The sequence below is a fragment of the Pseudophryne corroboree genome, chromosome 4, assembly GCF_028390025.1.
Source record: "Pseudophryne corroboree isolate aPseCor3 chromosome 4, aPseCor3.hap2, whole genome shotgun sequence".
NCBI classification, from domain to species: domain Eukaryota; kingdom Metazoa; phylum Chordata; class Amphibia; order Anura; family Myobatrachidae; genus Pseudophryne; species Pseudophryne corroboree.
Window position 1 is genome coordinate 725,074,512 of NC_086447.1, and position 72,089 is coordinate 725,146,600.

Sequence of the window (72,089 nt, forward strand, 5' to 3'; positions counted from 1 at the left end):
GCCGATACCTGTAAAAATTAGAGAGATTACTCACCTACATCCCACGCCGGTCACGTCCACTTATCCAGTAGAATCCAATAGGTGGTTCCTGTAAAAATGAGAGAGAGATTACTCACCTACATCCCACGCTGGTCACGTCCACTTGTCCAGTAGAATCCAATAGGGCCGATACCTGTAAAAATGAGAGACAGATTACTCACCTACATCCCACGCCGGTCACGTCCACTTGTCCAGTAGAATCCAATAGGTGGTTCCTGTAAAAATGAGAGAGAGATTACTCACCTACATCCCACGCCGTTCACGTCCACTTGTCCAGTAGAATCCAATAGGGCCGATACCTGTAAAAATTAGAGAGATTACTCACCTACATCCCACGCCGGTCACGTCCACTTATCCAGTAGAATCCAATAGGTGGTTCCTGTAAAAATGAGAGAGAGATTACTCACCTACATCCCACGCCGGTCACGTCCACTTGTCCAGTAGAATCCAATAGGGCCGATACCTGTAAAAATTAGAGAGATTACTCACCTACATCCCACGCCGGTCACGTCCTCTTGTCCAGTAGAATCCAATAGGGCCGATACCTGTAAAAATGAGAGACAGATTACTCACCTACATCCCACGCCGGTCACGTCCACTTGTCCAGTAGAATCCAATAGGTGGTTCCTGTAAAAATGAGAGAGAGATTACTCACCTACATCCCACGCCGGTCACGTCCACTTGTCCAGTAGAATCCAATAGGGCCGATACCTGTAAAAATTAGAGAGATTACTCACCTACATCCCACGCCGGTCACGTCCACTTGTCCAGTAGAATCCAATAGGGCCGATACCTGTAAAAATTAGAGAGATTACTCACCTACATCCCACGCCGGTCACGTCCACTTATCCAGTAGAATCCAATAGGTGGTTCCTGTAAAAATGAGAGAGAGATTACTCACCTACATCCCACGCCGGTCACGTCCTCTTGTCCAGTAGAATCCAATATGGCTGATACCTGTAAAAATGAGAGAGAGATTACTCACCTACATCCCACGCCGGTCACGTCCACTTGTCCAGTAGAATCCAATAGGCCGTACCTGTAGAGGAGAGAAGGCACACAATTTGTACTCTCAGGACAGAACTGAGGAGTTTGGAAGGAGAGAGAGAGAGAGAGAGAGAGAGAGAGAGAGAGAGAAACCAACCTCTTGGGTGAAGTGTTTTCCGGCAGGTCTGACAGCGGCTCCTCTCACTGGCTGGCGCGGACACACAAACACACAGGAGGGGGAACGTGCGGCAGGTGTGGGGCGGACGGAGCAGCTCTGACAGCGGCTCCTCTCAGCTGTCGGCCCCGGGCACAGAAACACACAGGAGGGAGAACGTGCGGCAGGTGTGGGGCGGACGGAGCAGCTCTGACAGCGGCTCCTCTCAGCTGTCGGCCCCGGGCACAGAAACACACAGGAGGGGGAACGTGCGGCAGGTGTGGGACGGAGGGACAGCTCTGACAGCGGACTTGTCAGCAGCGCCCAGCGCGGACAGAGGAGGGGGAACATGCTGCAGGAGGGGGACTGTGCCTGACCAGGAAGCGGCCACGGAGACGGAGGTGAGCACTCATTCTTTCTGCCTATGGGTGATTGGACCAGCGGATCCAGCCCTGGATCCGCTGTCCAATCACATCTGGCCCTATCGACGAGGCACTTATAACAGTGCCGCTTTCTCGTTGTTTTTCAATGGGCTTTTACAGCCCAGTTCTTGGCCCCGCCTCCCGCTTTATCCTCAGTCCCATTAACAACGGGAGGCACTGTTATCAGTGCCTCCTGACCTACTTTCAGGCCTTACAATGATTATAATAATATAACGAAGATACTTATGACACAGAATATGTGTCATATAAGTATCTTCCTTGTATTATTAAACTCATTAAGGACAGGGGAGGCACTGCCTCCCCTGCCTCCCCTGACTGCACGTCCCTGCTGCACCTACCCTCTTTGCCTAGATGAGTCAGACCGTGTGCCACCTCAGCTAGACTTGGAAGGTATGCTCTGGGGGCTACTGGCTTACCGTGTCCACCTGCCCACAGTCCTGAGGACTCCTGGCCATACCCCTTTGTCCTCCAGACTGCCTCTTCCTGCAGGGAACACAAATTTTTGTATCTTAATTTAACTATCGTGTGTTTGCAATGTAGAGTACCATGAGCATAACCTCAAAAAAAAAAAAGAAAAAAAAAAAGAAAAAAGAAACATCTCTAGAGGAGAGAAAGAAGAAGAAAATGAAAAAGAAAATGTCAGGTTTGCCATTCACCAACAGGCATATCAGTGTCTATACAAAATTTCCCTTCACCAGTATTCCCATTCTCCACCCTTTGTGCCTGACAAGGCACACTGCAGTAATACTGGTATCATCGTGCTGTTGAGATATACTGGGTTTGGGCAGAACTCTGAAGGACCTAGGCATGTGGAGTTTGAACTGTACTTGGGTCCATGTAGTGTACCACCCTGTGTGAACGCAAAAGATGAAGAGGAAACTGTAGAGAAACAGAATAAAGGTTGGTGACAGATGAGTTTGTAGAGGTGGAGAAGATTTTATAAAAATTTGACAACTGGATTGGGCACTACGGGGAAGTGATTCTCTACTTGGTCTACCCCCTTAAAAAAAAATTCTGTGTGTCTTATCTCTACTGGGACTATCCCAGCCATCAATCCAGTGTCCTGTCCATCCTAAGTTCATAGGGAACCCAGTATCTGTGAGTTAATTTTCTCTACCTGTGATGGACATGCATCTAGAACAGCGAAATGTAACATTAGTAAGTTGCATTTATTCTGTTCTTCCCATTAACCGAATCTGTGTTTTCTATATGGCTTATGATTCCTTACTATATGTCCCTTGGTCCCGTCTATGTGTTTAATAATGTGACTTGTGTTTTCTGTCTAGGGGATCTATATTGACTGTGCCCTACTACTCCTACAATCTCTGGCAAAATGCCCTTCCTTCCTACAAGTGTAACATATTATTGACCATTAGGGATCTGGGGTTTGGACTGATGGGTCTTTCCTGTATGTGCCAGTATACTTACCGTCCTCAACCTCTCCACCTGTTGTTCTCTGCACCTAACACTGTTCTTGTGATGTTCAATAGCACACTATCTAAGATTAGCTACTGTGACCTTTCCAATTTTGCAAAGAAGTCTGCACCCTGACACTCAATGCCTTATTGAGCCCGTCCATTTGCACAGAGACAGCCACCTCCCATTTGCCGAATTAGTGTTTACCAGTGATCTTATCCAGATGGAGAGTTTTCTATTTCTGCAAAAGACAAAAACAAAAAAAAGTTTAACAAGCTTCTAGGTCATGCGAAGTATTTAATTTAATCCTTCTCATCCCGTACTAAGGGTCTGTACATGGTCCAACAAACATTTCCAAGCTCATCTTTACTAGGGGCATTACTAGGAATGAATACTTCTTATATGGTAACTGAAAGAAATACCCGGGGGTTACCTTGTCTCTGTCCACTTTCCTACTGGCAAATACTAATGTGCGGACAGGGTTTTTTTTCCATTTCTGACGTTATTTTCTTGATTTTTTGTTTGTTTTATTTTTGGGTTTTACTATATATGTACACAAATGATACCATACTTACCTGTTCCACTGGTCTCAGCCACTTCCCTCACAGGCTACTGCTCTTCTTTTACTGGTTAGATACTTCTCTGGGTACATGAGAAATGGCTGAAAACAATCAGGTCACCTTCTCCTCCTAAATAAAGCTTCAACATTCATTAGTACATATATAGGTTACAGTCATATTTTTCATATTTTTATTATTTTCTATAGTTTGTATGCTGGCCGTAACTGCTTCCAGATCTACATAAGGCGGTGTACTTGCATTCTCTTTTTTTTTTTTTTTCCTACTTATTTATTGTTGCTACAAGTTCAAACAGTTCTTATATTTCCATTCTTGTTTTATATGACTTTGGTTAAACATACCACCTGCAATACCTTAGGATCAAACTCACCAACCCCTCTTGCTGTCACTGGTTTAAACAATTTGTATGTCTGACCCTTTGTTTTCGGGATTTTATCAGACATATTCTTATCCTTAAGTTCTGCAGTACCTCTGGTTCAAAACTGTCCACCCTAGGGAATGGTACCCTATCTTTGTCAGTCATACATACCCATTCATTGCAAAAAGCCTCTGTGTGTGAACTAGTGATGTGCACCGGAAATTTTTCAGGTTTTGTGTTTTGGTTTTGTGTTCGGTTCCGCGGCCGTGTTTTGGGTTCGAACGCGTTTTGGCAAAACCTCACCGAATTTTTTTTGTCGGATTCGGGTGTGTTTTGGATTCGGGTGTTTTTTTTAAAAAAAAACCCTAAAAAACAGCTTAAATCATAGAATTTGGGGGTCATTTTGATCCCATAGTATTATTAACCTCAATAACCATAATTTACACTCATTTCCAGTCTATTCTCAACACCTCACACCTCACAATATTATTTTTAGTCCTAAAATTTGCACCAAGGTCGCTGGATGACTAAGATAAGCGACCCAAGTGGCCGACACAAACACCTGGCCCATCTAGGAGTGGCACTGCAGTGTCACGCAGGATGGCACTTCCAAATAATACTCCCCAAACAGCACATGATGCAAAGAAAAAAAATGCGCAATGAGGTAGCTGTGTGACTAAGATAAGCGACCCAAGTGGCCGACACAAACACCTGGCCCATCTAGGAGTGGCACTGCAGTGTCACGCAGGATGGCCCTTCAAAAAAATACTCCCCAAACAGCACATGACGCAAAGAAAAAAAGAGGCGCAATGAGGTAGCTGTGTGACTAAGATAAGCGACCCAAGTGGCCGACACAAACACCTGGCCCATCTAGGAGTGGCACTGCAGTGTCACGCAGGATGGCCCTTCAAAAAAATACTCCCCAAACAGCACATGATGCAAAGAAAAAAAGATGCGCAATGAGGTAGCTGTGTGACTAAAATAAGCGACCCAAGTGGCCGACACAAACACCTGGCCCATCTAGGAGTGGCACTGCAGTGTCACGCAGGATGGCCCTTCAAAAAAATACTCCCCAAACAGCACATGACGCAAAGAAAAAAAGATGCGCAATGAGGTAGCTGTGTGACTAAGATTAGTGACCCAAGTGGCCGACACAAACACCTGGCCCATCTAGGAGTGGCACTGCAGTGTCACGCAGGATGGCCCTTCCAAAAAATACTCCCAAACAGCACATGACGCAAAGAAAAAAAGAGGCGCAATGAGGTAGCTGTGTGACTAAGATAAGCGACCCAAGTGGCCGACACAAACACCTGGCCCATCTAGGAGTGGCACTGCAGTGTCACGCAGGATGGCCCTTCAAAAAAATACTCCCCAAACAGCACATGACGCAAAGAAAAATGAAAGAAAAAAGAGGTGCAAGATGGAATTGTCCTTGGGCCCTCCCACCCACCCTTATGTTGTATAAACAGGACATGCACACTTTAACGAACCCATCATTTCAGCGACAGGGTCTGCCACACGACTGTGACTGAAATGACTGGTTGGTTTGGGCCCCCACCAAAAAAGAAGCAATCAATCTCTCCTTGCACAAACTGGCTCTACAGAGGCAAGATGTCCACCTCATCATCATCGTCCGATTCATCACCCCTTTCACTGTGTACAGCCCCCTCCTCACAGATTATTAATTCGTCCCCACTGGAATCCACCATCTCAGTTCCCCGTGCACTTTCTGGAGGCAATTGCTGCTGGTGAATGTCTCCACGGAGGAATTGATTATAATTCATTTTAATGAACATCATCTTCTCCATATTTTCTGGAAGTAACCTCGTACGCCGATTGCTGACAAGGTGAGCGGCTGCACTAAACACTCTTTCGGAGTACACACTGGAGGGAGGGCAACTTAGGTAGAATAAAGCCAGTTTCTGCAAGGGCCTCCAAATTGCCTTTTTTCCTGCCAGTATACGTACGGACTGTCTGACATGCCTACTTGGATGCAGTCACTCATATAATCCTCCACCATTCTTTCAATGGTGACAGAATCATATGCAGTGACAGTAGACGACATGTCAGTAATCGTTGGCAGGTCCTTCAGTCCGGACCAGATGTCAGCACTCGCTCCAGACTGCCCTGCATCACCACCAGCGGGTGGGCTCGAAATTCTTAGCCTTTTCCTCGCACCCCCAGTTGCGGGAGAATGTGAAGGAGGAGCTGTTGACGGGTCACGTTCCGCTTGACTTGACAATTTTCTCACCAGCAGGTCTTTGAACCCCTGCAGACTTGTGTCTGCCGGAAAGAGAGATACAACGTAGGTTTTAAATCTAGGATCGAGCACGGTGGCCAAAATGTAGTGCTCTGATTTCAACAGATTGACCACCCGTGAATCCTGGTTAAGCGAATGAAGGGCTCCATCCACAAGTCCCACATGCCTAGCGGAATCGCTCTGTTTTAGCTCCTCCTTCAATATCTCCAGCTTCTTCTGCAAAAGCCTGATGAGGGGAATGACCTGACTCAGGCTGGCAGTGTCTGAACTGACTTCATGTGTGGCAAGTTCAAAAGGTTGCAGAACCTTGCACAACGTTGAAATTATTCTCCACTGCGCTTGAGACAGGTGCATTCCACCTCCTTTGCCTATATCGTGGGCAGATGTATAGGCTTGAATGGCCTTTTGCTGTTCCTCCATCCTCTGAAGCATATAGAGGGTTGAATTCCACCTCGTTACCACCTCTTGCTTCAGATGATGGCAGGGCAGGTTCAGGTGTTTTTGGTGGTGCTCCAGTCTTCTGTACGCGGTGCCTGTACGCCGAAAGTGGCCCGCAATTCTTCTGGCCACCGACAGCATCTCTTGCACGCCCCTGTCGTTTTTTAAATAATTCTGCACCACCAAATTCAAGGTATGTGCAAAACATGGGACGTGCTGGAATTTGCCCAGTGGTAATGCACGCACAATATTGCTGGCGTTGTCCGATGCCACAAATCCCCAGGAGAGTCCAATTGGGGTAAGCCATTCTGCGATGATCTTCCTCAGTTGCCGTAAGACGTTTTCAGCTGTGTGCGTATTCTGGAAAGCGGTGATACAAAGCGTAGACTGCCTAGGAACGAGTTGGCGTTTGCGAGATGCTGCTACTGGTGCCGCCGCTGCTGTTATTGCAGCTGGAGGCAATACATCTACCCAGTGGGCTGTCACAGTCATGTAGTCCTGAGTCTGCCCTGCTCCACTTGTCCACATGTCCGTGGTTAAGTGGACAATGGGTACAACTGCATTTTTTAGGACACTGGTGACTCTTTTTCTGAGGTCTGTGTACATTTTCGGTATCGCCTGCCTAGAGAAATGGAACCTAGATGGTATTTGGTACCGGGGACACAGTACCTCAATCAAGTCTATAGTTGGCTCTGAAGTAACGATGGATACCGGAACCACGTTTCTCACCGCCCAGGCTGCCAAGGCCTCAGTTATCCGCTTTGCAGCAGGATGACTGCTGTGATATTTCATCTTCCTCGCAAAGAACTGTTGGACAGTCAATTGCTTACTGGAAGTAGTACAAGTGGTCTTCCGACTTCCCCTCTGGGATGACCATCGACTCCCAGCAGCAACAACAGCAGCGCCAGCAGCAGTAGGCGTTACACTCAAGGATGCATCGGAGGAATCCCAGGCAGGAGAGGACTCGTCAGACTTGCCAGTGACATGGCCTGCAGGACTATTGGCTTTCCTGGGTAAGGAGGAAATTGACACTGAGGGAGTTGGTGGTGTGGTTTGCGTGAGCTTGGTTACAAGAGGAAGGGATTTACTGGTCAGTGGACTGCTTCCGCTGTCGCCCAAAGTTTTTGAACTTGTCACTGACTTATGATGAATGCGCTGCAGGTGACGTATAAGGGAGGATGTTCCGAGGTGGTTAACGTCCTTACCCCTACTTATTACAGCTCGACAAAGGCAACACATGGCTTGACACCTGTTGTCCGCATTTGTGTTGAAATAATTCCACACCGAAGAGCTGATTTTTTTTGTATTTTGACCAGGCATGTCAATGGCCATATTCCTCCCATGGACAACAGGTGTCTCCCCGGGTGCCTGACTTAAACAAACCACCTCACCATCAGAATCCTCCTTGTCAATTTCCTCCCCAGCGCCAGCAACACCCATATCCTCATCCTGGTGTACTTCAAAACTGACATCTTCAATTTGACTATCAGGAACTGGACTGCAGGTGCTCCTTCCAGCACTTGCAGGGGGCGTGCAAATGTTGGAAGGCGCAAGCTCTTCCCGTCCAGTGTTGGGAAGGTCAGGCATCGCAACCGACACAATTGGACTCTCCTTGGGGATTTGTGATTTCGAAGAACGCACAGTTCTTTGCTGTGCTTTTGCCAGCTTAAGTCTTTTCATTTTTCTAGCGAGAGGCTGAGTGCTTCCATCCTCATGTAAAGCTAAACCACTAGCCATGAACATAGGCCAGGGCCTCAGCCGTTCCTTGCCACTCCATGATTTAAATGGCATATTGGCAAGTTTACGCTTCTCAGACGCTTTTAATTTTGATTTTTGGGTCATTTTTTTACTGATCTTTTGTGTTTTGGATTTTACATGCTCTGTACTATGACTTTGGGCATCGGCCTTGGCAGACGACGTTGATGACATTTCATCGTCTCGGCCATGACTAGTGGCAGCAGCTTCAGCACGAGGTGGAAGTGGATCTTGATCTTTCCCTATTTTTTTAACCTCCACATTTTTGTTCTCCATATTTTAATGCGCACAACTAAAAGCCACCACAGGTATACAATGTAGATGGATGGATAGTATAGTATTATATTACTTATGGAGGACGAGTGACGACACAGAGGTAGGTACAGCCGTTGCCTACCGTACTGCTATATATATATATATAATATACTGTATAATAATAACGGACCTGGTGGACACTGTCAGCAGACTGCTAAACTAGTATGAAGAAAAAAAAAGCCACCACAGGTATACAATGTAGATGGATGGATAGTATAGTATTATTATATTACTTATGGACGACGAGTGCACTGACGACACAGAGGTAGGTACAGCCGTGGCCTACCGTACTGCTATATATATATATATATATACTGTATAATAATAACGGACCTGGTGGACACTGTCAGCAGACTGCTAAACTAGTATGAAGAAAAAAAAAGCCACCACAGGTATACAATGTAGATGGATGGATAGTATAGTATTATATTACTTATGGACGACGAGTGCACTGACGACACAGAGGTAGGTACAGCCGTGGCCTACCGTACTGCTATATATATATATATATATATAATGTATAATAATAACGGACCTGGTGGACACTGTCAGCAGACTGCTAAACTAGTATGAAGGAAAAAAAAGCCACCACAGGTATACAATGTAGATGGATGGATAGTATAGTATTATTATATTACTTATGGACGACGAGTGCACTGACGACACAGAGGTAGGTACAGCCGTGGCCTACCGTACTGCTATATATATATATATATACTGTATAATAATAACGGACCTGGTGGACCCTGTCAGCAGACTGCTAAACTAGTATGAAGAAAAAAAAAGCCACCACAGGTATACAATGTAGATGGATGGATAGTATAGTATTATATTACTTATGGACGACGAGTGCACTGACGACACAGAGGTAGGTACAGCCGTGGCCTACCGTACTGCTATATATATATATATATATACTGTATAATAATAACGTACCTGGTGGACACTGTCAGCAGACTGCTAAACTAGTATGAAGAAAAAAAAAGCCACCACAGGAGTGTTTTTCAGGCAGACAAACGTATACTGGACTGGTGGTCACTGTCAGCAAAACTGTGCACTGTACTCCTGCTATAACTGCTCCCCAGTCCCCACAATTAGGCAGTGTGAGCAGTGCACTCAGCACAGATATATCATGCAGTAGTGCAGCACACTGAGCACAGATATGGTGGAGCGTTTTTTTCAGGCAGAGAACCAACGGATTAAACTGGTGGTCACTACTATTATAATCAAAACCCTGCACTGTACTCCCTAACAGCTGCTCCCCGTCCCCAATCCTCCCCACAATTATAACTAAGTCACTCTGTGTCTTTTCTACTATAACGGAGAGGACGCCAGCCACGTCCTCTCCCTATCAATCTCAATGCACGTGTGAAAATGGCGGCGACGCGCGGCTGCTTATATAGAATCCGAGTCTCGCGAGAATCCGACAGCGGGATGATGACGTTCGGGCGCGCTCGGTTTACCCGAGCCACACGGGAGAATCCGAGCATGGCTCGGACCCGTTTAAAAAGGCTGAAGTTCGGGGGGGTTCGGTTTCCGAGAAACCGAACCCGCTCATCACTAGTGTGAACCATACTTTTCACACATAATAAACCTCGCTGACCCCCTGGGCCGCAGCACCTCAACCTGAACCCTAGTTACCAAACGCCCACTGCTTGTGCAATTGGATCCCATCGCGGACTTTTTGACAATAAACGCAATCCCCAATGCACACCGCAGATAGATGGTGAAAGACACCTAGCGCTTTCACTCGCTCACGCCCACGTTGGCCAGTACTACCATACACTGTTGACAGCGAAGGCAATGTACCCAACCTAGGGCCCTATCTGACCTATATTTACTGGAAATTTTTTAGGAATAGCTTGCCCTTTCCAGTAAAGTATCGGTCGTTGGAGATTGTCCTGAGAGAGACCAGCGAAAACTCCCTATGCACTTTATTATACACAAATCACGCTTGCGTATGCTCTATATAGCGCTAATGATACCGCGATTTTACGCAAAAGCTTGTAAAAGTATATCACGTTGCGCTATGTATCGCACCCACAAACGCGCGGTCCAATCGCACAGCGTATAGGTACTTGTTACTTATCTGCCGTACAACCACGGGTCGTTGTACAAACTGGGACCCTCAGTCTGGAGCGTAATACCAAAAAAACCTTTTTACTTCAATACTTCGCAATACAATGCACTATCACGCTCCTCTACAAATCACCTCACGATTTGCGTATTTCAATCTATATTAACGTGAGTCAGCCACTTCACGCCACCAAGCCTCCTCTTACTTGATGTACCACGGGACCCGACTTCCGGGGTTCAGTTCCACTCACTCCTACGTTCGCTCGCTCAAGTACACTTTGTCTTTTCTGTACAGAAAATTTGGATTCATTCAGATAGGCAGCTTTACCCCAGAGGCAATACAGTTTTTAAACTAAATTTAGAGTAACCTGCTTTTGAAATCTGATAGTTATGTGCTATTGTATTAAATGTCTACTATTCCACCTTTGAACTAAACAACACTATTGTATAATTTGTACTTAGCGCCCGCATTCTTACGCACTTTGCGCAAAGACGCGACCGTGCGTGTCTCTTACGCTGCGCGCGCAGTCCTTTACTTTGCCCGAGACACGTGTACAAAACCCTGCGTCCGCAATAAAACAAATCACACAGCTTCTATAAATGTGAGCAATACTAACTACTATTGCCCACTAGACACAACTTGTTCTGTATAAACATTTATGCAGACCTGCGTTTGTGTCTTTATACTTACTTCCTTAAACACTGTTATTTTAGTTTTAACTATATAGCAACAAATGTATCCTATTTCACACAGATCTATAATGACTCTAGCAATAATCAATAATTTAAATGATATGATTCAGATTGGATAGCTATCTTGCAGAACATACACTGATATAAATATACACATAATTATAATAATTATATATATATATATATATATATATATGTACCATTCACTGGTCTCCTATGAGACTCATTTACCCATTCAGTGCTTCTAATTTGCATATCAACAGAGGTTCATATGCCTGTTAAAGAGGGTAGTGGGACAGGTTAATTAACATTTCAATGGCTATCCTAAACTAGCAAGCAGATTTTAACTAAATCCTAGAGGTAAAAGAAAAAAAACAAAAAACTTTATTTTACATGTGTGTAATTCTTACATCAAGTATTCATCTCTTAACTCTCACTAGGCCCAGCTGAAACTATTTGTAATTGACTATGGCATGGGTTAAATAAATGCATTGGTAACTCATAAATGGTGTTTGATGTGACCAAGGAAAGCTGATTGTTCTGAGCAGAATGAAAATCAGCCATTTAGAAAATGACCTTCCCAAAATGGCCGCTGCTCCTCCCCCTTCCACATCCATGAGGGTTACACAAAATGGTGGACAAGCCATGTGGTTAGTCCAAAATGGAGGACAGACCATGCGGCTTCCTTTGTCACAAAGAAATCACACATCATACAAGCACCAGGAGTTATTTTAGGCCTGAGTTAAAAATAAAAACTATATCAAGGCTATGCAGCAACTTTTAAATGTACTTTTAACCCTACTTAACAGATAAGCAATCCAATCTGAATCAAACACAATATGACTTATTTGAACCTTGTTTTGCAACAATAAAAATACATTTTAGCATCTTAAATATTATGAGAAACGCATTGTCCCTTGAATTTCATATCAGCATCTTACTAATAACACAACAATACACACTGATATGATGATTTTCTCAGCTTTAGGATTCGTCCATCACAAGCTGATCGACCACAGCGTCGCGTTTATAATGTACAGTGCATCATTAAGAACGTGATATCGCGGACCAGCCCCCATCTAAGAATGCCAAATTGATTTCTCACAAATATTTAAAATGCCCGCTCTAATATATATTGCATATTACCATATATGATAAAAGTGCGCTGTACATCGCAAAAACACTGTTTCCCATGAGAGAAAACAATACACCCACACATTATCTGAGTTCCAAAGCTCATTGAAGTATATATTTGCTATTAAAAGGATATGGATTCAATATATATTACAAAGTACAGTATGCCTATAGTTACATGAATACAACTCACACAGTAAGCAGTTAAAACATAGTTACATATAATTACATACAGTTACATGCAGTTTCAGTTACATGCCACCGATACAATTACCATTCCCTCCAGTGTATCTTATGTCTCCCTCTCTCTGTAAATAAATACAGGAACTGAACTGGCAGCAAGTCCATCATCCTCTGAGACCAAAAAAAAGCTACTGAGCTCCTTTGTGATCAATGTTTTATCTAGTTTCTGGGGGAGGGATTCACAATGAGTCACCAGTTTCTTTGTATATGCTGAACAGGTTCAGCCTTGGGGATGTCCAAAGGGGCTGGCCTGAGTTTCCTGTTCATTACCTGTTTGGAATTTCTATTGTTCTAATAAAAGTGATTTTAGCTTTTATACATGTAATCATAATTCCGTGTTGCAATGTCCTACAACTTAATAACAAGTATCAAATGAATCCACACATTAATCTGGTCGTTTCAATAGTAAATATGACAGGTCTATCTTGTTTTGTTTAAATAATACACATTCATGACATTAATTCATTAGATAATTTTAAATCATCATGATGTCTGGCGCTTGATATTATTATAATTATGTACTGCATGAAATAAGTGTCGAATCCATCTCTGTGGCATGTCCGTGTTAATGCGTGTGTTACCATATATTGCTGTGCTTGCTGCGCGTATTTGCAAGTATAGCGACTTAAATGTGTGTAGTTTGTATGTTCTCTTTATGTAATATTTTTTACTTCTACATAAGTGACCCATGGATCCCAGCTTCTTCTCCTCTTCTGTGTGGAAATACTGTACCTATCTTATCAATTCAATAATTTAACACAGCTGACGCCAATCATTCATTGAGGGAAGTCCAAGTAGGGCATTTTGTCCCTACTGGAATGGATCATGTTGGGAGGTATGCACAATGTAATATACCCCCCTTCCCCGAGTGCTCCCTTGTCTTAAGTGCACCAGGCCCCACCAAGGCTTAATCCGACCCTGGTCACACGCACAGTACTGCAGTACTGGAGACACAGGCATGCGTTGCATCCGGCACCCAACAGCTGTCTAATCACTCACAGCCTGCTGGGAGAATTCAGCCAGCCCAGCTCACGAACAATTTCGGTGAAGCTCGTGGTCTGCCAAAAGTGACTTTTATGCAGCCTTGTCGGCAGGGCCCCCTTGGACCAACAGGGCCTTAAGCAGCTGCTTTGGTTGCCTTGTGGTAAATCCTCCTCTGCCTCTGCGGATGTGCAGGCTGAGCTGCTCTCCCGGGACTCAGAGGTCTCTCCAGTATCAAGTAAGATCGCAACTGTTAATTTATGCACGCCCACAAAATGGCATCTTAATGGCCATGACATGCCTGCATATACTCGACCACTCCTTGCTACCACCCCCAAACGCTGTCTTCCTGTCACTCACTTTGGGACTAACTCCTTGGTGTGACCACAATCACAATTAATTTGCTGCACCCGACCAATAGGGGTCATTCCGAGTTGATCGCTCGCTAGCAGTTTTTAGCAGCCATGCAAACGCTATGCCGCCGTCTACTGGGAGTGTATTTTAGCTTAGCAGAAGTGCGAACGAAAGGATCGCAGAGCGGCTACAAAATAATTTTGTGCAGTTTCAGAGTAGCTTCAAACCTACTCAGCGCTTTCGATCACTTCAGACCATTCAGTTCCTGATTTGACGTCACAAATACGCCCTGCGTTCGCCCAGCAATGCCTGCGTTTTTCCTGGCACGCCTGCATTTATCCAAACACTCCCTAAAAACGGTCAGTTGACACCCAGAAACGTCCACTTCATGTCAATCACTCTGCGGCTACCTGTGCGACTGAAAAGCATCGCTAGACCCTGTGTAAAACAACATTGTTTGTTGTAACAGTACGCCGCGCGTGTGCATTGCGCCGCATTAGCATGCGCAGAAGTGCAGTTTTTTTGCCTCATCACTGCACAGCGAACGAATGCAGCTAGCGAACAACTCAGAATGACCCCCCATGTGCACTTCAGGTGTGGCAGATATAACATGCGCAGAGAGTTAGATTTGGGTGGATTATATTGTTTCTGTGCAGGGTAAATACTGGCTGCTTTATTTTTACACTGCAATTTAGATTTCAGTTTGAACACACCCCACCCAAATCTAACTCTCTCTGCACATGTTATATCTGCCCCCCCCTGCAGTGCACATGGTTTTGCCCAACTGCTAACAAATTTGCTGCTGAGATCAACTCCGAATTAGGCCCATTGTGCTTACAATGGGGGTCATTCCGACCCGATCGCACGCTGCACTCCCTCGTGAACGAGCCAGGCACCGCCAACACACACCTAGTTACGGCACCGGGCAGTGGTGTAACTAGAAATTTTTCTCCCCCAAGCCGAAAAATTCTTCGGCGCCCCCCCCCCCATCCCCCATAATTGGCACTAGTAAAGGGACAAACATGTGCGCGCAAAAAATGGGGTGTGGCTTTGTTGAAATGGGCGTGGATTCTCATAAAGGGGCGTGGCATTGCAGGAAAAGACTACCTTATACCCCAGTTTTGCAACCCGTTATACCCTATGCCACACACCGCAATGCCGTTATACATTATACCACACTGCAATGCCCCTGAAACATTATACCGCATACCACAATGCCCGTGATATAGTATGCCACACACCATAATGCCTGTGACACATTATGACACACACCGCAATGACCCTGAGACATTATACCACATACCACAATGCCCGTGATATAGTATACAACACACCATAATGCCTGACACATTATGACACACACCGCAATGTCCGTGATACATTATGCCACACACCGCAATGACCCTGAGACATTATACCACATATCACAATGCCCGTGATATAGTATACCATACACCGTAATGCCTGTGACACATACCGCAATGCCCGTTATACCCTATGCCACACACCGCAATGCCCGTTATACATTATGCCAAACTGCAATGCCCCTGAGACATTATACCACATACCACAATGCCCGTGATATAGTATGCCACACACCGTAATGCCTGTGACACATTATGACACACACCGCAATGTCTGTGATACATTATGCCACACACCGTAATGCCCATTACACATTAAGTCCTACAGTAAGGCTTCTAATTACTTTTAAATTACCTGCTCATTGCCAGGGGTTTCATGCTCTTGGTTCCATGCACGGTGCCAGGGGTTTTCATGCTCAGGGTGTCATGCTCGCTGCCAGGGGTTTCATGCACTGGGTGTCATGCTCGTTGCTAGGGGGTAGTGCTTGTTGCTAGGGCTGTGCTCCCAGTGCCACATATGTCCCCAGTGCCAGATATTCCCCCACAGTGCCAGGTACTCACATGCCCCCAGTGCCAAATATAGCCCCCCCCCATGTGCCAGGTACACATATACCCCCTCAGTGCCACATTTGCCTCCAGTGCCAGATATTCCCCCACAGTGCCAGGTACTCACATGCCCCCAGTGCCAAATATAGCCCCCCCATGTGCCAGGTACACATATACCCCCCCAGTGCCACATATGCCCCCAGTGCCAGACATTCCCCCACGTTGTCAGGTACTCACATGCCCCCAGTGACAAATATAGCCCCCCCATGTGCCAGGTACACATATACCCCCCCAGTGCCACATATGTCCCCCTCCCCCTGTGCCGCATATGCTCCCCCAGTGCCCCCCCCACACACTCCCCCGCTGTTTTGTGATGGAGGGACACGGAGGACACAGCGCGCGCCTCTCCTGTGTCCCTCCTGGGTCTCCGGCGGGTCTGCTAAAGGAAGTGCCAGTTCGTGAGCCAATCAGAGCTCACGAACGGCACTTCATTTATTAGACCTGCCGGAGACCCAGGAGGGACGCAGGAGAGGTGCGCGCTGTGCCCTCCGTGTCCCTCCAACACAGCAGCGGAGGGAAGGAGGGAGAGGAGACCGCAGATTGACATGCGGACGCTCGTCCGCATGTCAATCTGCGCTAAATCAGTGGCGGCGCCCCCGCAGCCCCTCGCCCCCAAGCCACCACGAGGGATGCGGGGGCAGTAGATACGCCACTGGCACCGGGTGGTATTATTGTGGCATAGGACACACACCATGCATCACAAAGATGATTCCAAGATATGATTGGTTCTATGTCTAAAACAAGCTAGATGTACTTTATGAACATTTCACATAGTTATAGTTTCACATAGCGACGTGCATGAAACCACAATCTTCCTGCACCGGGTTCACTGGAGCTTCACATAATTGCTCTGTGCTGCTTTTAGGGCTCTATTCATAAAAATAATTTTCACTTTTCACTATATACTGCATCAGTTCAATTAGATATATAACTTTCTTAAGTATACTTACCTTTCTGGTGGGCTCCCGCTATCCTGTCTTCGGTAGGGGTCTGTGTTACCGGGAAGTTGGAAAGCAGGTCACCTCAGTAGTCAGTATGGCAGCGGCAGCGGCAGCAGCAGGGGCCCTGTGTGAGTCTGCCATGAGGTCAGCGGGCAGACAGAGGTGACCCGTCATATGCATATGTAGCAGACTTACCTACCCGACCCCGGAATATTCGGGAGGCTCCCAACAATCGTGTGACCCCCCCCCCCGGAAAGGTAAAGTGTCCCAGATAAAGCTCGCACCCCCCTTCAGCTTTCAGTGAAAGTGGACGGTTTGGGAGAGGAGCAGATTATGCATCGTAGACCTGCCCCCCCGCTCTGCAGTGCCTGTCTCCTGTACACTGTAGAGGGGGGGGTGGGGGGGCGACGATAACATGTTCTGAGGGCCACAACCCTGGCACACCCACCATCCAGCAGACCACGACCCAGCAAACCCAGTTCCGGCCACGCCCACTATGTGCCGACTGGTGATTGGGTGCTATCTGATACTACGGGGCTAGAAAGGTACATGGCCCCATCAGAACCACTAGAAGCTTTATAGCAGCACACATTGAACCACTTAACTGACGATTTGTCCCTTCAAAACCATTTAATATACTTTAAAAAATAATAATAATATAGTATAAAAAACATTTAAATATTGTATTATGCACATCTGCAGAACGGATCTCCTTGTCACAAACTGAGGGACACAGTGGGAGGCATGGTTAAGCACTGGCTGCCCCAATAAAGGCCCCGGCATGGGTACTTTGTATCTAACTCTTCCCTTCTCTTTGTGACCTCATGGGGCACTGAATGTTGATTTCCTGCCAGCATAGTGCATTTTATGGTGATCTGTCGCCAATATAGTGTATTGGACAGTGAATAGCCTATAACCAAATGCTTTAGGAGGAGACTTCAATGAAGCATGGCGCACTGAATGGTGATCTGCCAGTCAGAAAGGTGCGTTTGACTGTAGTTTTCCTGTAATGATAGTATGTTGAACTGTGATCTGTCTGTCTGCATGGTATGTGACAGTGATCTACATAATAGTGTGACCCCCCATGTATGGTATTTAGTAGTACATTATTATAATTTGCAAAATCATTAACTATATCATTCAGAAAACCCCCCATGTTAAATAACACTGTGAACAAGATAAGCTGAAGGCTGCATAAGCCTGAGGCCATATAAGAGATCAACTTTTTGTGATTGGTTGATTAATGACTAAGCAGTTGCTAGGCAGATCAGTTTTCCCTGTTGGTTTTTTCCTATTGGATTAGAAGGTTGTGCATCAGGTTTAATAGGAGGGTCTTAGGATAGTATATAGGTGGGGGCCATTTTCCTAGACTTCCTCTTGCCATTCATTGTATGGCCCAGGAAGGATAAGTATATTGATACTTATATTGTTTATTCATTATATTCCTTATAACCCCTTTTGCTCCCCTTTTGCTGTAATTTGGCCTGGAGGTGCTGGTGTACTGCTGCAGTGTCTCCCCTCCCTTCCTATCATGCCGCGTCCAAGGCGTTCTGCTCCTCCTCCCCGCCGCCTCGTGGAGGCTGGGGGCACCCCCCCGCTCCCGTTCCCCTAGTGCTGGGCCCCAGAGGCTTCTTTCGGCGGCTGCGGACAGGCGGCGGGGGCGGGCAGTGACGGCCCGCTGCCCAGCCAGCCAGAGGCAGGCGGCCAGCGGCCGCTCTGCACGTGGCGCCGGGCCGCGGTCACCGGTGCCCACAGCAGCCCAGTCCCCTTCAGCGGCTCCCTCTCACGGCGCGCTGATCAGCGCCGGGCCTCCCCCGCCTTCCCCGCAGACTGCTCTCGGCGGCAGATCGGGCGCCCACGTGGTGCCGGGCGGCCGCGGCGGTGCTGCGATTGGTGAGGGGGGGGGCCAGTGCGCAGGTGGGGGATATGAGTCTGGGGCAGTGGGGAGAGGTGCCCGCTGTCCCCAGAACAGTGCAGGACCCACATACACCCCTCCCTGGCGTGGGGCCTATCGCACCCCGGTACTTAAGTGGAGTTGTGGGGTTGTCGACTCATGGGGTTGCTGGGGCGGGGGACGTGGCAGTTACTGCCGCTGCGCCCACCCCTGCTTCGGTGACATGGCAAGGTTTCCCGGAGGTGACCCCGGCATCGGGGGCCTGCTTTAGGGGCCCCTGGTCGTCAGTCGCGCCGCCGCCCGTGGCGGCGTCCCCGTTCGTCGGGTTTCAAACCCCTCCCTCCGCCCTGCCTGGGGCATTTCAGTTAGGGTCGACACAGACGTCCGTCGCAGCGTCTTACCAGGCGCCCGGCCCGGCTCCTTCGTTCGCAGCGCAGCAAGGCTTCGCGGGGAGCCAGTCCTTCCCCGGGGGTTTTCCGTGGCCTCTGGCGCCGGCGTTCCCCTTAGCTGCCAGCATGCCCTCCATGGGCTTCACGGTGGCGTCCGGTCCACAATTTTCCCCGCACGTAGCCGGCGCGGGCGCCGACGTGCAGACCACATGGTCGGTCGGCGGCCCCCGAGTCACGGTGCCCCTTCCTGCCTTTGCGGGCTTGCAACCAGGGCGGTCACTGGTCGGGGGGAGTCAGGTAGCACAGGGTTGGCCTCCCCTCCCGGCACCCCCTCAGTTCCTTCCGGTGTCATCCGGATGGGCGGGGACGAGCGGCTACACGCCGCATACTGCGTGGCGGCCGTCTTACCCCGTGGGTTTCGGTGCCGGAGGCGGGGCTGCCTTCACGCAATCAGTCGGGTACACCTCGGTTGGGGGTCCCCCCCTGCAGCTTCCCGCCGGCCACCCGCCGCGGAGCGGCTGGGCGGGGCCTCCTCCCCCGCAGATTCAACCCATTGTTAATGATGTTTTGGTCTCCTCTGCGCCTGTTGTCCCCTCTGTTTCTCCCTCACAGGTTCCGACTAGTTCAGGGGCAACGCCCGGCAGGAGGCGAGGGTCGCAGACGGCCGCAACATCGACGGAGGAGGTGCGGCCATCAGCGGAGGCGGGTGCAGCGGACGACGCGGTTCCGGGTCCTTCTACCACCGGTGAGCTAACCCTTCCTTTGCACATTTCAACCTGTAGTTCCTCATCTTCTAGCAGTGTTTCGTCCGGTTCTCCGAGGCGCCCGCGTAAATTAGCTAGACTCATCGCGCGGCGAATGGCAAAGGAGGCGCATAAGGTGGCCGCGCCTGCGCCGGTGGTCCCTCCTGACCCCCCCCCCCCCGTTATGGGGAAATGGTACATTGCGCCAACACTGCAGTTACACGGGGGGTTCGCAAGCGCATGCGAGAAAAAATCCGGAAGGGGAAGTACGTAGACATATTCACCCTTACGGAGGAAATGCGACAGGGTTTTGACGCAGCCAAGAAGCCGGGTGGCATTGGGGAAAATGCGTTTCGCAATTTTCACCAGTGGTTGCGTGGCTTTTTGGTTTTCACGGCTTGCTACAAGGAATCGCGGCCCTCGGAGTATGCCAACTTAGTTAAATATTTGTTTTTGGTACACGATATGTACTTAAAATCCAAGGGTTCCGCTTGGCGGGATTACGACGAGAAGTTCCGTCGCAATCAGGATGGCAACCCCATCCTGCCCGCGGGTTTTAAGGATGTCGAGGTGTGGTTGGAGGTCACACAGCAGGTCAAGCCCACCCCGGACGTCACGGCCAAGAAGCCCGGGTCGGCCGGGGCTGCGGGTTCCCGCTTGATAGGGAAAGGCAAGTGCTTTGCCTACAACGACGGCAAGTGCGTCAAAGGAGCGATTTGTCGTTTTCGCCACTCATGTAAGTTGTGCGGGGCAAGTCACCCGGCCAAGGATTGCACCTCGGCGGCAGGCGGTAAGCCCGCCGCTTCCGCCGAGGCCGGGGGAGTTGGCAAGTAAGGCCTTCTCCCCGATTCTAGTTCCCGAGTTGCAGCGCTGGCTTAGCTTGTACCCCGATGAGGCGGCGGCATCGTTTCTCTTGGAGGGCTTCCGGCACGGTTTTCGTTTTCCCATTTCGGATTCGGTGCATGTGGTGGCGCGCCAGAATTTGAGATCGGCTCGCGAATTCCCGCAGGAGGTCCGGCGTAAAGTGGACGGGGAGATTGGCCTGGGGCGCATGGCTGGGCCCTACGCCTTTTCCCCGCTGCCCTCCTTGTGCATTTCCCCAGTAGGGGTGGTGCCCAAGAAGGCCGCTGGCAAGTTTCGCTTGATACAGCACTTGTCGCACCCTCCGGGTTTGTCGGTCAACGACGCTATTCCGGAGGCTAAGTGCAGGGTACGTTATCAGTCGTTTGATGACGCGCTGCGCTTGGTGCGGGATTGTGGTCCGGGGGGTCTGTTGGCAAAATTGGACGTGGAGTCGGCCTTTCGCCTACTCCCGCTGCACCCAGATTCCCTGCGGTTTCTTGGTTTCAAACTAGGGGGCGACTTTTACGTGGATCGGTGTCTCCCCATGGGTTGTTCTGTCTCCTGCGCCTACTTTGAGTGTTTTAGCACATTTTTGCACTGGTGTGTCCAGACCGCCTCCGGCCAACCGGGGGTGGCTCACTACCTGGACGACTTTCTCTTTGTGGGGCCCGGGGACAGTTCGGTCTGTGGGGACATTCTGGCGGTGGCCAGGTCATTATTCAGCGCTTTAGGGGTGCCTGTCGCGCAAGACAAATGCGAGGGCCCTTGCACTTGTCTTAGCTATTTAGGTATCGAAATTGACACTGTGGGGGGTTGCTGTCGCCTGCCCGAGGATAAAGTGCGTAAGCTTTTGGGTTTAATTTCTGACTGTCTAGGCAAACGCAGAGTTCGGCTTAAGCAGGTGCAGTCCTTGCTGGGTTCTCTCAATTTTGCGTGCCGGATTATCCCCATGGGTAGGATTTTCTGTCGCAAACTTGAGCGGGCCACGGCGGGGACGGTCCGGCAGAATCACACCGTGTACCTTTCCCGCGAGATCAGAGATGATTTGCGGATTTGGGTCTCTTTCCTGGTGTCCTTCAACAGGGAAGTTTTGTTGCCCGCGCCTTGTTGTTCCAGTAAGCAGCTGCAATTGTTCACGGATGCCTCAGGCAGTCGAGGTTTTGGCGCGTTTTTTGCTGGCGCATGGTGCGCTGCGGCTTGGCCGGCCTCGTGGGTAACGCGTGGGTTTACCAAGAACCTCCTTTTGCTGGAATTGTTTCCGATCATAGTGGCGCTTGAATTATGGGCCGGCCAGTTCGCAAATAGGGACATTTTGTTTCGTTGCGACAACTTGGGGGTGGTGCATGCTATTAATAATCAGCGTTCCTCCTCGCCGCAGGCTCTGAGGCTGCTACGGCATCTAGTGTTAGTTTGCTTGCAGCGCAATATTAATTTCAGGGCCCGCCACGTGCCTGGAGTTGACAATGGAATTGCGGATGCATTGTCTCGGTTCCAGTTTGACAAATTCAGGACGTTGGCGCCGGGAGCGGTGGCGGAGGGGTTACAGTGCCCACCTTCTGTCTGGCAGATGGTCGAGTCGGGTTAACTGCTTTAGCCAGGTGTGCTCTGGCTCCCTCCACTCTCCGAGCGTATGATGCAGCCTGGCGGGATTGGTCGGTCTTTCAGAGTAGGTACGGGGTAGCAGGTGAGTCCTCGGCCGACGCCCTGTTGACCTTTGTTTGGGAACATTACCAAAACGGTAGGTCAAAAGCGGCCATGGCAGCTGCCCTTGCGGGCATTTCTTTTCACTCGCGGCTCCACGGGATAACGGACCCCACGGGGTCGTTTGTCCTTTCCAGAGCGCTGAAAGGTTGGGCCAGGTTGCGCCCGGCGCCTGCGGACTCACGTAGGCCCATAACGTTGCAGCTTCTAACGGATTTACTGCGGGTGCTGCCTCAAATTGCATCCTCGGAATTCGAGGTCGCGTTGTTTAGTTGTGCGTATGCCCTGGCCTTTTTCGGGGCTTTTCGGGTGAGCGAGTTGGTGGCATGCAGCAAGACGTCTCGGGAGTCGGGTTTGCTTTACGAAAATGTGCGCTTGCAGGAGGGCCTGTTGCTCTGTAGGATTGTGCGGTCCAAGACAGATCAAGCAGGTCGGGGTCGCTGGTTGTCCTTGGAGGCTCAGGAGGAACCGGGTGTTTGCCCACTGCGGTTGACGCAGGAGTATGTACGGTTGAGGCCTCCAGGGGGCGACCAGCTGCTGGTGCACGCGCAGGTTGACCCTCTGACAAAATTTCAATTTGCTGCTGTGTTCAAAAAATGTTTGGCGGCATTGGGCTTGCAGGGGGCGGACTTCGGTACCCATTCCTTTAGGATTGGGGCGGCTACTCATGCAGCGGCTACAGGTTCATCCCCTGCGGCTATCCGGGAGCTGGGCCGTTGGAAGTCGGCCTCCTATAGGTCCTATGTCCGTTTAGATAAGTTATAGGTGCGCCTGTTGCGCTAACCCAAAAACGTGTTTACTCGTCGGTTTTTGAACGCTTACCGTTCAGGAATCGAGGGTGTGAAGTGAATTTTTACAATTTTTCCTCCGAGGGGGCCTAATTTCAATTGGCTGTTCTATTAAGGTCCACGGGAGGTTTTTTGATTTTTCTCCTTCACTTGGGTTTCTTTTTGTTACGTTGTGCTTTATGTATGTATTATGGCCCTCATTCCGAGTTGATCGCTCGCAAGGCGAATGTAGCAGAGTTACACACGCTAAGCCGCCGCCTACTGGGAGTGAATCTTAGCTTCTTAAATGTGCGACCGATGTATGCGCAATATTGCGATCACAAACGAGTTAGCAGTTTTTGAGTAGCTTCAGACTTACTCTGCCTGTGCGATCAGTTCAGTGCTTTTCGGTCCTGGCTGACGTCATAAACACACCCAGCGTTCGCCCAGGCACTCCCACCGTTTCTCCGGCCACTCCTGCGTTTTTTCCGGAAACGGTAGCGTTTTCAGCCACACGCCCCTAAAACGCCGTGCATCCGCCCAGTAACACCCATTTCCTGTCAATCACAATGCGAACGTCGGAGCGATGAAAAAGCCGTGAGTAAACTTACTTTCTTCATAGCAAAGTTACTTGGCGCAGTCGCAGTGCGAACATTGCGCATGCGCACCAAGAGAATTCTCACTGCGATGCGATGAAAATCGCCGAGCGAACAACTCGGAATGAGGGCCTATGTTCATAATCTGATGTTAGGATATTTTCTCTTGCAGCTATCATCAATTTTGGGGACAAAATATGGCTGGTTGGTCATTCCTATATTTTTTGGGCGGCAAAACATCCCATGGCACTTAGGGCAGCTGAGGTTTTTGGATCCAGGCAAGTGAGATGGTTAGGTGTTCGAGGCATGTTATGGGGTGATTTGTTGCGGGTCCTTTTTTCTCGGGAGCGCCGCTGGGGTCGCCCTAGTTGTATTGTCATTCATTTGGGTGGTAATGATCTAGGTCGAGTTAAGGGCATAGATTTGGTTTTGTCCGTTAAGGCGGATTTGGTGGCGGTCCGTTGTCACTGGCCAGGAGTCTGCATTGTTTGGTCAGAAATGGTGCCACGTTTCCATTGGCGTGGTGCGGTGCGTTTCCCGGCGCTGGAGAAAGCACGCAAGAAGGTTAATTCGGCGGTGTCTCTTTTTGTTAGGGCCATAGGTGGAGTGGCGATCAGGCATCCTCTACTGGTGCTAAGGAACAAGCAGTTTTACAGGGAGGATGGGGTTCATCTTTCTCCGGAAGGAGTGCAGTTTTTCCTGGAGGATATTTTTAGTCTTTTTCGGTAGGGCTATTTAGTTGTTCTTAGTTGGTTAATGTTGCTGGTTGCGGATGGCGGTGGCGGTTTGGTAAACCTTGGTGGCGGGAAGTCGCTACCAACCAGCTGTCACACAGGCATAAGTGGTCATTGTGGGGCTCCCTCTTTAGAAGGACGGCAGGTGTGTCCTTTTCTTGCGGTTGGACATTTAGACGTTCCCCTGCAGGAACCGAACGTTTGCCAGAGAAAGAGGGGTAAGGCCAGCACAATGCGGGTTATGCGGGAAGGAGGCGGAGTATGTGTACTCCCCTCCTTGGTTTGGTGGTTTTCATCTAGGTGACTGGTGCTGGTTTTTTGGCAGCGACTTTCTGTTTGCCATCCTCCAAGCTAAATTTAAGTCTATATTCAAAATCAATTCTAATTCGATCACAATTATAGTTTAAAGAGTTGGTCAGCGATTAATAAACATCGTCTGACCTTTAACTCCAGCTACTGTGTCCGTGTCTTTATTTCAGTGTGTGGTGTTGTTTAATTTAGTGATAAGCTAGCTTAAAGAAAAGGTTTATGTAATCACAATAAAGTTATGAGCGCCTTAGATAAGCTGAAGGCTGCATAAGCCTGAGGCCATATAAGAGATCAACTTTTTGTGATTGGTTGATTAATGACTAAGCAGTTGCTAGGCAGATCAGTTTTCCCTGTTGGTTTTTTCCTATTGGATTAGAAGGTTGTGCATCAGGTTTAATAGGAGGGTCTTAGGATAGTATATAGGTGGGGGCCATTTTCCTAGACTTCCTCTTGCCATTCATTGTATGCCCGCCCGCCCTCCCGGATTTCAGCTACGTTTTTTTGTTCTTGCAGTGGGCTATTGAAAGCCAGATTGGCGGGAAGTCGCTACCAACCAGCTGTCACACAGGCATAAGTGGTCATTGTGGGGCTCCCTCTTTAGAAGGACGGCAGGTGTGTCCTTTTCTTGCGGTTGGACATTTAGACGTTCCCCTGCGGGAACCGAACGTTTGCCAGAGAAAGAGGGGTAAGGCCAGCACAATGCGGGTTATGCGGGAAGGAGGCGGGGTAAGTGTACCCCCCTCCTTGGTTTGGTGGTTTTCATCTAGGTGACTGGTGCTGGTTTTTTGGCAGCGACTTTCTGTTTGCCATCCTCCAAGCTAAATTTAAGTCTATATTCAAAATCAATTCTAATTCGATCACAATTATAGTTTAAAGAGTTGGTCAGCGATTAATAAACATCGTCTGACCTTTAACTCCAGCTACTGTGTCCGTGTCTTTATTTCAGTGTGTGGTGTTGTTTAATTTAGTGATAAGCTAGCTTAAAGAAAAGGTTTATGTAATCACAATAAAGTTATGAGCGCCTTAGTTTGTTTGGCATATAGTAGAAATGCATGTTACTTCAAGTTTTATTCAGTTGAGTATCATGTTAACTATTATCATACAGAATGTACAGGTCTATGTAGATTAGCCTCTACAAATAATAGCATAACCCGTAGATGGGTGTTGGACAGTTACATGTTACTGCTCTCAGCCTCAGGGGCTGATGCACAGTTGGATGCAAGTAACTTGCATGTTTTCTTCTGTGCATACTCTGGAACAAAGAAAATTCATCAAGTGGTACACAAACGCATTTTCAGTTGTGGCTGATGGGACTTTAATGTAGCTGTAACAGGGCATACTTACTGTATGTAGGCTCTGAGAGAGTGTGTGTGAAACTGTGGGTTATGTAGAGTTCTACTGTATTCATGCATAACTACGCCTGTTTTCAGATGTATCTTTTGCAAAAGGAATTTGGCTGGTGCAGGTGCGCAGTGATAATAATGACATGTCTGAAACCAAGCATATGGATAGGGTTAGTCCAACCGGAGATGCAACTCAGCATATGGGAGAATGTATGCAGTTCTACATACGCAATGGGGATGCAAACACAGCCTATTGTATTACAGTGGTCTATATGCATCAGACACTCAGGGCCTGATTCTGAGTAACACACAATGCCGATATTCACACAAATGGCTGATGTTTTTCGACTGCGCATGCGTCCAAGTAATTAAAGTCACATAGCGCATGCATCCCAGGACGTATACACGCAGGGTTGCAGTACTGATTGCCTGCATGTTGTAGGCTATTAAATTTACCCTTTAGGGCCTTAGTCACATGTACTACGGATGTCAGGTGCAGTGGCGCATGGATCTAAATTGCACCGTGTATGCATCCTGATTGTTTACGCAAAGAGTACTGACTCAAGTGTGCCGTTTTAGAAATGCATTGGACAGATATTGGGCGTTCTTGGGTGGTGGCTATTTAGATGCAAGGAGATGCCCTGTTCTATGAACATGGGATGTGAGTTTGACAGGCGTGTTGCATGGGTGGTCTTCAGTATGCCGACTGACAGGATCCCGGCGCACAGCATACCGGCGCCAGGATCCCGACAGCCGGCATACCGACACTTATTCTCCCTCGTGGGGGTCCACGACCCCCCTGGAGGGAGAATAAAATAGCGTGGCGCGCGTAGCGCGCCACCGTGCCCGTAGCGTGGCGAGTGCAGCGAGCCCGCAAGGGGCTCATTTGCGCTCGCCACACTGTCGGTAAGCCGGCGGTCGGGCTCCTGGCGCCGGTATGCTGGTCGCCAGGAGCCCGACCGCCGGCATACCGTAGTGAACCCGTGTTGCATAACTAGTGCCGATCATAAATGCCTAATTGCTTACATTTGAAGCCATAATCTGACATAGATTATAAATTCTGCACCTGCACCTAGATTCTGCACCTAACACGGAGAAGGTGCAAGTTCCGATGGTGCATCCAATGGTTGCATTACAGCAGCGTGCGACTAAGAAGAGCACCTCAATGTGGTACAGAATATAAATCATACTGAAGATCGCAATCTAAATGGATTTGGAGATATTTATCATACACAGAGTGCCGTTAAAGGATTTATAGTCTGCAGGGTACAATGAAGAAATTGTATTCCATAAAAAAAGGGGGTAATTCAGACCTGATCGCTGCTGTGTGTTTTTGCACAGCGGGCGATCAGGTCTGAAATGTGCAGGCACGATGGACCGCAGCAACAGGGATTGCCGGTCAGCGACGGGATAGTGCGAAAATTACGAATGCACCGGCGATCGCAAGGTGTTTGACAGGAAGAGGGCATTTGTGGGTGGTAACTGACCATTTACAGGGAGTGTCCAGAAAAACGCAGATGGGAGCCGGCGTTTTGAAGGAGGGTTTCTGACATCAGCTCCGGCCCCGATCATCACAGCGGCTGAGTAAGTCCTGGGCAGTGCAGAGACTGCACAAACTTATGTTTGTGCAACTCTGCCAATGAATACGATCGCACAACTGCAAAAAGGTAATACCCTCCCCCTGTAGACAGCGACTACCTGATCGCAGGGATGCAAAAAAATGCACCCTAGTGATCAGGTCTGAATTAGGCCCCAGATCTTTATGATAATGCAGCTACAAGCCCTTCCCTTGGTGTACAGCTGTGCGTTCACATGCGCTAGGACTGACACGCTTGCTTTGAGCATCTTTAGTGTTGGAGTTACGATTTTGATGTATGGGAGACACATGGTATCAGAAATGTCTTTGAAATATACTGGCCATTCCTGGGCGGTGGCTTAGCGGACGCATGGTCAAGGTTCATCTGATGGGCATGTTATGGGAGTGTTACTGGAAAGTTTTAGGTCACTATACATTGGAGCCAGGCCTTATGTCTACCCCAGCCTTTTTTTGCCTGTTTATTTTTTTTTTACCAGAGATAGGATTATTGGATATTTATCAAAGGATGCTGCTTGGTGGTAGCCATTTCGGGGGTCTCTGGCAATAGCTTCCACATGCAAAGTAATTGTTTGTGTAACATCTAAAGGAAAAACATCTTCATTCAAAGTATTTTTTTGTAAGTAAAACTAATTAAAATATATACTGTATATATTTTCAATGTTATTTCCTTGAAAGTGGAACTGAAAGCCCAAGTTTGGTTCCCCGTTTCCATTGCACATGTGCGAGGTGGCCAGCTGGCTCCCTCATTTTCTGTCTCCAACATAAATATTGAATCTTTTCTATCACTACATAGACCCCTAAAATCAACAAGACCTACACTCAAAATTGTATATCATGGTTGCAAGTACCACTAAACTCCTAACATTGCATTCACACAGTTGTTTTTCTCAATACGTCACAATCAACAGTTGTATTGCGCCATGCCACATAATGGTTTACTTCACACCAGCTGTTTGAAAACATACATTTTCTTTAAAAACAAAAAAGTACAACATTTCAGCTGTGTTTATTGGTGTCCAGTGCACTGTAACCTGTGCCTTACTTACCGGGTCTGGCAGTGCTGGTCCAGGGCGGGCGGGTGGCTGGCTGCGTGCGCAGCACTAACTCCTGATAGCTTCTCTGGCTTCCAGGAATGAACAGGTGCCTGTGGCTCCCATAGAGACAAATGCACAGTACTGTTCTAGATTTAAAGGGTAAGGGGTGTCACTGCTTGATGTCACTATAGGAGCCAGTGTCAGACACTGCTCCCTATAAAAGGCAGTCTTTGAGCACAGAGAGGTGCTGCTCTTATACAGTGATCCAGCGTTCCAACCTTGGGCTTTCCTGTGCAAATTTCAGCAAGTCCTGCCATCCCTGTGTATTGTTCTAGGTCCTTGCTACTCCTGAGTATTGTTCCCAGGATCTTGCTATCTTTGTGCTTTGTTCCCAGTTCCTGTCTCCGTTCCTGTATATTTCTTTACCTAGTTTCCACCCAGTCTGACGATTCTGTGTCCTTAAGCTTCACTGCGACTTACCAGTTACAAACTCCGTTGAATACAAGCCCATAATTAGGAACCAAGACCAAGGGCCATGACCTGCATGTCATGTGCAGTGAAGCAGGGGACCCTTATGAAAACCACCATCATGTTATATGTGCCTTCGCTCTGGGTTACAGCTAATCCAAAAGTATGGGCCAGCATCCACTTCATGTATCCATGAGTTTGCGACAATTGGTTCCTCACACGTTCATCTATATAAATCTATTTCAACTAAAGTGGCGATAAAAGGTTTAGACCAATCTTGGTTGCAGATAGTAGTAGAGTAAAACTATTTGCTGAACAATGTACCTCCACTCATTTATGTCATGTCTGATCTCCAAAATTCATAAACTCTATTTTTTAATATCCACCAAGGAACATTTAAAGGACAACTACTACAACTGTCCTTCACATTTAATAAATGTGGAGCCCTCCATGTTATCACTGTGAGGAGGTTATACTGAGGTGGATGCAGTTGCAGTATCTTTATGTTAATGCTGCGGCTGGTGGGCATCCTATTTGTTGAAATATGGAGTGAGCTACTGTGCAGTTTCCATGGTGTTCCTTTAGGGAGGCAGCAATTCTTTACCAAGATGGCCACCGCTTGAATGTAACTGTAAGTACAGCTGTACAAACACACTACTACTGCTCAATAAACCCTACTACTGTTTAGGTTTGGTGACTTTGGTGGATCCGCTGGTGTATACTACTTACTCTGCTTATGCCTTTGCCAATTAGTACAGACATATTCAACCAAAAAGGGGAAAATTCAAATTCAACACAAATGAGACAACCACCCACTGGGGTGCTAATGTGACGAAGCACTATTGGTATACCATCGACTGCACCATCGTACATTGCCCCTATGGCCAGGGGGCAGTGGAACTGTATCTTTAGAAGCAGATGCTAACACCATTATGCCTGTGACTCTCTACTGTCTGTAGTCACCCCCAGTAGGCGGATTGGGATGTAAAACCAGCCTGAAATTATTATTGCAACAGCCCTATTGTGGACGGTGACTATTGAGTGGGTGGGGTCTATCGATGGTGAGAGATCCATTCTTATAAGGCCTGATACTGAGTTGGATGCAGTTGTGGTTTTCTTGTGTCTTTTGTTGCAATTGCGTCTGCAACTTTATGCTAATGCCGCTACAATGCCCTTCCTTGGTGTACAGCCATGCAGCTGAATATGGAATGACTGAGATGACAACTTTCGGTGCCTTAGAAAGGAAATAGAAAAAAAGAAAGACTCTATGCTGGGGCACTCTTATCTGAAAAATTGATAGACAATAAAATGTAACCTTTATTATGAATCATATAAAATAAGGTGTGACTGACAAGAAAAATATTAATGAAAAATATATAAGGCTGATGGACAGTAAATACTGCCAAGGTGAAAAATTATTTTATATGATGGCAGGAGTAGCTTAACATGTGTCCACTGACAACGAGTAGATAGCTAAAAATCTCCTGTAATGATATCCCGTATATTAATATTGGCACCAATGGATTAAATAGTTTGTTGCCTAATGTGGTATTGGTCCACCTGCTGTGTGGATATCTGACAGTGGTGTCACCTTAGGCATTTTGATGCAGCAGGATAGACAGAGGTGTATAACCTGCTAGGTAAGTATGGATTAATGATTATTGACAGATTATTGATTGAGCCATGAAGAGTGGACTAGAGCCACCATAGGTTTAAAGAGAGACTAAAATGTTCTCCTATACTCCCTATAAAGATTAATCTATTAGCACAAATCTATTAGCACAGTTGAAGGAAGAAAAGAAACAAGAGTGAGGGAATGTTCCTTCTGCTTTCCAGCATAGTTTAATGCACCTGGTGTTCCTTGGCAGTCTCCCAACCAGGTACTAACCAGGTCTTCCAGAGCTTTGCTTCCAAGATCAGACGGGATTAGGCGTCTCCAGTGTTAGATTCTCCAAAGTCGGTTACAGACATTTCACCTGGCATTAAGGTTCTGTCTGCCATTATTTACCAGTGCGGAACACTTCCTTTTTCTTCTGCATTAACTTTTAGTGCCTACAAGCATTGCAATCATGCTTTGTGCCTCTTTATACTTTCAAAAAATAAATATACATAATTTCCCCACAGACGACTGACCTGTCTATAGTACTTGCAAACATGCTTGGCACTGTCGTAGAAGCAAATTCAGGGCTACCAGGTTTTCCGTCTCCTGGCCAGAGGTGTAGGGAGGAGCTGCAGCACCCCGGGCAGGCACATGGTATGGTGCCCTATCATCCAGTACAGACATGTGTCTGAGGAATGGGTGTAGCCAGAACGTGGTGCTAAAATGCATCATGTGTACAGGAAGGAAAGCACCCACTATGTGTTTAGTGTATGTACTGGAGGCCAAGGGGGAAAGTACTGTAAGTCTCGGGGGCTGGGTGGCAGGGCAGGTGATTTATGTCCCTTGTGCTGGGGGGGGCAGGTAGTGTATGTCCCTTGGGCCGGGGTGGAGGTATGGTGGGTAGTGTATGGTACAGAGGCAAGGTTGGGGGGGGGTATTATGGTTAGTATGTTTTAGGGGATAGGTGGGTAATTGATGGCACTGGGATTGGTAGGGGGATTGGAAAGTGTATGTCTCCAGGGCAGGGGAGTTGGGTGTTCTGGTGGTAGGGCGGGCAGTGTATGTCCCTGGAGCCAGCGGTGTGTAGGGCAGGCAGTGTTTGTCCCTGCGGAAGGGGGTGGTGGTAAGGTGGATAGCGTATGTCTCTGTGTTGGGGGGGCTACTGTTTCTAGGGTGCTGAGGGTAGGATGGGGAGTGTATGTCCCTGGAGCCAAGGGATAGTTTAGGTCTGTGGAGCTGGGGGTAGGGGTAGGTCCCAGGGGCTAGGTAGGTTCCGGAGGCAGCCAGGGTAGGGTAGTTTATGGCTTTGTTCCACAGTCCAGTGGGTGGCGGTTAGGAAGGGTTCTGCATCTCCAAGAGGGTAATGCTGGTTAGCTTGGAGCCACTGTATTTTATTTCTATCAACAGGATAACAAATCCTGACTGACAATGATGAGACTACTGTGAGACAGAACACTACACACACAGCAGCACCAATGAGCCCGTTCTTTACTCCACAGTGTGAGCCTTGCCGATACAACAGTGAATAGTGTGATAGTACAAAAGATAATTAATTCTCTGCTGTGCTATTATATATATATATTGTGCCAACTCTGTGCTACTCCAATGGTACGCTGCTGCTCCCAGCCAGCAAATGGCACCCAGAGGTGCCCACTAGCCAGAGCAGATGACAGTTTCTGGTTTGTGTTCCATAGTGGAACGTAAAACCTGGAAGCGCTGCAGCTGGTCTGGCAGATTTATGAATCAGCCCGGGCCAGCAGAGCTTTCCTGGTGGACTAATCTGCCCCTGGCCCCCCAGTTATCACCTAAAAACACCCATGGATCTCCATGCCATTTTGATCTGTGTCCCCGGCAGTAACCACTGGGACACATGAACATATGCATGTGCAGAGGGAAAATGTTAAATACATGCATCTGATGCTTTCCCTGCGTCTGACTAAAAATACTCCAGAGGGATGGGCTCAGCATCCAGGAGGTTGATGTATTCTACTGGGAGTGCTGTAGTACTCCCCTAAATTTGTTAAGACTTATGGGTTTCCTGGGAGTGTACACAAGTATTGTTCTCTGGAGAGGCATTGACCTTCTGTTTAGCAGGTTTATATAAGATGATTCCGTGACAAGCTTTTTTGTTAAAGTTAATGATTTCCAGCCACTAACTTCACATATCTCGCTTTACAAGCTGCTCAAAGTTTCAAAATTGGTTCATGTATGTCCAGTAAATCGTATGTAAATATTGTGCTGTAATGACAATTGGCGCTATAGACTGTAAAAACACAGGGCTGATAGTGATATACTCCCTTCACACTGAGCCCCTCACCTCGAATATTGTCAGGGCAAACTAGGTCCTGGCTTGGTGTGAAAGGGACTACTCGGGATTCGGTACCCCTTGGAATTTGATCCATGTCGTGACCAGCGTTGAACTTGGGACTGACCCAGGAGATCTTGAGTGTGAAATCACGACCTGGGTCATTCAATGTCATCTCCAAGTGCTGGCAAAGGTATGACCCAGCAATAACCCAGTCCAGCCTGCAGTGCACAGCCTCCCCATGTGCAGCCTCCCCATGTGTTGGTCAGAAAGCACTTAGGAGAGAGGACAGCCAGGTCCCCATGTGCCTGGTGGAAAGCACTTATGAGATAGGACAGCCAGGTCCTTATGTCCCTGGTGGAAAGCATGTAGGAGAAGGGACAGCCAAGTCCCCATGTCCCAGGTGGGAAGCACTTGGGGATAGGATAGCCAGGTCCCCATGTCCTTGGTGGAAAGCACGTAGGAGATAGGACAGCCAGGTCCCCATGTCCCTGGTGGAAAGCACGTAGGAGATAGGACAGCCCGGTCCCCATGGCCTGATGGAAAGCACTGGTTAGATTAAGCAGGTGTGTCCACATATGCATGGTGGAAAGCACTTATGAGATAGGACAATAGTATCCCTATAATTGTGGTGATATTGTGGGTTTTCTTTTGGCCTCAGCATATTGGTGACTCATCAGTTTGTTTATTTATCTGACCCTCAGGAAGGCCATACCTTGAAGGAGAGATGGATTTGGACCTGTGATGGAATTTGGTGGCTGTATCACTGTAATTATAGACTGCATGTGATCATATATGAAGTTTTCTTTGCATTACCCAGAAGCTGAAGTCTTCTTTACACTACACAAACATTAGATGCAGAGACCAAACATGTCAGCAGAACAGCCTTCATTACCTACCATGCGCAGTGTGAATGGTATAATTGCCTACTCTCCTGGTACCTGCAGTAGGCTCCAATTTTTCGGTAGTCCCCCGCACCCCCGGAGAGTGAGCACCCCTCCAACTTCCCACCCACTTCCCAGTGGTGGAAGGTGGGGAGATTAATGATGTAATGACATGACTAGCCCAGCCCCGCCTCCAATGCCACCCAAAACTGTGACAAGTGTAGTAAATTGATTTTCGTTATTTACGTTTGTTTGTCCATTATTGAACGTTCCACACCACTTTCTCACATCATCATATACTGTACATTCCTTCATTGATGATACATTTAAGCAAGTCTCTCTACACATTCAAGAATTGAATAACACTTTCAGATCACAGTCGGAGGGATTTTGTATGTAGGGTTCATTTTGACAACAAACAACATCGCCAAAAAAACACATAAGAGCACACACTCACAGATCCCTTAGAAAACAGATTATGGAGACATCCAATCCATGACAGAAATGTGCAATTATTTTCTGGATTACCCTCGTATAATACCTTTCCAGAATCCCACAATCGGCACTGCACAAATCACTGGGAAAATCGTGGCAAGTAAACCCAGAGATTTGCGCATGCACAGTAGAGAAATCCCAGGAATATGGCGCTTGCGTCCTGTACTCAGTGACATGTGCATGCACAGTAGATTTTTGCACACTAACACAATAAGTGACATGGCACTAATATCATACCCTCCAACATTTTACACACAAAATTCGGTACAAATTATAAAAGGGGGCGTGGCCACATGTAAAGGGGGTGTGACCACGCCCCTTTTCATATACATTTAATGGAAATTTAGAGAGCCAAAAATTGGTACAGACCATAAAAAAAAGGTACTGTACCTGCTAAAAAGGTATAGGTGGAGTGTATGTAGTACTGATGTGCACCGGACATTTTACGGGTTTTGAGTGTTGGTTTTGGATTCGGTTCTGCGGCCATGTTTTGGATTCGGACGCGTTTTGGCAAAACCTCCCTGAAAATTTTTTGTCGGATTCGGGTGTGTTTTGGATTCGGGTGTTTTTTTACAAAAAAACCCTCAAAAACAGCTTAAATCATAGAATTTGGGGGTCATTTTGATACCATAGTATTATTAACCTCAATAACCATAATTTCCACTCATTTCCTGTCTATTCTGAACACCTCACACCTCACAATGTTATTTTTAGTCCTAAAATTTGCACCGAGGTCGCTGGATGACTAAGCTAAGTGACCCAAGTGACCGACACAAACACCTGGCCCATCTAGGAAGGGCACTGCAGTGTCAGACAGGATGGCAGATTTAAAAAATAGTCCCCAAACAGCACATGATGCAAAGAAAAAAAGAGGTGCAATGAGGTAGCTGTGTGACTAAGCTAAGCGACCCAAGTGGCCGACACAAACACCTGGCCCATCTAGGAGTGGCACTGCAGTGTCAGACAGGATGGCAGATTTAAAAAATAGTCCCCAAACAGCACATGATGCAAAGAAAAAAAGAGGTGCACCAAGGTCGCTGGATGGCTAAGCTAAGCGACCCAAGTGGCCGACACAAACACCTGGCCCATCTAAGAGTGGCACTGCAGTGTCAGACAGGATGGCAGATTTAAAAAATAGTACCCAAACAGCACATGATGCAAAGAAAAAAAGAGCTGCAATGAGGTAGCTGTGTGACTAAGCTAAGCGACCCAAGTGGTCGACACAAACACCTGGCCCATCTAGGAGTGGCACTACAGTGTCAGACAGGATGGCAGATTTAAAAAATAGTCCCCAAACAGCACATGATGCAAAGAAAAAAAAGAGGTGCAATAAGGTCGCTTTGTGACTAAGCTAAGCGACCCAAGTGGCCGACACAAACACCTGGCCCATCTAGGAGTGGCACTGCAGTGTCAGACAGGATGGCACTTAAAAAAATAGTCCCCAAACAGCACATGATGCAAAGAAAAAAAGAGGTGCAATGAGGTAGCTGTGTGACTAAGCTAAGCGACCCAAGTGACCGACACAAACACCTGGCCCATCTAGGAGTGGCACTGCAGTGTCAAACAGGATGGCACTTCAAAAAATTGTCCCCAAACAGCACATGATGCAAAGAAAAAAAGCTGCGATGAGGTAGCTGTGTGACTAAGCTAGGTGACCCAAGTGGCCGACACAAACACCTGGCCCATCTAGGAGTGGCACTGCAGTGTCAAACAGGATGGCAGATTTAAAAAATAGTCCCCAAACAGCACATGATGCAAAGAAAAAAAGAGGTGCACCAAGGTCGCTGGATAGCTAAGCTAAGCGACCCAAGTGGCCGACACAAACACCTGGCCCATCTAGGAGTGAAACTGCAGTGTCAAACAGGATGGCACTTCAAAAAATTGTCCCCAAACAGCACATGATGCAAAGAAAACAAGAGCTACAATGAGGTAGCTGTGTGACTAAGCTAAATGACCCAAGTGGCCGACACAAACACCTGGCCCATCTAGGAGTGGCACTGCAGTGTCAAACAGGATGTCAGATTTAAAAAATAGTCCCCAAACAGCACATGATGCAAAGAAAAAAAAAGGTGCACCAAGGTCACTGGATGGCTAAGCTAAGCGACCCAAGTGGCCGACACAAACACCTGGCCCATCTAGGAGTGGCACTGCAGTGTAAGACAGGATGGCAGATTTAAAAAATAGTCCCCATACAGCACATGATGCAAAGAAAAAAAGAGGCGCAATGAGGTAGCTGTGTGACTAAGCTAAGCGACCCAAGTGGCCAACACAAACTCCTGGCCCATCTATGAGTGGCACTGCAATGTCAGACAGGATGGCAGATTTAAAAAATAGTCCCCAAACAGCACATGATGCAAAGAAAGTGCAATGAGGTAGCTGTGTGACTAAGCTAAGCGACCCAAGTGGCCGACACCTGGCCCATCTAGGAGTGGCACTGCAGTGTCAAACAGGATGGCACTTCAAAAAATTGTCCCCAAACAGCACATGATGCAAAGAAAAAAAGAGGTGCAATGAGGTAGCTGTGTGACTAAGCTAAGCGACCCAAGTGGCCGACACAAACACCTGGCCCATCTAGGAGTGGCACTGCAGTGTCAGACAGGATGGCAGATTTAAAAAATAGTCCCCAAACAGCACATGATGCAAAGAAAAAAAGAGGTGCAATGAGGTAGCTGTGTGACTAAGCTAAGCGACCCAAGTGGCCGACACAAACACCTGGCCCATCTAGGAGTGGCACTGTAGTGTCAGACAGGATGGCACTTCAAAAAATAGTACCCAAACAGCACATGACGCAAAGAAAAAAAGAGCTGCAATGAGGTAGCTGTGTGACTAAGCTAAGCGACCCAAGTGGCCGACACAAACACCTGGCCCATCTAGGAGTGGCACTGCAGTGTCAGATAGGATGGCAGATTTAAAAAATAGTCCCCAAACAGCACATGATGCAAAGAAAAAAAAGAGGTGCAATAAGGTCGCTTTGTGACTAAGCTAAGCGACCCAAGTGGCCGACACAAACACCTGGCCCATCTAGGAGTGGCACTGCAGTGTCAGACAGGATGGCAGATTTAAAAAAATAGTCCCCAAACAGCACATGATGCAAAGAAAAAAAGAGGTGCAATGAGGTAGCTGTGTGACTAAGCTAAGCGACCCAAGTGGCCGACACAAACACCTGGCCCATCTAGGAGTGACACTGCAGTGTCAAACAGAATGGCAGATTTAAAAAATAGTCCCCAAACAGCACATGATGCAAAGAAAAAAAGAGGTGCACCAAGGTCGCTGGATGGCTAAGCTAAGCGACCCAAGTGGCCGACACAAACACCTGGCCCATCTAGGAGTGAAACTGCAGTGTAAGACAGGATGGCAGATTTAAAAAATAGTCCCCAAACAGCACATGATGCAAAGAAAAAAAGAGGTGCAATGAGGTAGCTGTGTGACTAAGCTAAGCGACCCAAGTGGCCGACACAAACACCTGGCCCATCTAGGAGTGGCACTGCAGTGTCAGACAGGATGGCAGATTTAAAAAATAGTCCCCAAACAGCACATGATGCAAAGAAAAAAAGAGGTGCAATGAGGTAGCTGTGTGACTAAGCTAAGCGACCCAAGTGGCCGACACAAACACCTGGAACATCTATGAGTGGCACTGCAGTGTCAGACAGGATGGCACTTAAAAAAATAGTCCCCAAACAGCACATGATGCAAAGAAAAAAAGAGGTGCAATGAGGTAGCTGTGTGACTAAGCTAAGCGACCCAAGTGGCCGACACAAACACCTGGCCCATCTAGGAGTGGCACTGCAGTATCAGACAGGATGGCAGATTTAAAAAATAGTCCCCAAACAGCACATGATGCAAAGAAAAATAGAGGCGCACCAAGGTCGCTGTGTGACTAAGCTAAGCGACCCAAGTGGCCGACACAAACACCTGGCCCATCTAGGAGTGTCACTGCAGTGTCAGACAGGATGGCAGATTTAAAAAATAGTCCCCAAACAGCACATGATGCAAAGAAAAAAAGAGGCGCAATGAGGTAGCTGTGTGACTAAGCTAAGCGACCCAAGTGGCCAACACAAACTCCTGGCTCATCTATGAGTGGCACTGCAATGTCATACAGGATGGCAGATTTAAAAAATAGTCCCCAAACAGCACATGATGCAAAGAAAGTGCAATGAGGTAGCTGTGTGACTAAGCTAAGCGACCCAAGTGGCCGACACAAACACCTGGCCCATCTAGGAGTGGCACTGCAGTGTCAAACAGGATGGCACTTCAAAAAATTGTCCCCAAACAGCACATGATGCAAAGTAAAAAAGAGCTGCAATGAGGTAGCTGTGTGACTAAGCTAAGTGACCCAAGTGGCTGACACAAACACCTGGCCCATCTAGGAGTGGCACTGCAGTGTCAAACAGGATGGCAGATTTAAATAATAGTCCCCAAACAGCACATGATGCAAAGAAAAAAAGAGGTGCACCAAGGTCGCTGGATGGCTAAGCTAAGCGACCCAAGTGGCCGACACAAACACCTGGCCCATCTAGGAGTGGCACTGCAGTGTCAAACAGGATGGCACTTCAAAAAATTGTCCCCAAACAGCACATGATGCAAAGAAAACAAGAGCTGCAATGAGGTAGCTGTGTGACTAAGCTAAATGACCCAAGTGGCCGACACAAACACCTGGCCCATCTAGGAGTGGCACTGCAGTGTCAAACAGGATGTCAGATTTAAAAAATAGTCCCCAAACAGCACATGATGCAAAGAAAAAAAGAGGTGCACCAAGGTCGCTGGATGGCTAAGCTAAGCGACCTAAGTGGCCGACACAAACACCTGGCCCATCTAGGAGTAGCACTGCAGTGTAAGACAGGATGGCAGATTTAAAAAATAGTCCCCAAACAGCACATGATGCAAAGAAAAAAAAGAGGTGCAATGAGGTAGCTGTGTGACTAAGCTAAGCGACCCAAGTGGCCGACACAAACACCTGGCCCATCTAGGAGTGGCACTGCAGTGTCAGACAGGATGGCAGATTTAAAAAATAGTCCCCAAACAGCACATGATGCAAAGAAAAAAAGAGGTGCAATGAGGTAGCTGTGTGACTAAGCTAAGCGACCCAAGTGGCTGACACAAACACCTGGCCCATCTAGGAGTGGCACTGCAGTGTCAGACAGGATGGCACTTAAAAAAATAGTCCCCAAACAGCACATGATGCAAAGAAAAAAAGAGCTGCACCAAGGTCGCTGTGTGACTAAGCTAAGCGACCCAAGTGGCCGACACAAACACCTGGCCCATCTAGGAGTGGCACTGCAGTGTCAGACAGGATGGCAGATTTAAAAAATAGTCCCCAAACAGCACATGATGCAAAGAAAAAAAGAGGTGCAATGAGGTAGCTGTGTGATTAAGCTAAGCGACCCAAGTGGCTGACACAAACACCTGGCCCATCTATGAGTGGCACTGCAGTTTTCTAGTGAGAGGCTAAGTGCTTCCATCCTCATGTGAATCTGAACCACTAGCCATGAACATAGGCCAGGGCCTCAGCCGTTCCTTGCCACTCCGTGTCGTAAATGGCATATTGGCAAGTTTACGCTTCTCATCAGACGCTTTTGATTTTTGGGTCATTTTACTGAACTTTTGTTTTTTGGATTTTACATGCTCTCTACTATGACATTTTGCATCGGCCTTGGCAGACGACGTTGATGGCATTTTGTCTAGTTTCCCTTCACAGCGGCAGCGGGGGGGCAGCTGCCAGCGGCAGCAGGCGGGCAGCGGGGTGCACACAGCAGCAGTGGATCTTGCCCTGGTGCGGCGCCCTCCGGATGGCGCCCTGCGCCCTCCGGAAGGCGGCGCCCCGGGCAAAAGTCCTGCTTGCCCGTGGCAAGATCCGCTACTGTAGGTAACATTGATACTGCATAGCATGTATGACGAATCAATGCGGATATAAGTAGATAGATACGCTATAACAGATAGTCACACTAATTTACTGTCTGGCGGACGTCCCGTGCGCAGGAAATTATTTTTTAAACTCTTTTTCTAATCTTTTTACCTGTATGTGTTTTTTATATTTCGCAAGTTTTTTTAAGTATAATAAAGAATAAAAGTTATGTTTTACATAGTGATGAGCGGATTCGGTTTCTCGGAAACCGAACCCCCACGAACTTCACCCTTTTTACACGGGTCCGAGCCATACTCGGATTCTCCCGTATGGCTCGGTTAACCCGAGCGCGCCCGAACGTCATCATCCCGCTGTCGGATTCTCGCGAGATTCGGATTCTATATAAGCAGCCGCGCGTCGCCGCCATTTTCACTCGTGCATTGGAAATGTTAGGTAGAGGACGTGGCTGGCGTCCTCTCCGTTTATTCATTGTTGAGTTGATGCAAATATTTGTGCTTGCTTATATCATTGTGGGGACTGGGGAGCAGCTTTATATTAATATAGGAGGAGTACAGTGCAGAGTTTTGCTGATCAGTGACCACCAGTTTTATCCGTTCTCTGCCTGAAAAAAACACTCCATATCTGTGCTCAGTGTGCTGCATATATCTGTGCTCACACTGCTTAATTGTGGGGACTGGGGAGCAGCTGTATTATATAGCAGGAGTACAGTGCAGAGTTTTGCTGACAGTGACCACCAGTATACGTTGTCTGCCTGAAAAACACTCCATATCTGTGCTCAGTGTGCTGCTTTATTGTGGGAACTGGGGAGTCGGGACCACCAGTATAATATTATATAGGAGGAGTACAGTGCAGAGTTTTGCTGACACAGTGACCACCAGTATATATAGCAATACGGTACGGAAGGCCACTGCTGTACCTACCTCTGTGTCGTCATTAAGTATACTATCCATCTACATTCTATACCTGTGGTGCATTTTAGTTTTGCAGTTTGCTGACACAGTGACCACCAGTATATATAGCAGTATGGTACGGAAGGCCACTGCTGTACCTACCTCTGTGTCGTCATTAAGTATACTATCCATCTACATTCTATACCTGTGGTGCATTTTAGTTTTGCAGTTTGCTGACACAGTGACCACCAGTATATATAGCAGTACGGTACGGAAGGCCACTGCTGTACCTACCTCTGTGTCGTCATTAAGTATACTATCCATCTACATTCTATACCTGTGGTGCATTTTAGTTTTGCAGTTTGCTGACATAGTGACCACCAGTATATATAGCAGTACGGTACGGAAGGCCACTGCTGTACCTACCTCTGTGTCGTCATTAAGTATACTATCCATCTACATTCTATACCTGTGGTGCATTTTAGTTTTGCAGTTTGCTGACACAGTGACCACCAGTATATATAGCAGTACGGTACGGAAGGCCACTGCTGTATCTACCTCTGTGTCGTCATTAAGTATACTATCCATCTACATTCTAAACCTGTGGTGTATTTTAGTTTTGCAGTTTGCTGACACAGTGACCACCAGTATATATAGCAGTACGGTATGGAAGGCCACTGCTGTACCTACCTCTGTGTCGTCATTAAGTATACTATCCATCTACATTCTAAACCTGTGGTGTATTTTAGTTTTGCAGTTTGCTGACACAGTGACCACCAGTATATATAGCAGTACGGTACGGAAGGCCACTGCTGTACCTACCTCTGTGTCGTCATTAAGTATACTATCCATCTACATTCTATACCTGTGGTGCATTTTAGTTTTGCAGTTTGCTGACACAGTGACCACCAGTATATATAGCAGTACGGTACGGAAGGCCACTGCTGTACCTACCTCTGTGTCATCATTAAGTATACTATCCATCTACATTCTATACCTGTGGTGCATTTTAGTTGTGCGCAGTATATATAGTAGTAGGCCATTGCTATTGATACTGGCATATAATTCCACACATTAAAAAATGGAGAACAAAAATGTGGAGGTTAAAATAGGGAAAGATCAAGATCCACTTCCACCTCGTGCTGAAGCTGCTGCCACTAGTCATGGCCGAGACGATGAAATGCCATCAACGTCGTCTGCCAAGGCCGATGCCCAATGTCATAGTAGAGAGCATGTAAAATCCAAAAAACAAAAGTTCAGTAAAATGACCCAAAAATCAAAATTGAAAGCATCTGATGAGAAGCGTAAACTTGCCAATATGCCATTTACGACACGGAGTGGCAAGGAACGGCTGAGGCCCTGGCCTATGTTCATGGCTAGTGGTTCAGATTCACATGAGGATGGAAGCACTCATCCTCTCGCTAGAAAAATGAAAAGACTTAAGCTGGCAAAAGCACAGCAAAGAACTGTGCGTTCTTCTAAATCACAAATCCCCAAGGAGAGTCCAATTGTGTCGGTTGCGATGCCTGACCTTCCCAACACTGGACGGGAAGAGCTTGCGCCTTCCACCATTTGCACGCCCCCTGCAAGTGCTGGAAGGAGCACCCGCAGTCCAGTTCCTGATAGTCAAATTGAAGATGTCACTGTTGAAGTACACCAGGATGAGGATATGGGTGTTGCTGGCGCTGGGGAGGAAATTGACAAGGAGGATTCTGATGGTGAGGTGGTTTGTTTAAGTCAGGCACCCGGGGAGACACCTGTTGTCCGTGGGACGAATATGGCCATTGACATGCCTGGTCAAAATACCAAAAAAATCAGCTCTTCGGTGTGGAATTATTTCAACACAAATGCGGATAACAGGTGTCAAGCTGTGTGTTGCCTTTGTCAAGCTGTAATAAGTAGGGGTAAGGACGTTAACCACCTAGGAACAACCTCCCTTATACGTCACCTGGAGCGCATTCATCAGAAGTCATTGACATGTTCAAAAACTGGGGGACAGTGGAAGCAGTCCACTGACCACTAAATCCCTTCCTCTTGTAACAAAGCTCCTGCAAACCACACCAACAACTCCCTCAGTGTCAATTTCCTCCTTACCCAGGAAAGCCAATAGTCCTGCAGGCCATGTCACTGGCAAGTCTGACGAGTCCTCTCCTGCCTGGGATTCCTCCGATACATCCTTGAGTGTAACGCCTACTGCTGCTGGCGCTGCTGTTGTAGCTGCTGGGAGTCGATCGTCATCCCAGAGGGGAAGTCGGAAGACCACTTGTACTACTTCCAGTAAGCAATTGACTGTCCAACAGTCCTTTGCGAGGAAGATGAAATATCACAGCAGTTATCCTGCTGCAAAGCAGATAACTCAGGCCTTGGCAGCCTGGGCGGTGAGAAACGGGGTTCCGGTATCCACCGTTAATTCAGAGGCAACTAGAGACTTGATTGAGGTACTGTGTCCCCGGTACCAAATACCATCTAGGTTCCATTTCTCTAGGCAGGCGATACCGAAAATGTACACAGATGTCAGAAAAAGAGTCACAAGTGTCCTAAAAAATGCAGTTGTACCCAATGTCCACTTAACCACGGACATGTGGACAAGTGGAGCAGGGCAGACTCAGGACTATATGACTGTGACAGCCCACTGGGTAGATGTATTGCCTCCCGCAGCAAGAACAGCAGCGGCGGCACCAGTAGCAGCATCTCGCAAACGCCAACTCGTTCCTAGGCAGGCTACGCTTTGTATCACCGCTTTTCAGAAGAGGCATACAGCTAACAACCTCTTACGGAAAACTGAGGAAGATCATCGCAGAATGGCTTACCCCAATTGGACTCTCCTGGGGATTTGTGACATCGGACAACGCCAGCAATATTGTGCGTGCATTACATCTGGGCAAATTCCAGCACGTCCCATGTTTTGCACATACATTGAATTTGGTGGTGCAGAATTATTTAAAAAACGATAGGGGCGTGCAAGAGATGCTGTCGGTGGCCCGAAGAATTGTGGGCCACTTTCGGCATTCAGCCACCGCGTACAGAAGACTGGAGCACCACCAAACAATCCTGAACCTGCCCTGCCATCATCTGAAGCAAGAGGTGGTAACGAGATGGAATTCAACCCTCTATATGCTTCAGAGGATGGAGGAGCAGCAAAAGGCCATTCAAGCCTATGCATCTGCCCACGATATAGGCAAAGGAGGGGGAATGCACCTGACTCAAGCGCAGTGGAGAATGATTTCAACGTTGTGCAAGGTTCTGCAACCCTTTGAACTTGCCACACGTGAAGTCAGTTCAGACACTGCCAGCCTGGGTCAGGTCATTCCCCTCATCAGGCTTTTGCAGAAGAAGCTGGGGACATTGAAGGAGGAGCTAAAACAGAGCGATTCCGCTAGGCATGTGGGACTTGTGGATGGAGCCCTTAATTCGTTTAACCAGGATTCACGGGTGGTCAATCTGTTGAAATCAGAGCACTAGATTTTGGCCACCGTGCTCGATCCTAGATGTAAAACCTACGTTGTATCTCTCTTTCCGGCAGACACAAGTCTGCAGAGGTTCAAAGACCTGCTGGTGAGAAAATTGTCAAGTCAAGCGGAACGTGACCCGTCAACATCTCCTCCTTCACATTCTCCCGCAACTGGGGGTGCGAGGAAAAGGCTAAGAATTCCGAGCCCACCCGCTGGCGGTGATGCAGGGCGGTGATGCAGGGCAGTCTGGAGCGAGTGCTGACATCTGGTCCGGACTGAAGGACCTGCCAACGATTACTGACATGTCGTCTACTGTCACTGCATATGATTCTCTCACCATTGAAAGAATGGTGGAGGATTATATGAGTGACCGCATCCAAGTAGGCACGTCAGACAGTCCGTATAGTATACTGGTAGGAAAAAGAGGCAATTTGGAGGCCCTTGCACAAACTGGCTTTATTCTACCTAAGTTGCCCTCCCTCCAGTGTGTACTCCGAAAGAGTGTTTAGTGCAGCCGCTCACCTTGTCAGCAATTGGCGTACGAGGTTACTTCCAGAAAATGTGGAGAAGATGATGTTCATCAAAATGAATTATAATCAATTCCTCCGTGGAGACATTCACCAGCAATTGCCTCCAGAAAGTACACAGGGATCTGAGATGGTGGATTCCAGTGAGGTCGAATTAATAATCTGTGAGGAGGGGGATGTACACAGTGAAAGGGGTGAGGAATTGGAGGATGATGATGAGGTGGACATCTTGCCTCTGTAGAGCCAGTTTGTGCAAGGAGAGATTGATTGCTTCTTTTTTGGTGGGGGCCCAAACCAACCAGTCATTTCAGTCACAGTCGTGTGGCAGACCCTGTCGCTGAAATGATGGGTTTGTTAAAGTGTGCATGTCCTGTTTATACAACATAAGGTTGGGTGGGAAGGCCCAAGGACAATTCCATCTTGTACCTCTTTTTTCTTTCATTTTTCTTTGCATCATGTGCTGTTTGGGGACAATTTTTTTGAAGTGCCATCCTGTCTGACACTGCAGTGCCACTCCTAGATGGGCCAGGTGTTTGTGTCGGCCACTTGTGTCGCTTAGCTTAGTCACACAGCGACCTTGGTGCGCCTCTTTTTTTCTTTGCATCATGTGCTGTTTGGGGACTATTTTTTTGAAGTGCCATCCTGTCTGACACTGCAGTACAACTCCTAGATGGGCCTGGTGTTTGTGTCGGCCACTTGTGTCGCTTAGCTTAGTCACACAGCGACCTTGGTGCGCCTCTTTTTTTCTTTGCATCATGTACTGTTTGGGGACAATTTTTTTCAAGTGCCATCCTGTCTGACACTGCAGTGCCACTCCTAGATGGGCCAGGTGTTTGTGTCGGCCACTTGTGTCGCTTAGCTTAGTCACACAGCGACCTTGGTGCGCCTCTTTTTTTCTTTCAGAGGGTTACCACCTGCGCACTGAGGCAATGCTAACTATTGAAATTGGCGAGCTGCTAATGTTTGTAGGTGATCTATCCTACTAGGTAAATTGCAGAGTATGTCTAACACAGCGCTCAGCCCCTAATATCTGACCGTAAAGGGTGTCAGTGTTAACTTTGTATATGCAGTCTTAATTTCAATTCTAATATGTAACAAACACCAGTGCCACTCCTAGATGGGCCAGGTGTTTGTGTCGGCCACTTGTGTCGCTTAGCTTAGTCACACAGCGACCTTGGTGCGCCTCTTTTTTTCTTTGCATCATGTGCTGTTTGGGGACTATTTTTTTGAAGTGCCATCCTGTCTGACACTGCAGTGCCACTCCTAGATGGGCCAGGTGTTTGTGTCGGCCACTTGTGTCGCTTAGCTTAGTCACACAGCGACCTTGGTGCGCCTCTTTTTTTCTTTGCATCATGTGCTGTTTGGGGACTATTTTTTTGAAGTGCCATCCTGTCTGACACTGCAGTACCACTCCTTAGATGGGCCAGGTGTTTGTGTCGGCCACTTGTGTCGCTTAGCTTAGTCACACAGCGACCTTGGTGCGCCTCTTTTTTTCTTTGCATCATGTGCTGTTTGGGGACAATTTTTTTCAAGTGCCATCCTGTCTGACACTGCAGTGCCACTCCTAGATGGGCCAGGTGTTTGTGTCGGCCACTTGTGTCGCTTAGCTTAGTCACACAGCGACCTTGGTGCGCCTCTTTTTTTCTTTGCATCATGTGCTGTTTGGGGACTATGTTTTTGAAGTGCCATCCTGTCTGACACTGCAGTGCCACTCCTAGATGGGCCAGGTGTTTGTGTCGGCCACTTGTGTCGCTTAGCTTAGTCACACAGCGACCTTGGTGCGCCTCTTTTTTTCTTTGCATCATGTGCTGTTTGGGGACTATGTTTTTGAAGTGCCATCCTGTCTGACACTGCAGTGCCACTCCTAGATGGGCCAGGTGTTTGTGTCGGCCACTTGTGTCGCTTAGCTTAGTCACACAGCGACCTTGGTGCGCCTCTTTTTTTCTTTGCATCATGTGCTGTTTGGGGACTATGTTTTTGAAGTGCCATCCTGTCTGACACTGCAGTGCCACTCCTAGATGGGCCAGGTGTTTGTGTCGGCCACTTGTGTCGCTTAGCTTAGTCACACAGCGACCTTGGTGCGCCTCTTTTTTTCTTTGCATCATGTGCTGTTTGGGGACTATTTTTTTGAAGTGCCATCCTGTCTGACACTGCAGTGCCACTCCTAGATGGGCCAGGTGTTTGTGTCGGCCACTTGTGTCGCTTATCTTAGTCACACAGCGACCTTGGTGCGCCTCTTTTTTTCTTTGCATCATGTGCTGTTTGGGGACTATTTTTTTGAAGTGCCATCCTGTCTGACACTGCAGTACCACTCCTAGATGGGCCAGGTGTTTGTGTCGGCCACTTGTGTCGCTTTGCATAGTCACACAGCGACCTTGGTGCGCCTCTTTTTTTCTTTGCATCATGTGCTGTTTGGGGACAATTTTTTTCAAGTGCCATCCTGTCTGACACTGCAGTGCCACTCCTAGATGGGCCAGGTGTTTGTGTCGGCCACTTGTGTCGCTTAGCTTAGTCACACAGCGACCTTGGTGCGCCTCTTTTTTTCTTTGCATCATGTGCTGTTTGGGGACTATTTTTTTGAAGTGCCATCCTGTCTGACACTGCAGTGCCACTCCTAGATGGGCCAGGTGTTTGTGTCGGCCACTTGTGTCGCTTATCTTAGTCACACAGCGACCTTGGTGCGCCTCTTTTTTTCTTTGCATCATGTGCTGTTTGGGGACATTTTTTTTGAAGTGCCATTCTGTCTGACACTGCAGTGCCACTCCTAGATGGGCCAGGTGTTTGTGTCGGCCACTTGTGTCGCTTATCTTAGTCACACAGCGACCTTGGTGCGCCTCTTTTTTTCTTTCAGAGGGTTACCACCTGCGCACTGAGGCAATGCTAACTATTGAAATTGGCGAGCTGCTAATGTTTGTAGGTGATCTATCCTACTAGGTAAATTGCAGAGTATGTCTAACACAGCGCTCAGCCCCTAATATCTGACCGTAAAGGGTGTCAGTGTTAACTTTGTATATGCAGTCTTAATTTCAATTCTAATATGTAACAAACACCAGTGCCACTCCTAGATGGGCCAGGTGTTTGTGTCGGCCACTTGTGTTGCTTATCTTAGTCACACAGCGACCTTGGTGCGCCTCTTTTTTTCTTTGCATCATGTGCTGTTTGGGGACTATTTTTTTGAAGTGCCATCCTGCCTGACACTGCAGTGCCACTCCTAGATGGGCCAGGTGTTTGTGTCGGCCACTTGTGTCGATTAGCTTAGCCATCCAGCGACCTCGGTGCAAATTTTAGGACTAAAAATAATATTGTGAGGTGTGAGGTGTTCAGAATAGACTGGAAATGAGTGGAAATTATTTTTATTGAGGTTAATAATACTATGGGATCAAAATGACCCCCAAATTCTATGATTTAAGCTGTTTTTTAGGGTTTTTTGAAAAAAACACCCGAATCCAAAACACACCCGAATCCGACAAAAATTTTTCGGTGAGGTTTTGCCAAAACGCGTCCGAATCCAAAACACGGCCGCGGAACCGAATCCAAAACCAAAACACAAAACCCGAAAAATGTCCGGTGCACATCACTAGTTTTACATGTACCAATGTGCACCACTTTAAGGCAATTCTTTTTTCTTCTCTCGTGTATATGATTCTATTTTTTGCCTAGGTAGCACCCCCCATTATACTAAGATATCAATTGGAACTTAAGGGGGTCTCTCTGTTATTATCCAATGACTTATTCGACCTTTCTCTCCTGCATACAGTAAGGTTCTATCAGCTTCTATTTTTGTGACTCGGAAATCGGGATACTAACCTGCCTACAGTTGATCTCAACACTGAGGCAAGGCGCGGTCAGCAAATGATAAAACTCATTGCGTATGGTACAAGGTGCTCCAGCCAATCAACTGTAGAGATGGGCCCTGTATCACAGGGCACATCGGTTGCAGCCGCGGAGTGCAGGGGATCTGCATCCCCTGCAAGGTGCGGCGGTGGCCGGCGCTGGGCGGTGTCTGTCCCCAGCGCCGATCAAAGTACGGAGACAGGCAGCGCTGCAGCAGCGGCGTTTCAAACTTGGTGCCGTTTTGGCAGCTAATCTGAAGCGCCAGCAGCGGGAGTTCAAATCCGGCGATGCCCTCAAGCCAATCACGGCTCGCGGGGCGCCGGCCAATCACGGGCGGGCGCTGCGAGCCAATAGGCGCTTGCCACGTCATAGACCCCGCCCCCGGCCAGGGACGATAGACGCCGCCGGGAGAGGAAGACAGCAGGCCGCGCTGAAGAGCGGGACGAAGAGGAGAGACCGCGGCGGAGGAGAAGATTAAGATATTTAGTGATAATCACATCAAATATATAGATGAATCCTTAAACACTGCACAGATATTCAGAAACTATGTACTCAGAAACTTATATTGAAAGCATGAATTGATCAAGGCCACACAACACAAGATGTATTCAAGGCCAGTCAGGCAGTTCGCCAATCCAATGACAGCATGTCTGAAAATTGGGAACACCAAGACCCTGGCCATATGACAATCAGAAAGGATGTCTTGTCTATATGCCCGGAAGGCTGATAAGCGCGAGAGGCAATAAAACATATGCAAAGATGCTTTAATTGCTAATTATAATCTTATATGACATTTGATGTATTTCATGTTCCAAGATATACATGGTATATTCTTGTCAAAGTCGAAAAATATCGTTATTCTCATGCCTTGTACTAACCCCATGCGCTTGCCCGCTGCACGTGCACATTCTCTCCCGTGCGTGCGCATATTCGCAGTTGAGTGATGGCGCCTCCACGGACATGCGCTCAAGCGCGTGGTATGTGCATTTACGGTAGAGTTTGTGTGCGTCTGGCGGGCGACTCAATTGTCACATAGTTAATCCAAATAGTGCATTTTGTAGGTTATGGTCTCCTGAATAATATCAGTAAGTTTGTTTAGTGTAACTGGTTTATGGACAGAGAAATCCCTCTTTACATGATACGAAGGGTCAGGCAGGTTTTGAGCAGTGGTGTTTAGTATGCAACGGTAGAGTATATTATTAGAAACATTCCGGTATTGGTTTGAGAGAAATCAATCGCTCCTGCGAATAGTTATGTCTATAAGAAGTTTATGAACATTTGCTATATTTGCAGTTCATTATTCATGCGGCGGGAATCCTGAGATTCCCTCCCACCTGAGCAGTATGAAATAGTCGCAGCCCACCTGTTTGAATCAACCTATGACCTTTTGTTATAATGTAAGGACAGATTCCTGCGTCCAATGAACAATGAGATTGTAGGCCCCTTTGTAGTGTACTGTATGCAGTGTATATAAGGCAGCCAGCTTGGGCCAGCTCAGTCTCTCTCTCCACAACATGGAGACTAACTAGAGAGCTGGTACCAGGACTGCGCAGCGATCATCCCCCAGTGTGTAAGTGTTTCTCTGTAACCAACTTATTCTCAGTTTGTATTTGCCATACTCTCTCTCTCTCTCTCTCTGTTATTGTTACGCTGTTGTATATTGTATATGTGTAGTTATTATGTTTAGATATTGCTGTTAGCCTGTAGTGTATAAACTGTTAACTGTATTTTCCCCTTTTACATACTATAATCTTGTTAGTAAAGGTTTTGGAACCTTAGCAAGGTATTGTGTGTTTATTACATTGCTGAGAGTATTCAGAGCGTCTCAATCGCTCAAGCTGCTTTTATATAATAGAGGTTAATTAGCATTGCATTGTGTTCACATTACAAAACCAAGGTTTACAGTATAGGCTCAGCCTTTCATTGTGTTGCATACAAGGTTTACTGTGTGTCATACTGTGAGCGTCTGCGCCGCTCGTGTTCCTCTTGTGGGCACAGCGTAGCATTACGGTACTCGGACCGCCTATAGCGTGCTCGATACCCAGCGTAAGCCATGAGCGAACGTGTCGCTCGTGCGTCTCGACCACGGCCTAGCGTCTGCTACGCTAAGTGCGTACCCTTACGGTACCCCGTACGCCCATTGCGTACTGAGTCTCTTACCAATATATAGTGAATGTTATAAGATAAATATTTAGCTTTATCAATTGGCGGCTCGTCCGTCCTCCACATATCCGCTCTAGCGAACACAAGCAGACTTTATCTGTCAGCAAAGGGCGGGAAGGCGTATCCCTTTGTATCCGTGTTGGTGGTGAGGGATACGGTAGTGCTGACTAGATAAGCGTCTGCATCGCTACGCTGTAGGAGTGCTGGTGGAATCCGGAACCCGAAGGTAAGAACAGTACGCTATTGTCTTTTAAAACTGTTTTATTTCTGTTTGATTCGCATTGCGTACGCAACACACGCACACACCTGCATTTGTCATTTGTGTAATTTTCACATCTCGCCTTCCTGTTTGCCATTTATCATTGATAACGTGCTGAGAAAGATTTGTTGCTATTGATAGTTAAAAGTAAAATTAATACGTAAGGGAGTAATTTGTAAAACACGCACACGGCTTGCCCAAGATACAAGGAAGTTCTGTGTGGTGTTCAGTAAATGATTACAGTTAAAGATCATTTACTTTGATATAAACGTGTTACTTGTGTTACTGTGGACGTGTCTGGCCTGTGTACACGTGTCCCTAACAAAGGGCGGGACAAGCGTACGCGACGCAAGGGCTGACGCACGTAGCGTATATTATGCAACGGAGCGTATGGGTACGCCCACGTAATACAAATCACACGATAGTATTGTTTTAGTAGGCGATACTGAGGCAACGCGATAATAGCGCAAGTCAATCTCAGTGTCCTAAATTTTAGCGTAAATAATCCTTCTCTAGTTGTAACTCCTTTCGGGACTAGACTGTGATACTGAATGAAAGGGATTTCTGCGCAGAAACGAAAGTAAAGAGTATATGAGGTGAAAGAGTGTGTATACATATATATAAGTTTCTCATTTTTGGGTGGAATCACAGGAAATCGAGTTCTCGTGATGTACATACGTGCAAGTGACAGCACGGTGGCTTGGGAGGCATCCCTTGTTAACATATTAAAATAAGAGCATTAGAGATAACGGACCAGGAGGTCCAGAGACAGACCAGGAGGTCTAGGTACAGTGGACTAGGAAGTCCGCTACAGATAAGAGTCAAAAAGCACAACACCAGGAGGGTTGGTGCAATACCCATATAGGCCATTAAGCTCTGGCTGAAGGAATTCGCAGCCGAAATTTTCGATTCCACTGGTCGCTCCGCACATAAGATTAGTTGCTTATGTGCAGAATGATTGTACCGCATGTAATTGTGTGCATTAGTTAGTAACTTGACCCAGTACCATTTGCATACGCTAGAGAGGTCATAAACGCTATTTGTACATTCTAACGTGATTTGTGTAATTTTTTTTATTTTAAGGGAGGTTCGCTGGTCACTCGGGAATTCTCCAGCAACTGATGCTTACTGGGAAGGGTTAAGTGCTCTTCGGATCACACCCACATGTTCCAGTAAATAGAGGTCCAGGTCGCAGGGGCCCTAGGTTGAGTACGCCAGCGCTAAGGCAGTGTGTGGGCGTATTGCTCGACGTGGGCGGAGTGAGTGGAGGTACTCGGTAAACTTTCACCGTCAGTCTACCCCGGACATCTTGGTTTTTGTAAGGGTTCGCTGAAGACCCTGATTTGAAGGTCAGAGGTAGCGAAAGCAACACCTGCAAAGATGGGGGCCAGTTGTTCAGGTAGGGGGCGATCAACCCTGGTCCAAGTTGATTCAGTAAACCGACCAATCGAGTCGGCAAGGTATATCATGTGTGAGAAATATGGTTCACACACAGAGGTTTTGTGCGATGAATGGGAAAGAATGACTGTGCATGACGGGGAAAAGTTCCCACGGGTAGGCAGTTTTAGCCCCGAGGTGTTACAAAATTTAAGAAGAAGGATATGTCTCATTAAATCTGCAAAGAGACGGATCAAACATTATGATTATTTACAATTATGGCAACAGGAAGGTGAAATACAGAGAGGATTGGCTCAAGCGGCTGGATCTAACCCTATCAGAAAACTGATAGCCACCGCTCCACCACCACCATACATAACGGGAAAGAAAGTGGTTACAGAGAAAGGCACACTGGTGTATGATAAACATGCACTTAGTAACTGTATAGATGTTAAGAATAATGTAACTAAGATTGTTGATGCTAATACTAACTCGTGCAAGCTGTACCCTGTTTTAAACTTTCCCCAGGATTGTGACCAAGAGGATGAACCCACAACAATATCAGCACTCTCTCTAGCAGCCACCATAGCAGAAACAACAGTGGGCACGTCCCAACCAGTAAGAGCAGTATCAAAGGCCCCTAGTGGAGGGACAGGTGAGGTCGTATCAACTGGTAAGTACGGCACTGTACACTATGCTGAAACCATTACACCACATGTTGTAGAATCTACTCAGAATGATGTTATTGAACTTAATCCCGTTAGGGTAATTGCAGTACCAAATGGGAAAACTGACACTTCAGGAGTCACTCCTGTCAGAAACATCGCCATGCACTGCCCCTTTTCCCGAACGGAATTAAGATCAATGGTGTCTGAATTCCCTGATCCTAGGAAAGATCTAGCTGCAAGCCAAAAGTACATTAGAGAGCTAGGACATACTGTGGAGCCCAATAACAAAGATTGGCGGACATTGCTGAGGGCATGTTTACCCTCCAATGTTGACTCAGCAAGTTTTATAACTGACTGTAGACTAGATGAAGAAGTACCCCTTACTGAGGAGTACAACCAAGATAATGTGAAAAGAATAAATTTGCAGCTGGGAGTATATTTCCCAGCTGTTGCTAAATGGAACAAAATTTTCTCCATCAAGCAAAAGGAGGGAGAAACAGCTGCTGATTATTTTCATCGGGCACTACAGGAAATGGCTAAGTATACAGGGATAGAAGACATTAAGACAAATGTGAATCATAGAGAAGTAGCAGTATCTGTGTTAATGGATGGTTTAAAGGAAGTATTGAGGACGAGGGTACAGACCACCAAACCATGTTGGCGAGGTTTGTCGGTGGCTACTTTGAGAGAGGCCGCTATTGATCATGATCGGAACATCACCAGACACAGGGAGTCGCAGAGTGATAAGCTGATGGCTGTAAGTATACAGGCCCTTACCACAAGGCCAACTCAGCATAAGTCACAGACCCCTGTGGGTAAGTCAAATGTGGTAACTTGTTATTACTGTCATAAAGAGGGGCATTTTGCACGAGACTGTAGATTTAAAAGTACACAAAACTCATATCAACCCCCTAGACAACGACATGACACACGAAATTGGGATCAAGGACCGCAGAGACGGAGTTATGAGCCACACGCAGGGGAAACAAAAAGGTATCCCCCAAAAAGAGACTGGCAAGTCTCTGATAGTTCCCATTTACCCCCTTCACAGGTAATAGCTGCCAGCGCAATGCAGGGAGGTCACCACATACAATAGGGGTGGGGCCACACCTGTAATCTGCAGCCAGTGAAATTAATTGCAAGCCTTGGAAGTGAACCCGAGGTCACAATTGATGTAGCTGGTAAATCTCTAAATTTCCTTGTAGATACGGGGGCGGCCAAGTCAGTGATAAATTCGACCGTGGGCATGAGAACCACTGGTAAAACAATTCCAGCCATGGGAGTAACAGGAGTAGTACAACACTACCCTTTAAGCAAACCTGCAGAGATTATGATAGGGCCTTTGCATACCAAGCATTCTTTTCTGCTGGCTGCATCGGCTCCGACTAATCTCCTAGGGAGAGATTTACTGTGCAAAATGGGATGTGTCATATATTGTACTCCTGAAGGTGTGTTCTTGGACATACCCGAAAACCACGCTCAGGAAGTGCAGGATATGCTAGACTCCCCAACAAGATTAATGTCACACACTGTTATTGTAAATAGGTGTCCGTCCAAGGTAGAGGAAATGATTTCCCAGATACCGGAATCACTTTGGACCAAGGATGGACAAGACACTGGATTAATGGCAAACGTAGCCCCAGTAGTTGTACAAGTAAAAGATGGTAGGATAGTTTCAAAAATCCCACAATACCCTCTGAAGCCAGAGGTGGAGTTAGGAGTTTTCCCTGTAATAGAGCGCTTGCTACAACAGGGCATTCTGGTAAGAACGTCCAGCACTGCCAATAGTCCCATCTTCCCTGTTAAAAAGAGTGGGGAGAGGGGTTACAGATTAGTGCAGGATCTAAGAGGGATCAACAAAATAGTTGAGAGTCAATTCCCCGTAGTGCCAAATCCAGCTGTCATCCTTATGCAAATCCCTCCCACTGCCAAATTTTTCACTGTGATTGACCTCTGCTCCGCCTTTTTCTCGGTACCTCTGCACCCTGACAGTCAATACTTATTCGCATTTACATACAGAGGAGTTCAGTACACCTGGACTCGATTACCACAAGGTTTCATTGACAGTCCAAGTATTTTCTCACAAGCCTTGCATGATTGTTTACAGTCTTTTCAACCTGAGAGTGGATCAATATTAATACAGTATGTATATGACTTACTGCTGTGTTCTGATTCACTGGAATCATCTCTGAGAGATACGAAACAACTCCTGTTTCATCTTTCAAACACCGGACACAAAGTTTCCAAAGACAAGTTACAATTATGCCAGACCAGGGTAAAATACTTGGGACACTGTCTGACACAAGGACTGAGACACCTCACCGCTGATAGAATTCAAGCAATTCGTGACATGACCCTGCCATAAACCCAGCAACAGATTAGAACGTTTTTAGGAATGTGTGGGTATTGCCGTAACTGGATCCCAGGTTTTTCCATACTGGCCTTGCCTTTACAGGAGATGGTCTCCTTAAACAAACCTGATCGGATTTCGCATACAGACGAGTCTGAGATGGCATTTGAGAGACTTAAACAGTGCCTAACACAGGCACCAGCATTAGGCATGCCAGATTATGGAAAACCCTTTGAGCTGTACGGAACATCGAGTGCTGGGTGCGCGGCAGGTGTCTTAACCCAGAAGCATGGTGATGCCAGCAGGCCGGTAGCCTACTATAGCGCTCAGCTAGACACGGTAGCGTGATCCCTCCCCACATGCTTGCGAAGTGTTGCAGCAATAGCATTGCTAGTAAGTAAAAGCGAAGATGTAGTGCTAGGACACAACCTCACAATTCATACACCACATGCAGTGTCAGCTTTACTGAATTCGGCCCAAACCAGACACGTCTCATCAGCACGGTTTACAAGATGGGAATTGGCGTTGATGGCCCCCGTAAACATCACCATAAGGAGATGCAGCGCACTAAATCCTGCAACATATCTCCCAGGTGTGCCTGGACAGGCACAAAAGGTGGAGGATGAGAGTGATGGTGAAGGAGGATTTAGTAAGGAAAATGACACACATGATTGTATGGAATATTTGGCCCAAAATTTCACGGCAAGGCCTGACATCAGTGACAACCCACTGGAAGATGTAGATTTTACTTTCTACACTGATGGCAGTTGTCACAGACAGACGGACTCGGGAGACTTGTGTACTGGATACGCAGTCGTAGATGACCAAGGTACCATAGAAGCGGAACCCCTAGGCCCACCACACTCAGCACAAGTTGCTGAACTGGTTGCCCTAACCAGAGCATGCGAACTGGCTAAAGGCAAGTCAGCCAATATCTACACAGATTCTAGGTACGCCTTCGGAGTAGTCCATGATTTCGGGGCCCTATGGCGCCTCAGAAATTTCATGACGGCAGCTGGCACACCCGTAGCACATGCAGCCCACATCAAAAGACTTCTAACAGCGATACAGGAACCCGACAGAGTGGCTGTTATCAAGTGTAAAGCTCACACGTATAGCCAAGACCCGGTATCACTTGGTAACAGCCGAGCAGACGAAGCTGCTAAATCAGCAGCCAGTAACCCCAGACAGACAGACAGCACACAACTGATGGTATTTAATACTGTAAACACACAGAAATTATATGAAATGCAAAATTTGTGTTCACCACAAGAAAAGGCAGTGTGGAGGTCAAAAGGATATGGCCAGGAGTCCTCAGGACTCTGGACAGATGGACAGGGTAAGCCAGTGGCACCCAGAGCATACCTTCCAAGTCTAGCGGAAGCGGCACATGGACTGACTCATCTAGGCAAAGAAGGAATGTGTAAGTTGGTAAGAGCTTATTGGTGCGCCTCAGGATTTTCTTCCCATGCGGGTAAAAGAGCGATGACATGTCTCACCTTCTTGAGGAAAAATATCGGAAAGGCAATACCAACAGAGCCATCCCATATCCCTCCTACAGATGGTCCTTTCCAGGTAATACAAATTGATTTCATACAATTGCCACCTTGTAGAAATTTAAAATATGTATTGGTTTGTATTGACGTGGTCTCAAATTGGGTTGAAGCATTTACCGCGGCCACAAATACCGCTGTATTTACTGCAAAGAAAATTGTGCAGGAATTTGTGTGTAGGTACGGTATCCCTAGAATCATTGAGAGTGATAGGGGTACCCATTTTACAGGTGAAGTTTTTCAAGCAATGTGTAAGTTGATGGGAATTAATAGTAAGCTGCACACTCCGTACCGCCCCCAGGCGAGTGCGAAAGTGGAAAGAGTAAACAGCACTATTAAAAACAAATTAAGCAAGGTAATGGCTGAAACAGGATTGTTGTGGCCCGAAGCTTTGCCAATCGTATTATACAGCATCAGAACCACTCCCAGGTCCCCTCTTAATCTGTCTCCTTTTGAAATTCTGTTTGGTCGACAACCCCATGTTATGATTAACCCCCAGGATGATTTGAAATGTAACAATGAAGTCACTGTAAGGTATTTGGTTAAAATGAGTAAGCAATTGAGGAATCAGAATGATAATCTAAAGTTGGTGATTCCTGATTTGCCAGACAGTAATTGTCATGACATTCAACCTGGGGATTATGTAATGATACGGAATTTTCTACGCTCAGGTTGCCTTATTGACAGATGGGAAGGACCATATCAAGTCTTATTGACCAGCACGACAGCATTGAAGGTTGCCGAGAGAGAGACTTGGGTCCATTCGTCTCATTGTAAACAGGTTGCTGACCCAGAGAGGTCCCGTGATAAAGAACAGACGGTAGAGGTTGTATCACTAGAGTGTCTGTTCCGGGAAGGTTGAGACGACACCTGAGCGCTGAGAATAATAAGACCGGAGGCGTTTGTCGGGCCAGATTTCTTTTTCCCTTTTGTTATTTTCTCCAGTTCCCATCTCCCTCCTATTCTCCTTCCCCCTTCTTATTTTTTTCCTTTTCCTATTCCTCCTATAAGATGGACTTGCCCCAAGAGACTGTGATCCGGATTTTCCTGTTGACCATGATGTTGACCAGAGCAGTCTGTTTCGGTGAGAGTACCATGGAGGTCGAGAAAGGATCTGGAATGGGTTCTGATGACCAGGATGGAGGCATAGTTTTCCAAGAGCAACATAATCACCGAGTAAAGGCGAGTATCAGAAAACGATCTGGTAGCATTGACAATAGAAGGAATTGTGAAGGATTGTTAGCTGAAGAGAACTGCATCTGTAGGCATTGTGACAATATAGTTGAGGATGGGTGCATCAAGAAATGTCAGTCCAGTTTTAATGTCCACATGGACCGGCATCCATTGAGTGACTATCACTCCTTAGTGGGTAAAGTGTTAAATCAGACAGACTGTTGGGTATGCTCTCAAGTACCTCAAGGTCATAGCAAATCAGGACTAGTACCATTCCCTTTAACTGTAGGAGAGGTACTTGAGTTAAGTGGTGGGAGGCCGGTGGACAAGAGGTTTAATATCTCTAGTCCTCCTAGTTTGAAGCTCCACCAGTATCACGTGGATAAGTCCTTAGTATGCTTTAACATTTCCAATCCCCGAAAGCCGGGAAATTGGGAAGTGTCATGGAGTAATCAAACCATGACATTTTCATATAGAGCCGATAGAATGCCCATAGACACAGAGCTTATACGCCAGATCGCCAACAGTGGAAAATATTTCCGGTATAGGTATACTCTAGGAAGTAGGACCATGCGAGTTGGAGAAGTATCACCAGGATACTGTGCACATATCGTACAAACTGATACGTGTACTAGACAGATGGGAGAGTTAGGGTTAGGAGATTTCACATGGAAAATTTGTTACATGGTAATGTCATACTCCGTCCCATATGTTCTCCCCGATGATGCATATTTCATATGCGGGAGAAAGGCGTATAAGTGGCTTGCCCCAAACTCAGAGGGATTGTGTTACATTGGAAAAGTACTGCCTGAAGTAATGACTGTATCCCATAACAAAATGAAAGACATTCACCGCGGTGCCCAAGCTCCTTATACTCACACTCATTACGAGCACGTCGTTAAAAGGCACCTGATAGGACAGAGCACCCGGCCTCTGATCTGATCCATGAATCCACCGGGATTCAATTCCTACTCGCGTTAGATATCACTCGTACCGCCAGAGGAGTGATAAATTATAAATATATATCTGCGCTAGCGAACTTGTTAGACAATATCACCGAAATGTATGACGACACGTTCAGGTACACTGGGAAAGAGTTACAAGCCTACAAAACAGAGCTGGTTCAGCATAGGATGATTCTCAATTATCTCACAGCAGTGACAGGCGGGTATTGTGTTACCCTAGCAACTCAATATGGAGTAAAGTGCTGCACGTATATTACAAACAGCACTGAGGACCCGGCCGAGGTCATAGACCAAAAGATGGATGACATTTTGCAATTGAAGTGGGAGTTTCGAAGGAAACACAATCTCACACTCGCTGCTGTGGGTAATGAGCTGACCAGTTGGGTGTCATGGTTGAACCCACGAAATTGGTTCTCTGGTTTAGGAAAATGGACCCAAGGTATTATAATGGACGTAGGGAAATTTCTCTTGTGTATTCTGGGAGTCGTCATATTGGTTGGCCTGATATTTAGATGCGTTCGGACTTTAACGAAGTGTAAAGGTAGTACCAGAGTGATGAGTCTGAGGAGCGAGGACACTGTAATAACAACAACTAATTTGATTTATGACCCAACGATAGAGACAATGTTGTGATGAAAATGTGATTCCACAGTCCGTTTCTTTCACCCGTTTCTCCTTTGTTTTCCTCCAAGGTACAAAGACATCCGCTTGGAAGAAGAATTTGACAACCTCTTTTATACAGACCATTGATGAACTATGCTACAAGCCCCCAATATCCCTAGTGACTTTAACTTTTACGATAGCCCAATACTTTAGAGACTGTAACTTTATGGACAATGGAAAAGCTTTTGCTCGCTATTTATAGCAAAAGCACCGAGAGACATCAGACAACATGTACATCAAGACAAGACATCAGACAAGACCTCAATCGGCGACTGTTTTATTTAAACTCACATAGTTTACGACTGCATTTATAATGATTGTTTCTTATCTTCATCTCTACAACCTCCAGGTAATGACACACATAGTCGACAGGGAATATAGACACATATATCAGCATTCACATGTTCCCCCCTTCATGTACCATCAACTAAATGTGCTCCCCATTTGTTGCAACCAAAAGCCGAAAAGAGCTCGGTAGAGTTTGACAGCCCATCCACAGACCCTTGATACCTCGAAGCTTGATTTAAAACACGTACGGCACGATGATACATGACCCCTCAAACATGGATTTCATACACACATGCTTTTACTATTTCACTAGGTCATACTTTTCCTACCTTCTCCTCTCCTCCCCTTACCCAATCATAAAAAGGTGTTTACATGATGACATATATTTTTCTGTTTTGTTTAGGAAGTGGCAGTTATTGGTGACTGCCAAAGGGTGGACTGTCAAAGTCGAAAAATATCGTTATTCTCATGCCTTGTACTAACCCCATGCGCTTGCCCGCTGCACGTGCACATTCTCTCCCGTGCGTGCGCATATTCGCAGTTGCGTGACGGCGCCTCCACGGACATGCGCTCAAGCGCGTGGTATGTGCATTTACGGTAGAGTTTGTGTGCGTCTGGCGGGCGACTCAATTGTCACATAGTTAATCCAAATAGTGCATTTTGTAGGTTATGGTCTCCTTAATAATATCAGTAAGTTTGTTTAGTGTAACTGGTTTATGGACAGAGAAATCCCTCTTTACATGATACGAAGGGTCAGACAGGTTTTGAGCAGTGGTGTTTAGTATGCAACGGTAGAGTATATTATTAGAAACATTCCGGTATTGGTTTGAGAGAAATCAATCGCTCCTGCGAATAGTTATGTCTATAAGAAGTTTATGGACATTTGCTATATTTGCAGTTCATTATCCATGCGGCGGGAATCCTGAGATTCCCTCCCACCTGAGCAGTATGAAATAGTCGCAGCCCACCTGTTTGAATCAACCTATGACCTTTTGTTATAATGTAAGGACAGATTCCTGCGTCCAATGAACAATGAGATTGTAGGCCCCTTTGTAGTGTACTGTATGCAGTGTATATAAGGCAGCCAGCTTGGGCCAGCTCAGTCTCTCTCTCCACAACGGTTTTCATCATTGACTAACTAGAGAGCTGGTACCAGGACTGCGCAGCGATCATCCCCCAGTGTGTAAGTGTTTCTCTGTAACCAACTTATTCTCTGTTTGTATTTGCCATACTCTCTCTCTCTCTCTCTCTCTCTCTCTCTCTCTCTCTGTTATTGTTACGCTGTTGTATATTGTATATGTGTAGTTATTATGTTTAGATATTGATGTTAGCCTGTAGTGTATAAACTGTTAACTGTATTTTCCCCTTTTACATACTATAATCTTGTTAGTAAAGGTTTTGGAACCTTAGCAAGGTATTGTGTGTTTATTACATTGCTGAGAGTATTCAGAGCGTCTCAATCGCTCAAGCGGCTTTTATATAATAGAGGTTAATTAGCATTGCATTGTGTTCACATTACAAAACCAAGGTTTACAGTATAGGCTCAGCCTTTCATTGTGTTGCATACAAGGTTTACTGTGTGTCATCCTGTGAGCGTCTGCGCCGCTCGTGTTCCTCTTGTGGGCACAGTGTCCGCTACGCTAGTAGCGTAGCATTACGGTACTCGGACCGCCTATAGCGTGCTCGATACCCAGCGTAAGCTCGTGCGTCTCGACCACGGCCTAGCGTCTGCTACGCTAAGTGCGTACCCTTACGGTACCCCGTACGCCCATTGCTTACTGAGTCTCTTACCAATATATAGTGAATGTTATAAGATAAATATTTAGCTTTATCATTCTGATTGGCTAAAGTTATTGGCACATATCATTTCTTTGTTCTTTGTTACACATAATCCTGTGTGTGCTCTTTTCATTTCCTGATCGCCAACCGGTTGTAAAGTACAGACTTCTGACTGATGGCTGACGAGAGTTGATAGACCAGACCTTGAGTGGTTAAAGAACCCTAACAACTGTGAGGGGCCTGGATGAAAGATGCCCTTCATGTACATCTGGCTTTTTCAATGTTTGTGGATTTCCCCATATATTTAGTATAGATTCAGTTTTTTCTGTGATGTTAAAATAATACATACCCCCACAGCCCAAACTTTGACAATTTTTTGGTAACAAATTTATGCACCAATTGATGCTCCACCAATGTTGTGGCTTCACCTACAATATCCACAGCTCCTTCCACGGGTTTGCCTATTTTGTCAGTCCCGGGCCCCACAATTTCTGATGGCAGCCCTGCTGGTCTGGGAACAATACAAGGTTTAATTGTTCTGTACATAGATATTTAACTACATTGTTCTTATTAACTGTTTGCCCCAACAGTTCCAAAATGCTTAAGATGTACCAATTTAAATAACATAGTCTCTCACATACAGTATTATCATTATTATGAAGTAGTAATTACATACACTTTTTCATGAAACAAATGACAATAGATGTCACCCTACTAGTAGAAAGAGAGAAGGAGTTGTGCCAGGAATATTATGGACTAGAGTGCATTGTATGCATGACACTGTCCCTCATTCGTTTGTGGTTGGAGGTGCTATCGCTGCTGCTTACATAGAAGCAGCAGCGCAAACAGTAAAAAGGACGCAATATTGGATCTATCCAGGCACCATCGCAGAAGCCAGACTGTCAATCCGTTCTTGCATCCTGTGTCGCAGGACCCATTCGTGCACTTCTCTAATTTTGGATACAGAACCCACGTGCAGAGCGGGTGTGGCCTCGGGTAGGATGGGCATGGCCTCGTCAAATGGACCTATTTTCTATCATTTTGGGGGTATGCCCAGCGATCCCCGAGCAGCTGGGCAGCCCCCCGCTCACCTCCCTGCACTGAATAGATGCCATGCGCATGCAGAGACACACACACAGAGACAGATAGACAGAGATACACACAGAGACAGAGACACACACACAGATAGACAGACAGAGGCACACACAGAGACAGGCAGACACACACATACACAAACAGACAGAGACACACACACTTAACTAGGGATCTCACCTACAGCAGTGTCACCAGCAGTTTATCTCCGGCACTACCAGGGCACTCTCCGGCTCTTCAGTATTGAGCTCTCCCGACAGCGTTGGCTTTCACTGCGGAGACTCCTTCCGCGGGGCTCCTTCCCCACTGTCTTTGCCTCTCCTAGCCTCTGCCGGGTCCTCACTGCTGGGTCCTTGCGGTGTCGGGGGGCCTTCTTCACTGCCGGTACCACCGCTCCCGAGTCCCAGCCACTGTTGGTTCCTCACTGCGAGGCCTGGGGGTTGTCCTTCACTTAAAGTGCTGCGCCTCCGCTCCCGAGTCCCAACCATTGCTATGTCCTCACTGCGGGGCCTGGGGTGGGGGAGGAAGGAGCGTCATTTTTCACTGACAGTGCCGCACCTCTGCCCCACTGCGGGAGTCCTCCTTAACTGCCTGTGCTGCGCCGCTGCTTTCAGATACTCCACTGCTTCTGAATACATACTGCCACTCTGTATGTCTGTATTCAGTTTGCATTCAGAAGCAGCGCTCGGTGAACTGGCAACATGTGGTGGCCCCATGTGTGTGGGACCCTAAGACGACTGCTCCTGTTGCCCATGGCTTAATCCAGCCGTGGCAGGACCCGCAGTGCGCATGTGTAGTATGGGTCCTGTGTTGGCACTTGCAAAGCGGTGATGGACAGTCTGTAGCTATTTGGGAGTGGGGAGGGGGCGGCAATGATCTCTGTTTTGAGAGCGAGACAGGGCCAAGGTCTTCCGATTTCCTGGCCTCAGTGACGGAGCTGCAACAGCTGGCCTCAGGGACAGTCAGCCAGCCGATGGTGTCGCACAGTGGTATGATGCTGTGTGCTCTGATGCAGCAGTGGAACTCACATGCATGCAAGAGGCGCCTACTTATACTAGCTGCCTTGTGCTGCATTACCATATGTAAGCTTCACTGCTACTTCCAAGTTCCAAGGAATGCTTGCTACAACCGCACCTGAATCAGGCCCACAGTTTCAACATAATGGAGATGTAAAGGTGTAACAGCAACTCTGCACCTCTGCGAAACAACATGTTCTGCAGCTAATTTCATTTTCACCCACAATTGCATTGCAACTTGTCTTATCTTTAGAATTAAGACGTAAATAAAATAATTGCTTTCCAAGATTATGCTGGATCTTTTCTTATTTGTGCAGAAACTCAGAATAGAGGAAAAGTCATCACTGGTGTCTGCACTTGGAACATAATAACCTACTTCTTCCCGGAAGAGTGGGTACTCCTGCCGAATCCTGCTCACTTTTAGGGAAGCAGGCAGGATAGGCACATAATTCAGGGAATTGCTGGTCATAATGGAGGGGGCAGAGCTAAAATGACAGAAATCACTGACATTTGAGCCCCAGCCTTTCCTCGAGGACCCGCGATTCACAGGATTTACCATGGAGGGCCTAATGATGTGGACGCCGGCACCGTCCCCCCCAAGTCTCCAGCTGCTTCTCCTCTCGGGGCTTTTCCCGGAGAGGATTATTTAATTGTCAGCAGGTATAACTTGCACTTGCCTTATGTTGGTGCAAGACATCAGTCAGAATAGGCTTCTCTTTGCTGTACAAGTGACTCAGAAGAATACTGAAGTTTATGTACACGCTCACAAAAATTCAACAAGAGAGAACACTTCTACTGATTGCATGGTCACTGCCCAATTACCACACCCATCTCTCACACAAATGGGTACATGTACTAAGCCATGGAGAGATAAACTACCGGACAATCAGCTCATAACTGCCATGTTACCGGCTGTAGCATAGTAACATTGGGGATGATTCAGACCTGATCGTTGATCTGCTAAATTTATCACATGTACGATTAGCTTCCCTGACATGCGGGGGGACGCCCAGCACAGGGCTAGTCCGACCCACATATCAGTCCCTGCCCCGTCACACCAGTACAAAGCGTTGCACGGCGGCGATGCTTTTGTACTGTAGGAGTAGCTCCCAGCCAGCACAGCTCCCAGTCAGCGCAGCATCTGCACTCTGACAGGGAGCTACTCTTCAATGCTCGGGTCGCAGCGGCTGCATGTGATGACACACAGCCGCCGCGACCCGTCCCCCCAACGGTCTGGGCACTTCTGCGTTGCCCGGACTGCGTCCCCTAAATTACGGCTAACCGCCGCCGGCCCGCCCCCTCCCACCCAGCGACCGCCTCTGCCTGTCAATCAGGCAGAGGCGATTGCAGGGCTACGACAGCCGTCGGCTGTCTGGCATGTGCCAGCGCACACGCACAGCACCGATCAGGCCTGAATCAGCCCCATCGTTAATGAGGTTGGAAAGAGGCAAAATGCCCATCGGGTTCAAACTGTATTCTGTATTAAGCTGAGCTCATTATCATGTCCCTGCTGAAGTAAAGTTTTTAGGATTAATTAACAACTATAATTCATGTACCTCCCAGTTTATCAATGTAATTTTTTTAAAATGTTACTGTATAACTTTGGATATTTTCTTTAGTTAGAAATTTATCCAATCCGTTTTTTAATGTATTTACAGAGTCCGCCATTACCACCTTCTCTGGCAGGAGTTCCAAATCTTTATTGCCCTAGCTGTGAAGAAGCCTTTCCTAGTTGTGTGCAGAATATTTTCTCCTCTAGCCTCAGCGAGTGCCCACGTGTCCTATACAGAGTTGTTTTTTTAATGAACATATCCTTGATCATTCTTTGTATTGTCCCTTTACATATTTGAAGATATTAATAATGTCTCCACTTAGACGCCTCTTTTCTAGAGTATACATATCCAGTGCCTCTAGCCCTTTAATCAAGTTAGTAGCTCGCCTTTGAACGCTTTTAATTTCCCAGATATCTTTTTTATAATGCGGTGCCCAAAACTGAACACAATATTCCAGGTGCGGACGTACCAATGATTTGTGCAGTGGCAGGATTACACTCTCGTCCCTTGCCTCAATTCCCTGTTTTATGCATGCAAGCACCTTACTTGCCTTCTTTGTTGCATTTTGACATTGTGAACTGTTATTAAGCTTTTTATCTATGAGTACCCCCAAGTCTTTTTCCATTAATGTTACCCCTAGATTTTCCCCATTTAATGTGTAGGATGCTAGTTTATTCTTTGTCCCAAAATGCAGAACTTTGCATTTTTCTATGTTAAACTTCATTCTTCATTTGGATGCCCAAATTTCAAGTTTAAATAAGTCATTCTGTAGAGACTCCGCATCAATTTCCGAATTAATTACACTACACAGTTTAGTATCTTCAGCAAAGATTGACACTGTGCTTTCCAGGCCTGTTCCTAGGTCATTAATATATATATCGAACAATAGTGGCCCTAGTACGGACCCTTGTGGTACTCCATTGACTACTGTTGCCGAGCCTGAGAACATCCCATTGACCACTAGTCGCTGTTCCCTGTTACCCAGCCAATTACTTATCCATGTACAAATAGTTTTTTCTTGGCCAAGCTCCATTAATTTGACAATCAGTTTCCTGTGCGGAACTGGCTTTTGCAAAATCTAAAAAGACCACATCCACAGCTTTCCTTCTGGTCAAGATTGTCGCTCACTTCCTCGTAGAAACTAATTAAGTTAGTTTGGCATGATCTGTCCCTCACAAACCTATGCTGGTTTATGCTAATAATCTTAGCAGTCTGCAGATAATCTTCTATGCTATCTCTTAAAATCCCTTCCAATATTTTCCCCACTATAAATGTCAAACTAACTGGTCTGTAGTTACCAGGATGATTACATTTGGGCCGGTGATTTATTAATCGTAATTTTGCTTAATCTCTCCCAGACTACATCCTCACGTAAACAAGTATCTAGCCACGTGGCATTAGCGTCACTGTCGTTATGGATTACTCCCACCGTCTGTTCTTTTCAGGTGAGCTCTGTTGAAAAAAATTTGTTCAGTATTTCTGCTTTTATTTTGTCATCATTAAACAAGACTCCCAATTCATCTTTTATTGGACCTACATTCTCTTTTTTTAACCTTTTACTGTTTATGGTTTAAAAAATCTTTTTAGGATTGGATTTACTCTCTGTCTATAGCGATTTGCTTTTCGTTATCTATTTTAGCTGTATTTATTAACTTTTTGCATCTTTTATTGCATTCCTTGTAGTACTGGAATGATTACACCGTTCCATTAGATTTAAATGCTTTGAAAGCACACATCTTTTTAACCATTTCTTCCTTGACCTTATTAAGCCACATCGGTTTGATTTTAGTACTCCTGTGTTTACTGGCCAGGGAATGAATTAGCGAATGTTGCTATCGAGGAACCCTTTTAAAGCCTCCCACATTTCCGTAGTAGTCTTACCATGAAACAAAACTTCCCAGTCAATGTTGTTTAGTGTACATCTCAGCCAGGGCCGGTTCAAGGGCGCAGAGCGCCCCGGGCAGGAAAGGGGCGTGGCCTAATACAGGGGGCGTGGTGAGTCACGCCCCCTGTACATTGAAAGCGCCGCTTGAATGCTGAGCGGTGCGCGATGACGTCATCGCGCACCGCACAGCAAAAGGTCCTCTCCACGAAGAGAAACTAGACGCTATGCGTCTAGTTCCCTTCGTGGAGAGGACCTTTGCTGTGCGGTGCGCGATGACGTCATCGCGCACCGCTCAGCAGTTACTCTCCACGAAGGGAAACTAGACGCATAGCGTCTAGTTCCCTTCACAGGAGGCGCCGGGGACGGCAGCGGGCAGCGGAGGCGGACGGGGGACACAGCGGGCAGCAGTGGCGGATCTTGCCACGGTGCAGCGCCCTCCGGATGGCGCCAGCGCCCTCCGGAAGGCGGCGTCCCGGGCAAAAGTCCTGCTTGCCCGTGGCAAGAACCGCCACTGATCTCAGCATACTGAAGTTAGCTTTTCTAACGTTAAATGTTTTGGTTGATCCCTTATAACTATGTTTCTTGTTGAAACTGATGTCAAATGTGATCATATAGTGATCACTGTTTCCCAAGGTACCCCCAACTTTAGTGTTTGATATAATGTCCACATTATTGGAAATTACTAGATCCAGAATAGTACAGGTTGAGTATCCTTTATCCAAAATGCTTGGGACCAGAGGTATTTTGGATATCGGATTTTTCCGTATTTTGGAATAATTGCATACCATAATGAGATATCATGGTGATGGGACCTAAATATAAGCACAGAATGCATTTATGTTACATATACACCTTATACACACAGCCTGAAGGTCATTTTAGACAATATTTTGTATAACTTTGTGCATTAAACAAAGTGTGTGTACATTCACACAATTCATTTATGTTTCATATACACCTTATACACACAGCCTAAAGGTCATTTAATACAAGATTTTTAATAACTTTGTGTATTAAACAAAGCTTGTGTACATTGAGCCATCAAAAAACAAAGGTTTCACTATCTCAGTCTCACTCAAAAAAGTCCGTATTTCGGAATATTACGTATTTCGGAATATTTGGATATGGGATACTCAACCTGTATTACCTCTATTCGGGTCCTTGACTAATTGAGACAGGTAGTGATCCTTTAACGTATTTAAGAACCTGTTACCCCTAGCTTTTACACATGAACCGTTACTCCAATTTATATCAGGATAATTAAAATCCCCAATCACTAGGATGTCCCCTAATCCCGCAGCTTTTTCAATTTGCTGCAAGAGTTGTTCTTCCTCTTGTATGCTAACATCCAGCTGTTTGTAGCACGTGCCTATGACAATTTTTTGAACATCAGTGCCCCCACTTGAGATTTCAACCCATAGTGACTCCACATTATCTCCTGGCCCTTCATAAATAACCTCCTTTAAGTACGGTTTTAGAGATGGTTTAACATAAAGACATACACCTCCTTCCCTTTTGTTAGCTCTGTCCCTCCTGAAAAGACTATATCCCTCCAAGTTTGCAACCCAGTCATGAGAGTCGTCCCACTATGTTTCCGTTATACCTAAAATATTATACTGATCCTTTAATGCAAGTAATTCCAATTCCCCCATTTTACCTGATAGGATTCTTGCATTCGCAAGCATACATTTTAGTGTACTATTTCCTTTGTCTGTTTGTTTTTTTAATGGTATACTATCGTTATTTATTAATATCTTTCCGTACTTACTCTTACCGACAGTTATTCTCCTCCCTCCCTCTCCACTCCATCATACCTAATACAGCCCTCCTTATTAATTTCTCTGCTTTATCCATCAAGTCTTACAACCCCCCCCCCCCCCCCCCCGACATAAGTGTTTTCCCTTGTGATAAGGACATCATTTTCTTTATGACGTAGTGCTAACCCACAGTCGTCGTTAGTTAACTTCCTGGCAAAACCTTTGATGCTACCCTTGTTAGAATCCATGTTAATATCCTTAACGGCTGCTCTTTTCCTCCCCCCTTCTCCACCCCTATTTAGTTTGCTACCTCCATCCTTACTAATCTCATTGCATGACCAATAGATTCTAGATAAGCCCTCCCCCCAGGCTCCTAGTTTAAAAACTCCTCCAATCTTGTGACCATCCTTACCCCCAGCACCGCAGCCCCCTCCTCATTCAGGTACAATCCATTGCAACAAAAAAGATGGCGCCTGACTGAGAAGTCCGCCAGATGCTCCAGGAACACAAACCCCTCCTTCCTACACCAGTCTCTAAGCCACACATTAACCTCCCTAATCTCCCTCTGCCTCCCTGGGCTAGCGCGTGGCACAGGTAATATTTCGGAGAATATTACCTTAGATGATGTCCTTGCCTTTAGTTTCTAGCCTAAGTCCCTATAATTTTTCTTAAGGACATCTCATCTTCCACTAACTTTGTCTTTAGTCTTTCCCAGCCTCTCCCAACAATCTATCTACCCAGTCCGTGATGTGCCGTACCTGAGCACTCAGGAGGCAACAGACTGTATGGCGATCACAGTCCCAGTAGCAGATTGCCCTGTCTTCCTGATAATTGAATCCCCTACCACCACAATCTGACTAGGTATCTTGCTTTCTTTTTCCCATCTGTGCCGGAGGGCCACTCCTCTGGTTGCTAGAGGAAACAGTTTCCTCCAGCCCCGTCATTTCATTACTATCATCCACCGAATCTTCATACAATCGGCGAACTTGTTCGGGTTTGATAGTTCAGAGATGTCGTGCCTACCCCTCTTGCCCCTCTTTTTCTTCTTTCTAACCATGACCCAGCTGGCAACCTGGTTGTCTTCATCTGCCGGTGTGACCCCCTGCAACTTCTCCACCGTTCTATCTAAGCTTTGGTCTAGATTGTGAATATCTCTCAGTCTTGTAATTTATTATTTATTTATTACCAGTTGTTTATATAGCGCACACATATTCCGCAGTGCTTTTACAGAGAATATTTGCCCATTCACATCAGTCCCTGCCCCAGTGGAGCTTACAATCTATATTCCCTATCACATGTACACACAGACACATTCACTAGGGTTAATTTTGTTGGGAGCCAATTAACCTACCAGTATATTTTTGGATTGTGGCAGGAAACCGGAGAACCCGGAGGACACCCACGCAAGCACGGGCAGAATATACAAACTCCGCACAGTTAGGGCCATGGTAGGAATGGAACCCATGACCTCAGTGCTGTGAGGCAGTAATGCTAACCATTACACCATCCGTACTGCCCGGTCTGCTCTGAAAAATGGTCAGACCTTGTAATGGTCTGTGTTTGAAAAAAATGACATTTCGGAGCTGACTGGTTGGTACTTTATCTCTGTCCACTTTATCAGAGTCGCCCGGAGATATGCAAAATTACATAAAATTACTTCTGTGCATGCATTGTTTGCTAAACTTTGTTATTTCGCCTGTCTGAGGAGTAGCATGCGACTCCGAAAAAGCCACAATATTTATATAGCTTCTTTTCCAAGTTCTACAATGCATTGCACTGTAAGACTTTTGCTTTCTGTTTCATGTTTTGTTTGTACTGTTTCTGCTTACGTACTTTATAAGGAGCTATGTAACCCTAGAGGTTCCATGTATAGGATAATAATTTAATAATTATAACTATATATATATATATATATATATAGATATATATATATATATATATATATATATATAGATAAATATCTATATATATAGATATATAGATATATATATATACAGTATTTATTTATTTTTAAATAATGGGGCACTCTCCAGACTTGAATGTCAAGTCTGGTAAGTCAGGCCATAAAGTTCCTTTTAGGACTGTCACATCAGATTTTGGATTGCTGTTCCCATGATGCGAATAGAGATATTTTTCATTCAAGTC